The sequence below is a fragment of the Phascolarctos cinereus genome, unplaced genomic scaffold (assembly GCF_003287225.1).
Source record: "Phascolarctos cinereus isolate Bilbo 61053 unplaced genomic scaffold, phaCin_HiC Scaffold_3;HRSCAF=262, whole genome shotgun sequence".
Taxonomy (NCBI): Eukaryota; Metazoa; Chordata; class Mammalia; order Diprotodontia; family Phascolarctidae; genus Phascolarctos; species Phascolarctos cinereus.
In genome coordinates, this window is record NW_027555736.1 from 251,829,741 (window position 1) to 251,901,829 (window position 72,089).

Genomic DNA, 72,089 nt, shown 5'->3' on the forward strand with positions numbered 1-72,089 from the left:
GGGCCCGGCCCGACTGGCGGATGAGACGGCTTAAGAGGGTTACCAAGGAGACGGCGGCTGGTTGGCAACCGAAGGGGGGGAGCGGGCGCGTGGCTGTTGTCATGGGGATGAGTGACTTCGGTGCCTAAACATTGCGGGTGGGGAGAGCGGGCAGGAGGAGCCAGAGTTTGAGTCCGAGGGTGGAGCGAAGGGGCAAGACGTGCGGGGGGAAATCGGAAGAGAGAAATCGTCGCCTCCCGGCTCTACCGGTGTCTCTGTCCAGCCACTCATTATTATTTTAATTCTAGAAATAGTCGCCTTTCGGCTCCACCGGAGTCTCCATCAAATCCACTATTTTTTAATTCTTAAAAAAAAAATGCGTAGAAAACTTAGCCAGCCTCAGGGTTGCTGTCGTGCAGGGGGAAAAATTTTTTATTTTTTGGACCTTGCCCCATACATTTGCATACTAGTCCGTCTTTAAATATACATTACGCGTTTACTGTGTGTTAGGCACTGTGTTATGCACTAGGGGTACCAAGAAAGCCGAAAAATGGTACCTGCCCTCAAGGAGTTAGCAGAATGATGGGGAGAAGACAACATATAAAAAGAAGCTGAAAAGGGGAGGAGAAGTGGGAGGGTGCTCAGAGGAGGGGCCTAAGGAAGGCTGGTGGGCAATTAGTAGATGGCTGCCCTGGGTCTTCTTAAATGGTGTGTCTGATTGAGCTCTTCTCAGCAATGCAAGGATCTAAGACCTCTCCAAAAGTCTCATGATGGAAAATGCTATCCGCATCCAGAGAAAGAACTATCGAGTTTGAATGCAGATTGAAGCATACTATTTGCTTTCTTTTTTCCTTCTGTTTTGTTTCTTCTTTCATGAAGTTACTCCTATTGGTCCTAATTCTTCTTTACAACATTACTAATGTGAAAATATATTTAATAGGAGTGTGTATGTAGAGCCTATATCAGATTGCATGCTGTCTTGGGGAAGGAGGTGGGGAGGGAGGGAGAGAAAATTTAAAACTCAAAAGCTTGTTGAAGTGAATGCTGAAAACTAAAAATAAATTAATAAAAACATTTTTTTTAAAATAAATCCACCTTCCACCCTCTCCAGTCAGAAAGAGGGAGGGGCTGCAGGGGCTGATTCTACTGTAGTGGAGGTGTGAGTTTCAGAGTTAGCTATCTTCCAGGAAGGCCAGTTTCTCTAGACAGTAGTAAAATAAATACGAGAGCAGTCAGGTGAGAATCTCTACCATTCATTAGTTTCCCCAAAATGCCATCTAGATTCAGATTTCACTGAAGTTCTAGTAGATAGCCTGTTGTCACTTTTGTGGCTTCAAAAATACAGAATTTCTGAGTCGAAAGGGATCTTATATAAAATCTAGTTCACTCATTTTTTTTCCTTATTTTTAAAAATTAATCTCTCCCTCCCCAAACCTCCTTCCTTTCCTCCAAACTGATCCAATTAAAAATTAATAATAATAAAAACCTTCAACATCCTCAATATATAGCTGTACCAAAACAAATTTCCACACTGACCAAGTCTTAAAATGTATTTCTCTGCATTTTAAGTTCATCACCTCTCTGGTAGGAGGTGAAGTAGAAGTGTTTCGTCTTTATTTTGTATTCATGGTTTATTGCTGTGTTGATCAGAGTGATTGTTCTCTGTAATTTATTGTATAAGCAGTTCTCATAGTTTCCCTCTCATTTTTACTACTTCAGGTTTGTTTGTGGAAAAACTTTTTAATTTTATTTAATCAAAATTGGCACTTTTATCCTATGTGATCCCCTCTATTCCTTGTTTAACCATGAACTCTTCCTAGTAATTTCTTCCTTGCTTCTTAATGTTTACCTTTTATATGTAAGCCACTCCCTTCATTTTCTTTTTTCTTTTTCTTGGAGGCAGTCGGGGTCAAGTGACTCGCCCAGGGTCACACAGCAAGTGTCTGAGGCCATATTTGAACTCAGGTCCTTCTGACTCTAGGGCTGGTGCTCTGTCCACTTAGAGACCTAGCTGCCCCTATTCCCTTTATTCTCCTTCCCTCTTCTTTACATCCCTGTTTCTGTGAAGGAAACACCTTCTAGTTCCCAGGTTTGAAATATCAAGAGTCATGCTCTTAAATTGTCTTTTACCTCCAATATCCAATCATTGGCCAGTTCTTATTGACTCACCTTACAAAACATTTCAAACATCTAGCTCTTTCACTCACAAATCTATCGCTCTCATTACTTCATTTTCTTAAATTGGAAAACACTGATCTCTTTTTATTCACAGCTTGAAATGAACACAGTATTACTTGGTTTAAAAAAAAACAAAAACCCATTTCTCAGATATTCAAAACTCATCCTACTTTTGCCCAGCATTGCCTTTGGTTGGGTTTTCTGGCATTGCCCTTAACCTGCCTTCCTGTCCCCTGGGAAGAAGCACTCCTGGGGGAGAGAGAGGAGGTATCAGATGCTTAGGCCAGGAACAGTCACTTTAGTCTTCTTGGGCAGTTTGGGGAAGTGGTTGAAGGAAGAGGTGAAGAAAAAAGAAGAGTTAAAAAATATGATTAGCTTTAAGTTTTTCCTCATCCCAATCCCGGTTGAAAAACTTGTTGGTTAGAACTGGTGGTCCTGCTGTCCATTGGAAGTGGGAACAGGCTTGGGATGGGTGAGAAGGGAAGTGTGGAGAGAAAGAGGATGAGTAGCAAAGATAGGACATACATAAGGAAGGTGAAGGCATTCAGCAGCTTCAGGTCACAGTGAAAAAACACTGTGTTAAAAGAGATCAGAGATTTTTGCTCCCCTCCCCCCCCATGGTGTCAGTTACATTTTTCTCATTTCAGGTGTGTCCAGTCAGGTGATTGGACCATCCACTCCATCCCTCATCCCCCAAGTTATGATTTTTTTTTTAAAGAAAAATGAAAGAAAGAATTTGGCACATTAAATGAATGAAACAGTCATATCTGCTTACTATATAAAAAAACACTGTGCTAAGATCATCTTTATTCTCAAGGAGTTTATGTTCTAATGGGGGAAATATAGCCAAGTGAACATCCTGCAAGGGAAGTGGTGGGGAGGGAGTGTGGGGTTGGGAGAGTGCAATAAGATAGTGGCATCAAATAATTGTTATTATTATCATTTTTTTTTGACTAGGCAGTGGAGTTAAGTGACTTGCCTAGGATCACACAGCTAGTAAGTGTTATGTGTCTGAGGCCAGATTTGAGCTCAGGTCCTCCTGAATCCAGGGCTGGTGCTCTATCTGCTGCACCACCTAGCTGCCCCTGGCATCAAATATTTACAGAACAGCTCGAGATAATTGCTTTAGGAAAAACAATATTAAAAATAAAGAAAAACAGTATGGATATTTACAGTTTATTGTTGGTGGTTTGTCTTTCATTCTCAGAGAGGACCAGTGACATCAGGAAGGTGATGTCCTGACTTGCAACTGAATTGGGTTTAAGTGAGGAAGGACTGTGCAAAGTCACCAGCCTCATTTTCTCCTGCAGAGCCATATTAGTCCAGTGGCAAGATATAAATCAGGAGAACTGGAGATGGTTCCGGATGCAGTTTATACGGGGTGGTGAATGAGTAAGCACTTCTCTTTTTTTCTCTTTCCTCTTCTCCTCCATTGGGTTCAAACATAGGGACCACATCACTGTTCCCAACTCAGTCCTTATCAAACAGGGAAATAGCTACCTTGGGCCCTACAACCTGCTCCTCAGTCCTCTGATAGAACGTGATGGACATCTGAGAAAGAGGAAAGGTGACCTAAGGGCTTCTGCAGCAGCAGGAAACAGGACTCAGGCCCAATCTGGTTTTGCCTCAAGAATCCACAAAGTGTTGTGGACACAGTACCCCCTTCTTATCTGCCCTATTGCAGATATTACTTAATTAATATTGCCTCCTGATTAAGATTCTTGCCTTCAAACTCATCCCTCTCTGTAGTCATCAAAGTGATATTCCCGAAGCACAGATCTGACTGTGACTTTCTTAAAAAGCTCCTACTGTCAGGGGCAGCTAGGTGGCGCAGTGGATAGAGCACGGGCCCTGAAGTCAGGAGGACCTGAGTTCAAATACGGCCTCAGACCAAACACTTGACACTTACTAGCTGTGTGACCCGGGGCAAGTCACTTAACCCCAACTGCCTTTAAAAAAAAAAAAGCAAGCTCCTACTGTCTCCAGAATCAGACAAATCCCATTGTTATTTTCAGGATTTTAATGGTAACTTTGTTATTCTGAACTTGACAAACAACAAATATTAATAAGCACTGTTATAATACTATGTTATATATTACTAAAAATAACTGTAACAAGTGCTTTGCAAATATCCCATTTGATCAGCATAATGTCTCTGGGAGTTAGGTGCTGTTATTTAACCTGACTTTACAGTTGAGGAAACTGAGGCCAAACCCAGGGCCCTGAACCCAAGAGCCCTGAAGGTAATGACATTAAAGATGAGGTATTAGCCTATTTTACCACTTCGCCCTAAGGATTTTTCCATCTAAAACCTTCCATATGTGTTGTCTCTTCAGTTAGAGCAAAGGTTCCCAAACTTATTTGTCCTATTGTACTCTCTAAAAATATATATTACTCAGTGCCGCCCCGGAAATCTACTTTCTTTAACCCTTTAACTTTTAAAAAAAATTTGCATCATTCAAAAAATTATTTTTTTAAATGATGCATCTTAAATTTAATAATTTATTTTAAATTTGTGGGGGTTTTTCCGGCGTTGAAATTTTTATGATGCAGTATTGCATGTAACCGTATAGAATCATGTTGTGAACAAGTCATTACACTTGACATAGTCCTGCTGACGAAAGCTGGACTTCCTGGCAATTCGATATGCTAGCCTTGCTTGTTAAGGCCTGTTGGCGGCCTTGACCACTGGCTGGTTATAGCTTGCATTTTGTGTGTTTATTTGTAAAATAATGTAATCACTATGACTTTAACTCTGTTAGACAACAGATGAAACATGTACTGTACAAAGTTTTTCAGAATTTTCTTTTCTTCTTTCCTTATGCTTCCACCACCCCTTATTATTATTCAGTGCCGAGTAATTGCACCAGGGGTTACTACTGACACCTCTACCCCCCACCACGGTTCCAGCACTCCTTGGGGGGGGGAGCCTCCCACTTTGGGAACCTGGGAGTTAGAACTCATTGAAAGCAGGGACCATGTTACTTTTTTATTTGTATCCCCAGCACTGTGCACATAGTAAGCACTTAATAAATCTTTAATTCGTTCATTCTTGTGTATCTGATCTTTGCCACAATCAACTTTTCATTTGTAGTTGGTATGAAGTAATTTCTACGATTACTCTTTCTTCCCACTTTTTTCATTACTTCCCTTAAGATTTTTGACCTTTTGCTTCTCCAGATGAATTTTTTTTTCTAGTTCTGTAAACTACTCTTTGGTAGTCTGGTATGGCTCAGAATGTGATTAATTTAGGTAGTGTCATTTTTTACTATCTTACTCAGGTATGATCATGAGCCGTTAATCCCTCCAGTTTTTTGTCATTGTTTCTGAATAATGTTTTGTAGTTGTGTTCATTATTTCTGTGCATTTCTTGCTGACTGAACTCCCAGATGTTTTATGCATAATATAGTTATTTTGAAAGCATTTGCTTTTCTATCTTTATGCTAGATTTTAATGGTAATATAGAGAGGTTGATTGTGTTTATTTTATATTCTGCTACTGTACTGATGCTCTTGTTTCAGGTAATTTTTTTTTAAGTGAGGCAATGGAGTTAAGTGACTTGCCCAAGGTCACACAGCTAGTAGGTGTCAAGCGTTTGGTCTGAGGCCAGATTTGACCTCGGGGCCTCCTGACTCCAGGGCTGGTGCTCTAATCACTGTGCCACCTCGCTGACCCTGTTTCAGGTAATTTTTAGTTGATTCATTAAGTGTATGTGACCTGCAAAACGTGATGTTTTCTTCTCACAAATGCTAATTTCCCATTTCTTTTTCTTGTCTTATTGCTGTAACTAGCACTTAAACTCTTCATAACTTGCCTCCTTTCTACCTTTCCAGTCTTCTTTTACTTTATTCTCCTTCATGTACTCTGTGATGCAGGGAGACTGGCCTTCTCAAAATTCTTCATACACACCAACCTATCTTTTGCCTCACCCCTCACTCATTTGTCTCCCGTGCCTAGAATGTCATACCTTATGCCTCTTATTTTTGCCTGACTTCTTTCCAGTCTCAGTTCAAATTCTGCTTACCCTGGGAAGCTTTTCCCAGGTGCCCCCTAATACTCCAGCAGGAGCTAATGCCTTTCCCTCTCAGAGTGCTTCTATATACTCTGTGCAGTTTTTTGCCTGTTATCTCCCTCCTTAGAATGAGAGCTGCTTGAAGACGGGAATAGTGTTTTTGTCCCTGCCCCACTTTTAAAAAATCCTCAGCACTTCATGCAGTGCCTGGTATACGTCGTACCATAAGCCCTTCATAAATGTTGACTTGATTTGGCTACACTAGTGACAGTGGACATCCTTGTTTTACAAACCCTTTATTCTTACTGGAGTCATCTCAGTCATAGCTAATGTTACTGTAGCTTGGTTTGATACTGCATACTATTTAAGAAAATCCTTTTGTTATTGTAATTTTTAGTGGTTTTAATATAAAAGGTATTGTATTTTGTCAAAACCTTTTTCTGTATCTTTTGATTTTTATTTTTTATTATATAATAGTGTTGCTTCTTAAGTTTTCCAGATGCTGAATTAGCCCTGATTTCCTGCTAAAATGCAACTTGGCACTTAATTTTGTTGATATGTTGCTGTATATAGCCTCTGCTAATGTTTTATTCAGTATTGCTGTTCATTAGATATGGAAATATTTTGCATGATTTCACCTGTGTAATCATTGTATTGCTTGTCTTTTCAATGAGTGGGGAAGGGGGAGGATTTGGAATTGAAAACCTAAGAAAATGTGAAGATCATTTTTTGTGATCGTTAAGTCTGTAGTCTTCTTTTTCTGCTTTTATCTCTCCATGGTTTAGGTATCAGGACCTCACTTCTCTCATTGGGATTTGGTAGGATCTCCTTTCCTTACTTTTGCAGTTACTTTATGAAGTGCTCTTTGATTGAATTCACTTAGAAATTTCTCTAGTCCTGGTTTTTCCCACTTTGGGAAGTCCCTTTATGGTGTGCAATATTTCTCCCCCTGAAAATGGGTTATTATATATTACCTATTTCTTGTTTTGTTAATCCGGGTGACTTTATTTTTTGTAAGTATTTATTTCATTTACCATAGTACGTAATTGGGCAAAATATTTTTTAAAATTTGTTGTGAATTATCATTTTTCTTATTACCAATTTGGGATTTTTTTGGGTCAAATTAGCCATTTTATTTACTTTGTGACCCCAAACAGATGCCAGTTTCATTCACAGATTTTAACCAGGTGTGCCAGTAATCTCAGGAATTGAAGAAAACTGATGCGGGTAGATCTCTTTTTCTTTCTTTTTTTTTTTTTTTGAGGCAGTCAGGGTTCAGTGATTTTCCCAGGGTCACACAGCTAGTGTCTGAGGCCAAATTTAAACTCAGGTCCTCCTGACTGCAGGGCTGATGCCATATTCACTGTGCCATCTGGCTGCCCCCTGGTAGACTTCTTGAGCTGTAATGGGCTATGCTAATCAGGTATGTGCACTAAATTTCATATTAATATAGTAAGCTCCATGAAGCAGGGGCCAGAAAGTTGCTAAAAGGAGGGGTAAACTAGCCTAGGTTGGAACTGGAACAGGTCAAAGCTCCTGGGTTGATTAGGGGAGTGAGACCCATGAGTAGCCCCTGCCTTTCTAGCCCGAGATAGCTAGTCCTAAAATACAATATAGATTTTTAAAACTACTTTCAATTTTTATCAATCTCTTTTTTGCCATTTCTATTTTGATTTATTTGTGCCTTTTCTAGTTTTTTTTTAAAGATACATGCCCAACTTCTCATTTTTGTTAATGAAAGTGTTTGGTGAGAGAAATTTTCCCTTAAAATCCTAAACATTTTGGTATGGTCCCAGTTTATTTTTTTTAAATGAAATTATCCATTGTTTCTATTTCTTCTTTGACTCACCAGTTCTGTAAAATGTGATCTCAATTTATTTAAATACCTTCTCTGAATACCCTTTATTATCATTTTTATTGCTGAAGTTCTTTTAATTAGAAGTCAGTTACATTATATATTAAAACTTTAGCTTAGGACCATAATGTGCATATTTTCCTTTTGGCACTCTGTCCTAATTTAACCATCTTAACTATGTATGGAAATGCAAACAATAAATCTCAGGTGATAAATGAAAAGCTAATTGCCTAGTAGGGTTTTGGTCTCACCCTCAAGCCTAACTTCCTATTAACTGAACAAATCAAATCAGTGTTCTTATGCTTACAAGGAAAGCTTTTGGAAATATCATGGTGAGGTAAATCCTTATGAGACATTTTAAATCTTCATTTTTAAAAACTGAGACTGGCATTCTCCCATGGAGTATAACATGGCTGCTGCCCCAGAACCTGGCAGTTTCTGGTCCACAGTAACAATCCTGCTGCCTCTGTGGGGATGCGAAATGTTTCAGAATTGAAGGTTGTTTACCTGGCTTATGGTACGAGCAGTTTCTGTCATCCATGCTGACTCACCTGAATGAGTTACTAAGAGGAGACAGAGACCTTAAGGGAGATGTCTCACTTTGTCATCCAGTTTTTCTAAGTCTTTTAAGAACTTCTTTTTTGTGGAAAACTGCTGCCATCCTTGATTCTGCTGATGAGTCTTATACTACATGTAAACACACAGGTTGATTATTTAAGCTGGTCCCTTTATATATTTAATACTTTCATAGTGACACCATCCTATTCTGTATACTTCACTACTCATATTTTAATTTGGTTCAGCTATTCTTTTTAAACAGTGGCAGAACATGCCTATTTTATTGGCAATTTGAGTGTCTTTACAATCATTGTGGGAATCTTTAATGTCAGTGCCTGTCTTTAAAGATGTCAGTTTTAGCCAAGCTAGCAGGACTGCTTGTATCTCTTCAAAAAGATGGAAAAAGTATCATGAAGTCTTAAAATAATAAGGAAGGGAGCTTAAGACTGTGGAAGTGAGAAACAAGCTAGTGAAGACATCTCTAGAAAAAATGGTAATCTCATGGCTTTTTTTTTTTTTATCAGGGGCATATAGGTTGTACAGTGGATAGAATCCTGGTCCTGGAATCAGGACGACTTGAGTTCAAATGTGGCCTCAGAACTTGACACTTACTAGCTGTGTGACCCTGGGCAAGTGACCTAACCCTGATTGCCTTGCCAAAAAAAAACCACCCAAAACAAAACAACTTATTTTAAAGGGCTTATTCTGTAATATTGTTCTTTGCTATTAAATGGGGTCATATATGGAAAGTATAATTTTGAATACTGTCTGGAGAGAAGAAAGCCATTGAAACCACTTAGAAATGGTTTCATTAATTTGGACCAGGAACTTCTTATTTTTAAATATAAAGTACAAGGCAACTCACTAAAATAACAGATATGGTCGATTTTGGTTTCTGTTAGCACTGTAGCATTGTATACTTATTTCAGACATTTCATGAAAAACATATTGCATCAATAATTTTAACTATAAAATTAAAATGCTTTATTTTGTCATTGTTGATAAAAGGGCTCAGAATTTTCAAGGTAACTTCATTTCCCATCAGTTGCTGTACTTGGTTTCAACTCCATAGAACACGGTACTCCCTTTTCCTTATTACCTCGGCTTCCATTTGTGTGTTGTTTTCCTCCATCAGACTGTAAGCTCCTTGAGGGCAAAGACCGTCTTTCTTATTTGTGTCCCCAGAGTTTATCACAGCGCGTGGCACATAGGCACTTAATGAATGTTTATTGGATTAAAACATGCTGAAAACTTTTCTCCTATAAAATTTCCTTTTAAAGGTTAACATAATTTTTATTGCATTTTAAATCAAGCAAAGTTCCGAGTAAATTTAGTTTCTTCTTAGAAAATCCCAGAAGTCTTAAAGTTTGCTGAAAAATAGAGGAAAACATCACTTCATTTAATAAAATTAAATATTTACTAACTGAAATAAAACTGTATCCTCTGTGTGTGTGATCCTGACTGTAACGTTTTCCTTCCTTCCAAATATCCAATCCTTATAATCCCAGGCTTCCTTTAAGACTCAGCTCATTTTTCTGGTTTTCTAAATGGCAGTGGTAAGTGGGAGGAGGGTTAGAAGGCTGAACCTCCACCTTCCAGGAGCCCTTTCCTGGTCTGCTGGTGCCTTCCTTTCCAAGCATCTTCCACGTATATATTTTGTAAGAAACTATGTGTATATGTGTCGTCTCTCCCCTTAGGATAAGCTTCTTGAAGAAAGTGGCTGTTTTTGCCTTTCTCCGTTTTTTTCTTTTTTGCCTAGTGCTTTGCATAATGCCTGGCACAGAAGAGATACTTAATAAGTACCTTTTTCCTTCTATTTCTGTTTTTTAAAAATTCAACTTTATTTCATTTTTAGTTCTGCATCCTGTCTCTCCCTTCCCAACTCATTAACAAGGCAGGAAAAACAAACTCTGTCATGAATTTTAAAAATACTATGTTGACTGACTCAACAAATATTAAGTACATAAGGCACTATATATGAACTAAGATACTATGCATGGATGATCCAAAAACAAACCCCATTCTGAGAGCTGTCCTCTATCACTATACACTCTGAGAGTGCAGAACGATGTGATATAGTGCAAAGACAACTAAATTTGGAGCCAGAGGAACTGGATTCAAGTTTCGTAGCTGCCATTTCCTACCTGAGGAACCTTGGACAAGCAGTTTCATCTCTTGAACCCTGTCTCCTTATCTGTAAAACGAGGGGGCTGGCCTCAGTAGCTTCTCTGGCCCCTTCCAGCTCTATACCTATGATGCTATGAATATGTATGTAAATAAGTATAATATAAACCAAAGAGAAAAGGGAAGAAGAAAAATGATGGAAAAGCTGCTTGCAGGAGACAATACTTAAGCAGACCACAGCAGGAAGAAGAGGATTCCATGAAGCAGAGGTGAGTGCATTCTAGATACAGGGTGGTTTGTGTGAATGCAAGGAGCTGGGAACGTGGTGGTAAGCAGGGAAATTGGCTGAAATGTAGATTTTACAAAGAAGAGTAGAACGACTGAAACAAAGTCAGACAAGATTGAGTTGGTATTTAAACCTAGAAGTGTTGAGAGACAAACATCAAGAAAATAAAGGGAATTAATGAAAACCAAAAAAATGGGAAAGGAGTACCTAGTAATAAGCATCAGAAAAGGTGAAATTTAGAGCTAAAGAAAGCTTAGAGATAGTTGATTTCATAGGATCATAAAATTAGAGCTGGACAGAATCTCAAAGACCATTGAGTGCACCCCTTCATTTTACAGGTGAGGAAAATAAAGCTCTGGGAGGGTTATCTGGGAGGTTAGCTATCATCCAAAGGTTCACAGCTAGTACCAGAAAAAGGATCTGAATTTTTGGGTTTTCCTCACTGGACTCTATGGCTTGTGCCCATCCACAGCACCACACAGAGAAGTGGAAATTCGGGATTTGATTTTCCCTTTTAACATGATGGCTATTACATACCCTGAAGAAAGCTGATAGTATAACACAACTGTTAACAGAATTGTGAGTATACTCACCTGTCTTCTACTGTCTTATTAGAAGGATAGAAAACCTTGAATGAAAATCCACTTCTTGGGAAAGAGCCCTTAAAAAAATTTAAGAGAACATTATTACTTTTAATTTATTGCACATTGAAAGAGAAGTACTTTTAAGGTCAAGTAGTTAAGCTTGTGCTAGTAGTCATTGTGAAGAAAAATCCATACTCTTTCATGTCAACATAAATATAACTGGCCATTATTAGAGGAAAAATCAGATTTTATGTGAAATTAAATCTGCAAGTGAGACACTTGGTATTTTAAACGAAATGAACAGCAAAAGTTTGGCTGGCACAAGAGCTCTAAAAGGAAGAGACATTGTTTCTTTATGATGAATGATGGGGATTTTTTCCCATAGTATAATAAAAATGTGGAAAAGGTAAAAAATTTGATTCATTTAAGAAGAATTAACTGTGAAGATAGCAGATAGCAGATACAAAATTTGTTAAGTGCTTACATAAATATAATAGCCAGGCACTGTTCTTAACCTTTGAGATAAAATACAAGTAAGCAAGGAAGTCTCTCTTTAAGTAGTTTACATTCTAATAAGACAACAAAAAAGCACAGATATTACTTTAAAAAAAGTATATATTTAGAAATATTCATTCTGAGAGAAAATCTGAATTCAAGGAAAGTTTTCCGAAAAGTGCTACTTACTTAGGGGATAAGCAAGCAAAAAAAAAAAAAGACAATCATTTATAATTCTCTTTCAAGGAAACAAAAAAAATTTGAAAAGAATTTATGATTTTTTTTGGTCATATGACCTGGAAATAAAAGGTCAAAGTCTATAATAGAAAAATGACAACATTCCAGAGATTAGAGAAGTACACATGTCATCACAAATGACTTTGCTGACTTATTTCTTTGACATTAAGGACAATGCTTATTTGATAGTCATCCCCTGAAGTCAGAGTTAACCAATTTTATTATGTAGAAAATCTGAAGCATTTGTGAGATTCTGTGCTATAGAGGAAAATTAGTCCAATGTGTTGCCCTGTGATTGGCTCACACTGCATTTTCCAGATGTTATTTACCCAACTTATTTCAAGATGATTTTTGGCAATTAAAAAAAAATTAAATGTACTCTTCAAGTTTTGAAAATAAAGGGCTAAAAATCCTGCAGACATTTCCAAATAAAAAGGTTTTAAAAAATGTTTTCAGTCAATACTAAGTCATAGCAGTGGTTGGAGAGACAGATTTGTGTATGTTGGGACAACATTCACTTTCATGTAAAAGTTCTGCTATGTTTGTAAAAAATGTGGGGGTGGATATCATTGTTTAATAGCCACATCTGAAAGACAATAAACTTAACAGCTTTCTTTCTATGTTATAACAAAACAACCCAGTTCTGTTGCTGTTATCATATTCCTACACATTCTGAAGTGAGACTGCATCAAATTTTAACTTTTAAAGTAGCAAATAATGTAATGTTCCATGAATTCTTACAGGGTTTATGCAAAGACAGTCTGTATTGATAATGGTAAAAGGATCATATTTGTCTGCAATAACAAGTAGATCAGGAACAGGATACACTCTCAAAGTGTGATCATAGGCCCAATACACTGGACAGACGTAAAGTGGTAAAGGAGTCAGATGTCCTTGTGACAGGAGAGTCTTTACAAACTACAAAAGAAAGAGAAAAAAGTATAATGTAAGAAAAAAAGAACCTCAGTGTTTTGCTTGAAAAATCTGATCTAGTCAAGTTATTTCAAGGCAGGTAAGAAGTAATATAAAGAATAAAGGAAGCAATGTTATCAAAACAGTGCTGAGGAGACACATAGATACTCAGACACAAACTCCTTGTGTCTGGTAGGTAGTGCACAATCCTCTAAACAAACCACAATGGCCTAAAAACTGAAAATACACTAGTAGCTTTAAATATGAATATGCTTAAATTTCTCATTTTACACTGAAGATTTAGCAATAAAAAATACAATTCTTTTTGTTTTTTTGTTTTGTAGGCAATTGGGGTTAAGTGACTTGCCCAGGGTCACACAGCTAGTAGCATGACAAACGTCTGGTCTGAGGTTGCATTTGAACTCAGGTCCTCCTGACTGCAAGACTGCTGCTCTATCCACTGCACCACCTAGCTGCCCCCAAAAATACAATTCTTTAAAGCAGTCCTAAGGAACCCATGGTTTAATCTGTGACAAAGAAGCATTAAAATAAAAAAGGATAAATATTATATATAAGACTGTGGTACAAATAATTTTTATTTAATTCAATATGATAACACAATTAAGAAAGAATGTGTTAACTTACATGATGAGGAATATCCAGATTGCTGCTAGGAAAACGGACACAATTTCTACACATTTTATTCACCAAGTCTTCACGAAAGATGATGATTTCTTGTGTACAATACTGAATTCTAGGATGAAAATGTGGGTTGAATTTTGAATACTTAAGAGATTTTTAATAATTATTTTGGTTTAGGGAACTTCCAAGTGAAGAAAAACTTTCTACAACTGCAGGTCATCACCTCCACATTGTTATGGTCTTTGAAAGTCTGCAAGAACGAGTCAAAAGGAGGGGGTTGAACCCAGGTCATCCTGGCTACAAATCCATTATGTCATGCTATCTTTCTCTGACTTTTTTTAATTCAAAGAAAATTTCGTTTTGCAACAGCAAGCCACCTCTCCCATCAGTCTTGCAGAAAATCATACTACAAACCACAATTATAATCAGTGACACGGACAGCAAATGTTTTGTAATGCTTCCATTCTTCCTTGATAAGTTTTCTTAAAGGGGGCTTATAAGGACAATTTGTGTGTTCATGGACAATAATATCATGCATTTTCAATAGTTTTAATCCCATATGAAATACTGCTTATCACTAGGACAGTTTCAGAGCTAGAATTACCTCAGAAATGGACAAATTCAGTCCCTACATCATATAATTGAAGAAACAGGCTACAAAGATTACAAGTGACTTATCCAAAGTTACACACACAGTAAGTGTCCAAGCTGTAATTTAAATCCAGGTCCTTTAACTCCAAGTCCTGCTCTTTCCACTGTACTTTACTGCCTCCCAACACTGCTTTGAATTCTATTAGTATATTTTTCATTTATGAATAATTTTGATTCATCTACATAAAATCAATGAATATATAGAAAACATTTTAATAAGGTCATGTATTTCAACAAAAGAAAAACAACCATTACTACAAAATACACAATAGTAAAATTTACCTGCAGGGATTGGTAGTGAAAACTGAAAATGGCACCCGTTGCCTAAAGTCATTAGTGATGCTTTCAGCAAGTGGTGGTCTGCAAAAATAATTTGCACAGCACAGATTACTTGTTAAAAGTTCCTCAAATTTCCTTTAAAGTTGTCAAAAGTATAGCTCTAACTTACCTTGGTAAAATAGAACCAGGCCCAGGATCCTCTGGCCCAGGTACAAACACAAAACGACTGCTGTAAATATAATACATCATTTGTTATTTTTACAATTACTTAACAGTATTAATGATATAAAAATAAGCAATTAAACTACTTTGTGTCAGGAATGATTTTTACAAGTACTGCTAAGTGTGCTTTTGTCACAAAGTAATGACAGAAAACAAATTTCCTTTAATATGTGGAGATCAATTTATAGATATTGGACTATAGGTTCAAAATGAGAAATACATTTCCTGACACACCATTAACATACAATAACTATACTTTTGTTAGAAGGGAAGGTTTTTATTTGTCAGAGGGTAAAGGAGAGAGATTTCTAGGCAGTGGGAAGAGGGAAACAACAATAGTGATTAAAGAAAATCAAAGAAAGGAAAGAAAAGCATGTTAATAAACATTAAAAAACAGGAGACTAGAGAGAGTTTAGGAGGGGAACACAGACAAGCACAGCAATGTTGGTACTACTATTTAAATTTATTGTATGGTAAAAGGAACATACAGATACGTAGATTTGCAATTGCATGTATAATTCCCACTTTCAGGCCTTTCCTTGTGTTTGGAAACGTTCGTGTTTGTTGATGATTTTCTAGTTTATAATTTTTGAAAAGTGGAAAGGCAGCATGGCCCTTAAAGCAAGATGACCTCAATTTAAGGCTCATTTCTAACATACACTGACTGTGTGAATGTGGACTAGCCACTTAAACACTCATTGCTCTCAGCAGTTCTAACAGAGCAGCCTGTGCAGTGGACAGAGCCCTGCCCTTGAAATCAGGAAAACCTGAATTCAAATCTGGCCTTTGTGTGACCTTTGGCAAGCTCAGTGTATTCACCTAATAGGGTTGTTATGACAATCAAAGGAGATATTTATAAAGAGACACACTGCCTGGCACATAGTAGGCACTTAATAAATACTTGTTCCTTCCTTTCTACCTTCTCAGATTATAAATTGCAGAGAAGATACTTAACCATACCAGTAGATTTCCCTGTGCTAGTGAAATCACAGGTCTGGTCTCCACCCCATCCCTAAAAAGGGAAAAACCTCAATAATCCTGAAACCAGAAAATGTAAGAAAATGAAATAATATATTTTCCCAATTGAAGAAAGGAGAAGTTCTTCATGGGTTCAACTATGTAAAAATAAAACAAATTCATACAAAAGGATGACGGTCAGTTAAAAGCTTGACTTCAAAAAGTTATAGAGAGCTTATAAAATATTGGTCCATTTCTAATATCCAAAGAATATAAATAAAAAAGGAAACACAAATATTAAATAATATTTCATATCCCAAATCATTATTAATTAAGGAAAGGCATTTTAAAACAACTCCATAAAGTGGCAAAAATATTTTAAATTTATAAAATCTAGCACTAACTAGATTGTGGGGAAACAGTTACATTGATACATAGCTGCAGGCAATACAAATTAATGATGTAAAACTGGTGATATCTTTTGACATGTTAAACCAAGGAAAGAATTACAAAGAAAAAAGAGCTATTTGTACAAAGATGTTAAGGCTGAGCTACATGTACAGTAATAAAAATCAGAAACAACTTATGTTCAGTTACTGGAGAATGGATAGAAGGACCATGGTGCATCAATTTAATAGACATATCACCTTAAAAATGACAAAAAACCAAATTATAGCATTATTCAGAAATAAGGTAAAAGTCTACATGAAATAGTGACAAGGTAAAAAAAAGCAAAATTGTACTTATTGGTTATATAGTAACAGCTCTATAAAAATGTATATCACATGCATTAAAAGTTTATGTGCTTTTGAATGGGCAATCATAAAGATAATAAAAGTCATCATATTAACACATTGCCTTCTGTGTCTGTACATACCATTTCTTTTTTCTTAATGTACTTTCATTCGTTTTTAAAATAGTCACTAACAGAATTCCGTTTTTTTGAAAAAGAAGAAAGACTACAGAAATGTAGAGCATGGAAGAGTATGTCATTACCTTTGGTGAATATTGGGGTATTCACATATTATGTCTGCAAGAGCCTTCAGGGAATCTAAAATTTTAAAAGGATATTAAAATCGATTTTGTATGCTTCTGGATATCAAATGAAATCAAATCAAAACACTGTAATGGCCTGAAGCTTTTAAATTAATGACTGAATTATAGTAATTTACAACTAAAATTCAACATAAAAATGGCTTTAATCTGTCAGTTAACTATTTGGAATCTGGAATGTATTTTCCCAAGTTATACAACTGATGGTTAGTTGCTCAAACTAGTTCACAAAAACCTGTTTAACTCATAACTGAGCTTGTGTGGACTTTCCTAATAATGACAGTGAACCTAACCATTATCTGCAATAACTTTTTTCTATGGAAAAGTTCCCATGTTCAAAATTCCAACATGAGAGACCAAGATCATATTTTCCCTTAATATAGGAAAATAAGGACTCCAACTCTTGCCTCAGGGACTGAATGATTGCCCTGGCTCCAAGCAGGCTGGATAAAGCCAAAAGCAAAGATAAAGGCCGATGAGCTAAGGTACTACCAAAGTAAATCTCCTTTTTGGCAGCTCACTGGGTAGATCACATCCCTTTACTCTGGCACAACCGCTGCTTCAGATTAGGATTTCTTTTCTTCTCTGGTCTATGGATTATCACATTCAAGCTCCTGTCTCTAAAGCAAAAACCAGGGTAACACTTTTTAAGCGGTTTTAGGTATGTTAACAAGGACAAAAGAGATAAGGAATAAAATACAGGGGCTAAGTTAAAGTCCTATGTATGTGTTAATGGTGGTTAAAGTGCTATAATGAGGATGATAATAATTAGCATTTTTATGGTGCATTAAGATTTGCAGAGCACTTTACAAGTTATCTCATTTGATCATTCACATTAGAAAACTGAGGCCTAAAGAGGTTACTGCCCAAGATCAAACAGATTTTTAAGTCTATGAGTCAGGACTTGAATTTGGGTCTTCCTGATTCCAAGTCTAACACTCAATCCGCCGTATCACCTAACTGCTCAGGGCATCCAAACTTTTGATTTTGTATTCCATCAGTAAAGTAAGCATGAGCGCATACTTACAATGTGTATATTTATTTATTTTTAAGTCACATCTAGCATTATGCTAATATTCATTGTACTTTGTAAACTGTACATACGACAAAAAGAAATTAAAGGATGAAGTAAAGATGAAATAACATTTTGTCTTAGAGTCAGTAAGGAGCCACTGATGTTTACTGAGTAAGGGGGTGAAATGATCAATTCTACCCTTTAGGAAAACGACTCTGGCAGCTCTGTGGAGAACAGGCTTGGAGGTAAAAGACTAGAAGCAAGGGGATCAAAGAAGAGGTTATTGTAATAGTCCAGGTCAGAGTTAATGCTGGCCTGATACAGGTAACATAAGTAGATCAAAGGGAATGTATGCAAGTAGTGCTGTAGAGATAAAAAGGCCAGGATTTGGCAACTGACTGGACATACAGGAAGACTGAGAATAAGGAAGTGAAGGTGACAGTGCAGTTGCAAACTTGAATGGTGCCATGATAATTATAAGGAAATTCAGAAAGGTGAGCTTGGGGGAAAAGATAATGCAATAAGTCTGTGATAAGCTACAAACCATCCATACCTACTCATTCTGTGAGACTCTGTAACATGCAAATCAAAAAGGGGAGTTGAATGGACCTCTAATTGACTGGCCTCTGCCCTGAACACAGAGCATGAAGGTGCCTGTCACAGCCACAAGATGATCTGGGGCTCAGGGAACAGGAAGGGGTGGGGGGACACAGGGAGATGACAACAAAGGTTTCCAGATGGTATCTTCGTAGCTGCTGCTCTGGGTACCTTCATAGTGTGGTTGTGTAAGGTTATGGTTCCCCTTGCCTTTAGGTCATGGCTCCCACTTCATAGAAACCACTGAGTTAGAGGGAAAGATCATTCCTTCATTGTTTGCCCTTTGTTTTCAAAGAGAACCAGTACCATCAGGAAGGTGATGACATGACTTGCAAGTGAAGTGGATTTAAGTGAAGTAGGGCTGTGCAAAGTCACCAACCTCACTCTTTCCCCCAGAGCCCTCTGGGTCCAGTGGCAAGAAATAGATCAGGAGGATTGGAGATGGCCCCCAGAGGGAAAGAAAAGGGGCTAAGAATGGTGATGAAGAAGAGTAGTGTTAGCAGAACTTCTTCTTCCCCCAGTCCTGATACCACAAACTATATGGGAAATACTAGATAGCTATGTGAAGGGGAGAGAGAGGGACATATCAGGCACTGCTGTGGGAAATGGAGAATTTCTATAGCCACCAGCCATCCTTAGGTTCATAAGAGCATAGTTACAGAGTTGAAAGGGACCTTGATTATCAGCTATTCTATTCCCCTCATTGTGCAGGTAAGGAAACCTGGGCCAAGGGAGACAGTAAAATGTAAACACCCCCCCCTTTTTTTGGTGAGGCATTGCCCAGAGCCACACAGCTAGTGTTATATGTCTGAGGCTGGATTTGAACTCAGGCCCTCCTAAATCAAGGGCTGGTGCTCTATCCATTGTGCCACCTAGGTGCCCCTAAAATGTAAGCTCCTTAAGGGAAAGGACTGTCTCCTTATGTAGTTGTCACCCCCGGCTGTCAACATTTTCTGGCACATAGTAGGTGCCTAATGCTTGTTGACTGCTTTATGCACAAGGTAAAAAAGATGGTAAGTAGCAGGACCAGGGTTTGGAACTAAGACCTTCGACTTCAAATCTTGGGCTCTTTCCATTATACTATGTAAGGAGGGCTGGAAGTCAGGGACTAGTTACCACATTTTTATGCCAATTTAGTTTTTAAACATTCAACTATTTCTTATTTGTGTCTTGTCTTAAAAAACTTTTTTTTCAATACCTTTCAATGACTGAACATGATTTTTTCCATATGGTGCAGATGAAAAATTTCCACAGAAGATGAAACATGTTGGAGGTACAGAAGAATAGCCTAAGGAGTATAAGAACAAATAAAGATTACTTTTTAATGCAAACAAATTAGCATAAGGCTACTTATGACATTAGGTAAGGATATTTTTCAAAGTCTAATGAAATTGATAAATTGAAATATGAAAAAATTATCTAAACTGTTATTTCTAAGGACATTAACTTATACTTTGTTAAAAGCTGGAAAAAGAAAATGTTAGTACTTCAATACAATGATCCATCGTTACAACAATGCCAGTAGACATCAACACCTATTGACCCCTTTATGTACTTTGTAAATGGTCTTCATGATCTGCTAAAGCTAATAAAAATCTCCACCTGGTGGCCAACTTGAGGCTATTGAATCCCTCTGACCCTAGGAAGGCTAGTTTTAGAGAAGTGATATACATCACCAAGCTGTCACTTTCCAGCCTGACAGAACCTGCTTGTCCTCTGCTGTACAAACCCACATCACCTCCACACTATGATGAAGCACAGCTGTACAACTTTAGTAGAAATTTCTATTCTCATTTATTAGCCTCAAAAAAAATCTTTTAAAAATGTTTTATTGTTAAATCACTACAAAAACTAAATGCTCAAAGGTTGTAGTTTCTGAGGGTTTAGACTTAAGATATGAAATATCAAGATAAGGATTCATGAATTCAAAACAATGAAAAAAATACATACCAGAAAACATAATGTGAAGCTTTTCTAATACTTCTACTTGGTCCAACCAAACATCAGACACCAATACAAACATGGTATCTTCATTTTCTTCTTCCAGCTGTTTTAGTTTTGCAGAAGCTTTTACAGATGTAGAAGTTGGTCCGCCAAAAAAATTTACATTTCCATAGTATGCCCTATTTTAATAGAAAGAGCATCATTTTCTTTTTCTTCCCTACTACACTCTAGATCTGAGTAATTTACCCCCTCATTTTATACTGCAGCCCTGTTCTCATTGAGGGTTTTTCCAGTAATATATTTCAAGAAAATATATAATCTGTAGCAATTCAAAATTGAACAAACTAATCTATAACCTGTACAATTAAAGGTGCAGAAAGGGAAGAAGGAAGAATGTGGAAGTAATGAATGGTTAGCAAAACCATCTGAACATCAAAAGTACGCTTTTTGCCCTTCTATAATGGTGTCAATTTTAAACAAACTCCAGGACTATTTTTTGCTTTTCTATGCAGCTTTTACTTTGTTGTTAGTCTTTACTAGCTTTAAAAGGAATGAAATAATTTTGAAATTACAGAAGGAAAGCAGTGAATAGATATAACTGTACAACATCCACTAGGCTGATGGATAAAACAGAACAAGAGTATTATGTGAAAGTGACAGCCAGGAGTTTTGTCTCTTACTCTATTCTGTACTGCAAAACTTCTCTATGTTATCCTCTCTCCTCTCCTCCTGTCTCAGGATAAGGCAACCCTTCTTCTCCTTACCAAGGCCACCCCTCTACTTGGGCCCCTGATTCCAACAACTTATTTAGCAGCCTGACTCATTAATCTCATACTTCCTTTCTTACATATTCAGTTTCTCATTTTCTCTCGGTTTCTTTCCTGATGCCTACAAACACGATCAACTTTCTCTTCTATTTTAAATATCCTCTGACCCTGCTATTCCCTTAAGTTATTTTTCTCCTTTTCATGATTAAGAGGAGAACACATGCACTGCCTCCACTCTTTCCCTGCTTATTTACTCTTCAACCTTTTGCAATATAGCTTCTGTCTCAACCATTCTAATGAAACCTGGTTCTCAAAGGTGGCCAGAGATCTTTTAATTGCTAAATCTGATAGCTTCTTCTTAAAAATCATTATCATTTATAGCTCACATACTATATAATGTAATTACATTAATATAATTACATAATATATAACAAAAATTACAAAGCACTTTCCTCACAATAATCCTCCCATTCTGCAGAAGAGGAAAGTATGTGGAAGGTGACTCACCCAGAGTCACAGAGATAGTAGATATCTGAAGCAGGCTACAAACTCAAGGCTCCTGATGATTTTTTCCAACTACCAGGGGTGGGAAACTTGTGGCCTGGAGGGCCGCATGTGGGCCTCTGGATGCTCAGGTGCGGCCCTTTGACTGCATCTAAACTTCACATAACAAATCCCCTTGTGGGGGATGGGTGAAGTCCACTCAAGGGTTAAGGCACAGGGGGAACAAACAACTTGAAAGCAACACGACCATCTGCTTGTTGCAAGCTGGCCCTGGCTTGTTGTTAAACCTGTATCTGGACAAAGCAGGCAGAATCCTGTCGTTCCTAGGCAGATCCTTTAGGATAGACCGGGCACCCTACTGACTGGCCAATCAGCAGCAGGAGGAGTGCAGAGAAGGGAAAGGCTGTGGGGGTCTCACAAATGGCTATAATCTTTTCTCTCTGGGTGAGAGATGATCTCTCAGAAGTGAAGCCTCCTCAAAGGGTCAACAGAGTTCTTATATTGCTGACCTTGTAAAAGTATGCTTTCAAAACCTCCCCCACCCCCCCACCCTGTTTTTAAGCAGGTAACAGAAAGAATAGCCTCACCCCCAACCTAAACTGCTGACTCATTTCAAAATTTCCCGCCTTTTCTTGTCTCTGTTGCTGGGGAAGATTTCCGTGAATAGATTGTGCCCCCTGAAGCCCAGCCAATGGGATAAGGGGAAGGGGGTTAGGGAGGGAGTTATGGTAGAAATAGACCTTGCTTTCTGTAACCAATTCATACTCTCCTGGCCATGGCCATTAGTGGGACAAGGGGCGGTACCCTTTCTCATGAGAAAGCAATAAACTCCTTTCTGCTTTCAAGGTATCTAAGTCTTTGTTTTAATTTTGAGTAGTGGTCTCTGTCCCACACACCCTCAATGAAAGGATTTGTTCTGTAAAACTTGGACTCAGTCAAAAGGCTGCACGCAAGGACCTAGAAGGCCTCACAGGTTCCCCACCCCGATGCTGCCTTTCAGTCTCCAGTATTTGTCATCAGCCCTCTTCACCTTTATTCACATTCAGGACAGTTGCCCACATTCTCCTCCTCTTCCTCCACAACACTTTCTCTTCATGACTTCTCTGATAGTATTATCTACTGATTATTTATCTGACCATTCTTCCCTAAATCTCCTTCAGTGGTTCCTTATCTGTTTATTGATATAGTCTCCAACCTTTGGAATACACTCCCTCCTCATCTCAAAGTTTTCTCAGCTCAGGTACCAACTATTCCAGGAAGTCTTCACTCTTAAATGAGAGCATTCTCTGCCAACTCAAATTTTCACAGCTTGTTTTATCTGAGTGTCTCCATTGTCCCATTATTCTCCACTTTGTTATTTATCTGTTCTTGTCACATTCTTTTTCCCTAGTGCCTAAGACAGGTGCTTAATAAATGTTTCCTGAATATACAGTATTCTCCCTAATGCAAGTACTCTTTCTTTTTAAATGTTTCCATAGCTACTCAAACCACTAAAACCCTGCAAGATACCTCCTACAAAGGTTACAGAGTGATTTTCTGTAAGCAAAAAGAGGGCTTTGGCATTCAGAGCTATACTATTCTTACAATGGCATCTTAATCCCTTTGGTTTGTTCCAAAATAATAACAACGGCAATGATTACAACAATAATTACAATGGTGTCAATAACAGACATTTCCAACAGCACTTTAAGGTCAGTAAAGCACGTTGTAATTGTTTTCTCATTTTATCCACACAACTATCCTCAGAGGTAAATGCAAATATAACAATGCTACCACCTCACCTTTACATAGCAATTTATATATTTTAAAATTACATTCACATTTATCACCTTATTTGATCCTCTCAACAACTCCCTAATGTATACAGGGCAAGTATTTTTATGTCCCTTTACCAAATAACAAAACTGGGGCCCAGAAAAGTTTATAGCAATTAGTGCTGAAAGGGATCTAAGTTAAGTTCAACTCCCTTCTCCCAAAGATGCAGGAACAGGCTCCAAGACATTAAATGACTTGCCCAATGTGACACAGCTGGATAAAGGCAGAAATACCTCCCTGTGTTCCTTGGGTCCAAAGGTTTTTGTATGAAGCCAAAATTTCTCAGGTGCTACTTTTACATGCCTATTACAAAGGTAATGCTAATATCATGCCTGATAACACTATGTCTCACATTTGCTACTGTTAAATTTACAAAATCCACATAGTTGCAGATGGGTCAAAAACCAAATTTTTACCTAGTAGTGCTGGATGGTTCAATGGGAGGAAATCCAAAGGCATTAACATGAAAAACCTGATCTTCAAACCAACCTGAAAAATGTTATATTAAGCAGACACAATCAGCTATATTCAAATTGGGGGAAAAAATAAAATTAAATAACACAAAGCAGGTTTACATGCTTATCCAAAGTACCCAAGCCAGCCAGGTCTTCTTTCCTCTCCATGCTGCACTCCCCACTCTGGACTCCTCCCACAGAACCTGATGAGCCTGGTTCAGTACCCCTCCCTTTCTCATTTTAGGTTCCTTTTAGGTGTTTTCCCCTACTAAATGTAAGCTCCTAGAGGGAAGGGTCTTTATTTTTTCTGCTTGTACTTGTATTCCCAGCGCTTAGCACTGTGCCTGACACCTAGGACGTGTCAGAACAACAAACATAAAGGTCTGTTGGCTTGACTTCTTTGTCATAAAAGTAGGATTTGGGCAGCTGGGTGGCACAGTAGAGAGAATGCTGGGTCTGGAATCAGAAATACCTCAATTCAAATCCAGCCTCAAATACTTACTAACTGTACGACCCTGGGTAAGTCACTTAACCTGTCTGCTTCAGTGTCCTCATCTGTAAAATGAAACTAATAACAGTCTTCTTAGTATGGTGCCTGGCATATGGTAAGTGCTATATAAGTGTTAGCTATCTGATATCATTATTTTCTTCCAGAAATATGATGAAAATAGAAAAGACATCAATAAAACATTTTTAAAGGGGGAAAGAAAAACTCCATTTGATCCTGCTATCCCTTCAAATTGTTATCTTATATCTACTTTCCTTTTCATAGACACACTTCTAAAAAAACCTATCTGCACTCACTGCCTCTACTTTCTCAACTCCTACTCACTTTTAAATCCCTTGGAATCTGCTTTTGCATCCCATGCCTCATTTGAAATTGCTGTATCAGAGATTACTGAGAATCAAATGCTAAATTTGATAGTTTATTTCTCAGTTCTCAACCTTCTTGACCTATCTTCTTAACCTATCTCCTTCTTTTGTCACTGCTGACCACCCCATCCTCTTGGGTACTCTTCTCCTGGCTTTTGGGACAATGATTTTTCCTGGTTCTCCTACAATTCATCTGACAGTTCCTACTTAGTCTCCTTTGCTCAGTCAATCAATCAATCAATAAACATTTACTGAGAACCTACTCTGTGTGAGGCACAAAGAAAAAAATGAAATAATTTCCCAAAGAGTTTGTATCCTATTGGGAGGTTATATACATATATGTACATGTATAAAGATACACACATATGTACACACATAATCAACATAAAATTAAATTAATAAATAAATGGGAATCAAATGCAGGATAGTTAGGGAAGGCACTTGCAATTGGGAAGACCAAGGAAGCCAGGAGGAAAGTAGAGGGTGGTGCTTAAACCGTATCTTGAAGGAAGTCAGGAATTCTGTGAGGTGGAGGTGAGGAACGAGTGTCTTCCAGACAAGAAGAATGGCCACTGCAAAGGCATCAAAATGTTCGGGCCTTCTCTTCCCTCTCTTCATTTTTCTCCATGATCTCATAGGTTCCCATCAGTTCGATGATCATTTTTATGCAGATGATCCCCAAATCTATACATCCAGCCCTAATATCTCTATTGAGCTCTAGTCCCACAACTATCTGAATTACACCTGCATGTCTCAATGACATTTCAAATACAATATGTTCAAAACAGAACTTGTCCTCTTCACCCTAAGCTCATCTCTTCGAAATCTATTTCTTTAGAGGGTACCAACGTCCTTCTAGTCACCTAGAATAACAATCTTAAAAAAAAGTCATCTTCAACTCTTTTCTCTCCTTCACTACTCATAACAAATCAACTGCCAAAGTATTGTCAATTTTACCTCTACAACATGTCTCTCACAAATTCTGCATCAGGCCACCATTCTAGAATGTTCAGGTCCTCATTGTTGGGGTGCTTGGGTGCTTATGTTTGGGTGCTTGTACTCAGACCCCAATTTCTCCCTAGCCTCAGAAACACTGTCCCTTGATAATCATTTAAGATCAACTGAGCCCCGGTAAGGGCCAAAAACCTAAATTAATCTTATTCTCTCTGAGTGAACTAAAAACAACCCTTCCTGTGTCAAGCAAATTCCAGGACCAGATAGAGCGGATCAGTATTCTTCCTGTTTGTTATCCCAGGATGTCTGGGACCAGATACTCTCTTGAATAATGGGATTTTTCTTATCTTGAGTTTCAATTGAGAACTGACCACTCCTTAACCACTCCCTAATCCTGCCCTGAATCACCTAGTTAGCATATTTGACACATGTTTTATTGCATTTTATCCTATATAAACTTTACCTGTACCTCTCTAAGGTTGCAGGTTCCTTTAAGAATCCTTGCCTGCTGAAAAGCGTAACAATAAACTCTGCCACCTTGGCTTAAGATTGCTTTGAGTTTGTGAATTCATTCCAGACAACCCGTTTTGTACTTTGGTTTTTTTGAGGGGTCCCAACCTCTCAACCCTCATCATCATCACGTCTCATATGAACCAAGGCAACTGCTTCCTAGTTTGACTTTCTACTTTCATTCTCATCCATTCTCCATACAGCTGCCAAAATAACCTTCCCACAGCACAGTGTAACTCCCTGCCTAAAGAATCTTATATTTCCTTACATTTCACTGAAACGGTTTCATGACTCAGAAGCCTTTTCTGATCTATTTATTGGTATTCTCTCCCTCCTGAAATCATTCTGCACTGCCTTATCTGTGTTACCCTGGTTTCCTCCTCCTGCCTCTAACTCCCAGTCAAATCTAAAGTTCTTCAGGGCTTAGTCAGGATTATCTTTCTTTTGTTTTTTGCCTCTGATGCCTGGCACATTGACTTGTATATAGTCTGCATTTAAATGCCTACTGTCTAGACAATGGAACAGAGTTTACAGAGCTAATACAAATGCATATAAATGAATGGGAACTGCAGATGGGCAATGAAGTGGGCCTTGAATGTACCAGAAGGAAGAGAGTGGGCTAAAATGTTAACACATCAAGTGTCTGTCAATTCACTGATTTGGGAACATCCTCCACCAAAGCAGTATACGACAGTAATTCTTCAAGAGATTAACTGAGACTGATAAATCAAATGACTTGCCCATGGCCATGTAGCTGATCAGAAATGGAACTGAACTTAGATCTTCCTGACTGCACATCTAGCACTCAATCCATTAGGGAATTAATTTCTTTGATTTTGGTAGAATTTGCTTCTAAATATTATCTAGTCCTAGGGTTTTCCTCTTTGAGTACGCATATACATCTTGTACAACTTCTTTTCCTTAAACTATTATTTAAATTCTCTCTTTCTTATTCTGATAATCTGGTTAATTTTGGATTTTTGCAATGATTCACCCATTTACCTTAAGCTGATAGTTTTATTGGCACAGAGTTGGGGAAAAGTTTTTAATCACTTATTTTATTCTTTCTCCATTTGTTGTGAATTTTTCATTTTTGATATCGGCAATTCTTTTTGTTTTTAAAAATGAAATTAACTAATGGTTTATCTATTTCATTTCCAAAAAAAGTTTAATTTATTAATTCAATGGGTTCCCCCCCCAATTTTATTAATCTCTTCTTTGTCTGCAGAATCTTTTTTTTTAAAGGCATTTGGGGTTAAGTGACTTGCCCAGGGTCACACAGCTAGTAAGTGTCAAGTGTTTGGTCTGAGGCAGGATTTGAACTCAGGTCCTCCTGACTTCAGGGCTTGTGCTCTATCCACTGCGCCACCTTGCTGCCTCTTGCAGAATAACTTTTAATCCTTTCTTCAATGGCTCCTTACTGAATATTTTTTTTTATTGTACTGTGGTAAATAAAGGAGGCATTTAATATTATTGCTTTTCTTCATTCGGTCAGTTTTTGTTGTTGTTTTTGGGTTTTTTTTACTAGGCAATGGGGGTTAAGTGACTTGCCCAGAGTCACATAGCTAGTGAGTGTTATATGTCTGAGGTCACATTTGAACTCAGTTCCTCCTGACTCTAGGAGGGCTGGTGCTCTATCTACTGCACCACTGAGCTGCCCCTCTGCCAATTTTTTTAAAGGTGTCACGCACAACTGAGAAACATGTACTCCATTCTATTTCCCTCTGACAACCGATGACATTAGGGTTCTAAGTGACAATTGTTTCTTTGTCCCTTATTAGAATGTAAAAACTTCATCCTCGGAATATATACTCCTTTCAGTTGCTCAAACATATCTACCTTTTATGCTTCTTTTGAATCCTTCAAAGATTCTATTCTATTTTTTATCAAGTGTGCTTGGAAGCCCTACATTCTATTAAAGACCCATTTTCCCCTCAAAGGATTATGCTGAGTTTTGCTGGGTAAATTCCACCCAGCTGACAGAGGTTAGAGATAGGAGCAGTTTACTGGAACTTCACCCAGGGGCATGCCTGCCCTTGGGAGCTGGCAAAGATCAAAAAATAAGGTAGCAATCAGAAGTCACATTAGATCTGACTTCTCAGGGCACACTACATATTTACAAGAGAAAAAACTGGAACATGGTAGAGAATGAAATCCAGTCAATCCTTACTCTTTCCAAATTTTAAAACTTAACCCCTTTCTTTAGAAACAACACTCAGAAAGACTGGGTTGGTGTTTGAATGTTTATCTGCATTGATAATAAATTACATGGCCATTAACAATAATTTCACGGTTTAATACTGAAAGAGGTGAAGCTAGCCTATATGAGAAGAGATTCCCTCACAGCTTTATTCTGGTGTTGGGCTGAACCTAATAGAGTGTTTGTGCAATATAAGTAGTTTCTGAAAATATTATACAACATATCCACTGAATCAGTAGCAGAAGGGGTAAGGAGCTCCCATGGCTGCTCCCAAGTTCCTCTGAAAAGTAGAGCATCACAGCCCCACACCCCACAAAAGCTATACTGTCACTGTCGTCTGCTTATTAATGGCATATTACAGACACCTATTCAGGTTTGTATGAGTTAAATTTTGGAGGAAAGGGGTAGCTAGGTGGCACAGCATATAAAGTATTGGTCCCGGAGTCAGGAGGATCCGAGTTCAAATTCAGCCTCAGACACTTGACACTTACTAGATGTGTCACTTAACCTCAAATGCGTCACCCCCCCATCAAAAAAAAAGGAAAATAAGACCTATTCAGACTAATAAAATATTACCAAATATTTTGTGATGTGACCCTAAATGAAATTAAAATTTAAATATTATTTATTTACATGAATTCAAGTTCCCCAGATAGTTACTTTTCCCCCCCATTCAAACTTTTATAATACTTTCTTATTTTAATCCACCTAGAATACATAGAATGGTCAGGAGAAAAAAGCACATTTTTTAACTTACCTTCTGCTAAGACAAAGCATGACTCTGTATATAAACCACTATGAAACTGGTATTCATTAGTTCAGGAAAATAATGGAATCTTTCTTTGGCAGGGGTGGCATGGTGGTAGAGGATCAGAACCTATGATTTTGCCAGGGAACTCCTGATATGGAAAACTGCCTTCAGAGATACAGATGAAATCTATTTTACAGTGTGTCTTGGGCAGTAAGATAAAAGTAATTTGCCCATGATCACACAACTAGATAAATATCAGAAAAAAAAATTGAACCCAGGTCACCCTTGCTTTAAAGGCAATCATCTATCCATTATACAATGTTTTCTCTCAACTAATAAGGCATCTTTAATGGTGATACAATAATGGTCAACATAACGCTATAGCCAAACTCTACTTTCAGATACATTTAACGTTTATAACTGTGGTTACACCACAGCCAAACAAAATTGTATATATGCGTTTTGTACTACATGATTAATCCCAAGGAGGCTTGCCTTATTAGGATGGTAAAGAGAATTTTTAGCATCCCTAGAAATCTTCATTTCAGAGTGACTTGTTAGGACTCCCAGGGAAATTTCTTAGTGGGTAGAGAATAAGGTTATAAAGCACATAATACTATATCTGTGGACAAAATGATTTTATTCCTTTTCTCTACAAAACTCATACTGATAATCCAGACAGGTCATTCTGTGGAAGAGATGTAATTAATTTTCTCAATTCATTAATAAGCTCCTCTGGAAAAAAAAATATTGCTTCTTGATACAGAAAGGATATGGCTTTACTAAGATTCAGTTGCACTGTTCCTGTAGGATCTTCCAAGAAATATTTCCCCTAAAAATATTAAAAGAAAAAAGTAAAAGCATATGCAAAAATTAGCAACTGCTTCCTAATCAAAAGTAACAATTATCATAATGTAGTATGGTGGAAATAGCATGGACTAGCAGTCCAAACACCTAAGTTAAAATTCCAGATCTGCTACTTTGTTAGACATGGCAGTATGGGAAATTTATTTAATTTGATACTCAGTTTCCACAACAATAAAAGAGATACCCCTACCTCTACCACACAACAAATGAGATAATATACGTAGAAGCAACTTCTCGTCGTTTGGTTGTTTCAGTCACGAACAACTCTTGGTGACCCCGTTTGGAGTGTTCTTGGTACGGAGATTAGAGCAGTCTGCCATTTCCTTCTCCAGCTCATTTTACAAATGAGAAACTGAGGCAAACAGGATTAAGTGATTTGCCCAGGGTCACACAGCTAAGAAAGTGTCTGAGGCTGAATTTGAACTCAGGAAGATAAGTTTTCCTGACTCCAGGACTGGCCACCTAGCTACCAGAAGCAACTACACTGGGCTAAATAAATAGAAGGTAGTATTATTTTCCTTATAATTAATAAAACAAAAGAGCAAGCAAAATATACTCAATAACCCAGACTTCCTTTTCTAAACAGAGTTCTTTCCTTTGTTCTATTATATTCAACCTATTTTTTATCCATACTGCAACGTCCAATTCCTCTACCCCTCCCTACTCTTTCAGGACATCACTCAAGCTCTGACTTCACCTTCTTCCTTTCCCGATCCTTCTCCTGTGGTTAACAAATTCAACTCCATTCTGTCCTCTACTCTCAAATCCTTTGGTCCTCTGTCCTTTCACTGCTCATGTCTTGTCAAAATCCAAACCAGGATTAATTTCAATATTGACTACTTGCTGAGCTAGGAAAAGACCCAAGAAAGCTAAATGGGTCCACTAAAAATGCACATTATCTACAATGATCAAACACAATTCCAGAGGATGAATAGTTAAGCATACTACCCACCTCTCAACAGAGAAAAGCGCTGACTCAGGGCAGAGAATGAGACATACATATACATACTGATGTATGCCTGTATACATATATACGTATACATACAGAGAGAGAAAAAAGAGGAGAGAGAAAGTCACACAATGGGGGCAGCTAGGTGGCGCAGTGGATAGAGCACTGGCCCTGAAGTCAGGAGGACCTGCGTTCAAATCCGGCCTCAGACCACTTGATATCACATTGACTAGCTACATGACCCTGAGCAAGTCACTTAAACCCAACTGCCTTAAAAAAAAAAGTCATACAATGAAGCTAACTGGGTCCATTAGAAATGTACGTTATCCATAACGACCACAGAATTCCAGAGTTGATTCTGATTCCGAATACTCTCTCTTCTCTGGACTTTCCTGATAACACTCTCTCCTGATTCTCCTCCTGTCCTTCCGAGCAGACCTATCATTTCCTTTGCGGTTAATGATTCACACATCACACTCTCTAACTGTGGATATATCCTAAGACTGCATCCTAGAGGCCCTCTCTTTCCACACTGTGTCACTTGATCAGCTAAAAAGCATTTATTATAACTATGTGCCAGGCATGCTAAGCCCTGAGGATATAAAGAGCTCCCATTGGTTCAATTATCACCCATGTGAAGATGACTCTCAGATCTGTATATTCAGACCTAGTTTTTTACCTGAGTCCCAGTCCCATATTTCCGACTGGCTACTGGGTATTTCATGTTCCGTAGGCATATCAAACTTAGTGTGTCTAAAACTGAATTCATTACCTTCTCCACCCTCGACCCTACCTACATACAGCTAGCAAAGTATCTGTAATGGAATCTGAATTGGAGTCTTCCTGACTTGAAGTCCAGCATACTATCTTTTTTATAGCAGAGGTGTCAAACTCACAGCCAGCAAAACTGCCTAGTGCTGTCCTAAGCAGATTAAATGTATTTGGGAAATGTCAGTTTGTGGTTTTTCTAAGTCAAAATGCAGCTTACGGGGATTCTTTTCTATCTGAGTTTATTTTATGTTGTTTTATACAAACTGCCCTTTCTCCAAACAGATCATATGAGTGCACATCTATAGCTGACTCCTGTGTGTTTCCTTGATTCAAGCACATGCTGTTCTTGCTTTTCATAATTTAGGCCACGTGGACTATGTAGGGGAAACACAACAGCACTACATGTCTAGTGAGGAGGGTTTAATGCCTTTGCTATGTCATCTAACCTCGCTGGGCCTCCTTTTCCTTATACGTAAAATGAAAAGACTGGTCCAAGTCTCTCAGGTTCCTTCTGTGCTTGACGTGCTATGGTCCTAGTTCTGTCTCTTAAGATTCTGGTCGTGCTTCTCAATATAGGAAAAGTGAGACAGTTCAAAGCCTTAAGATTCACAGTACCCATTGATTTAGTGGCTAATTCTAACAACATTTAAGATTATTCTTCTGTACCAGTGATTGATTAGCTCAGTTAGGATCCTGCAGTATCTTAGTTCTGGATACTTTATAATCAATTTTATGAAGAAAAGGTTAAGTAGCAGACATGTGAGAGAAAGAACAGAAGGAACTATGAACTTTGTAGGAAGGTTTTGTACAACTGAGGTTTAAAAAAAAAGTTTCCCTAAATCAAAACGCTGAATGTAAAGCAGTTTAAGTGTAACCTACCTCTTTCATTTGGATTATCATCCCAAGAACAATCACTTCTCCAATTTTGGCTGTACTGCCCAATAAGGTTTCTATTGCTTTAAGCTAAAAGAAAAAAAATTTCTCAGACTTACAAATGCATACATTCAAGAAATTTACTTCTAAAAGCTAAATGTTTTATACAATATTGACAAATGATTATTAAAATTATATGATAAGCTATTTTTTAAAAATCCTAAACCTGCACCAAGACTTTTTAGGACACTGTATAATTCATGTCTGTTTAAAAACTTTTATGCGCATTCCAATGCTCTCAAAAAAATTTTAGTTCAATGTCTCAAATTCATGTGAAGGTGATCTTGGATTCTCAAAGGCTATAGCTGCTGTTTGTCCTTTGTTCTCATTTGGAAAGGCTTCAAGTATAGTCTCAGCAATAGAATATACTTGATTTTTGAGGAGCAGCACAGCTGGCACAAAGAATCTTATCACTAACAGGTTGGTCATTGATGAAAAATTCTTTGGCTCCAAAATGGTGCTCAGTTTTGTGCTTCTTTACTAACGTTTGCAGTAGAAAAAAAGATGGTGCTAAGAATTATAGAGACCATCTATAAATACTAACTTACCTAAATGTGAAATCCTTGCCAGTGACCAATAAACGGATATGCTATTGAAAGAATTTAACTGAATCAATCTCTACATTCTCGCTATAAATTAAATCTGAAGGCAAAGGTTGCAGCTTAATGGAAGGACAGGTTCTTCTTGGGAAGGCAAATAAAAGAACTGGGAAAGTTGGTTTTATCTTGTGCCCAAAGGCAGTAAGAAAAATAAATTCTTAGGACACGTGGTCTCACATTGTAGAGCTCATGATGCGAATTTGAGAAAAAGACCAACATGAAAACGAATTATTGCAGATGTATTATAATACCTGTTTAAGTAGATGAAGAGGTAGAAAAATTCTATAAAGAATTTGATAAGATGCTCCAAGTTAAATCAACATATACTCTGATACTCAGTAAATCTGATGGAAAGGTGGAAATAAGTATGTATGACTAAAAATGTCAGAAAATACAGTTCAAGTAAGTAATGAGTGAAACCAAAGACTTTTGGACCACATATAAGCCTCATGCCTCTGCCTTTGGAATAGTTTAAGAATCAAAAGGTGCCAAACACAATAAATGAAATTGATAGTATTTTAACAGAAATGAAATGGCTTGTTATTGACACCAAAAATTAAGGAGATTGATGAAAGAACATCAACAATTATATGCATATATACACACAAGGGTCATCCAATTTGCATAAATATAAAACAATGCTACGATGAGGAAGTTAAAAGAGCCTAAAGACCACCTTAGTCAGCAAACACACTTGACTTATTTGCCCAGGAGAAAGAGATGGCATAGAACTCATTTGTAACATCTTATAGAAAGGATAAACAGAAGACAACTTGTGGTACCACGTATTAAAGCTTAAAACTGCATTAAGACTTTTCGAATACCCTGTACGAGATAGTTCTTGAAATGCTAGCTATATAGCATAACACAAGAGAACAAAATTAAAGGCATAAATTTTAGCAAAGGGTAGAAAAAACTATCCTTATTAGCAGACAATATCATGGTGTAGTTAGAAAATCCAAGGAAATCAGCAAAGAAGCTAAGATAATAGCTATAAAAAGATTGCACAATGCAAAATAAATCCACAAAACCATTAGCATTATATAAGCACTAAAATTCAGAAGGAACAATTAGAAAAATTACATTCAAAATAATAAATTATAAAACACTCTTGACAAAAATAAAGGGAGACAAATAACTAGGAGATATATCAACAGTTTAGATTTCTTTCTCTAAAAATTGCCAGTTCATATCATTTAACCTTATATATGAGACCCTTATCAGAGAAATACTGCAAATTCCCCCTCACCGCACCCAAAGTTATCTGTTTTTCTTCTAATTTAGCTACTTTGATTTTGTTTGCCCAAAACCTTTTGGACTTAATGTAATCACAAGTTGCCCATTTTACCTTCTGTGAGCTTCTCAATTGTCTTTGTTTGGTCGTGAACTCTTCCCCCATCTGAAAGGTATTTTTTTTTTCTGGCTCCTCTAATTGTTTATGATGTCATGCTTTATGGCTCTCTTTCTGACAAGAGCTGATAGGAAAACTATGAAGGAGTTTGGCAGAAAATGTTTTAGACCAACTTTTCAGACTTATACTACAAAAATCATAACACAAATACATGACCTGAATTACAAGGTTATCCCATAAAGTAAATTAGAAGATAATGGAATCAGAGACAAGTGGTCAAAGAATGTGTACAGTTTTTTTTTTTAATTAATGATTTTTAGTTTTCAACAATCACTTCCATAAGCTTTTGAGTTTTAAATTTTCTATCCTTCCCTTCACATCTCCCTCCCCAAAACTGTGTGCAATCTGATATAGCTTCTACATACACATTCCTATTAAACATATTTTCACATTAGTCATGCCGTAGAGCATTAGAACCAGTTGGAGGAACCACAAGAAAGAAGAAACAAAACAAAACAGAAGGAAAAAAAAGAGCAAATACCATGCTTTGATCTGTATTCAAACTCCATAGTTCTTTCTCTGGATTTGGATAGCATTTTCCATCATGTGACTTTTGGAGATGTCTTAGATCCTTGCACTGCTAAGAAGAGCTGAGTCTATCAAAGTCAGTCATCGCACAATATGGTTGTTATTTGTACAATGTTTTCCTGTTTCTCCTTACTTCGCTCAGCATCAGTCCACACACGTATTTCCAGGTTTTTCTGAAGTCTACCTGCTCATCATTTCTTATAGCACAACAGTATTCCATTATATTCATAACAACTCGTTGAGCCATTCCCCAATTGATAGGCATCCCCTCAATTTCAGATTTTTGCCACCAGAGAAAGAGTTGCTATAAATATTTTTGTACACGCGGGTCCCTTTCCCATTTTTATGATCTCTATGGGATACAGCCCTAAAAGTTTTATGGCTGGGTCAAAGGGTATGCACATTTTTATAGCCCTTTGGGCACGGTTCTAAATTGCTCTCCAAAATGGTTGGATCATTTCACAACTCCACCAACAATGCATTAGTGTTCCAGGTTTAGAAAAATGCAAATCAAAACAACTCTGAGGTACCACATCACACCTTATCAGACTGGCCAACATGACAAAACAGAAAAATGATAAATGCTGGAGAAGATGTGGGAAAATTGGAACGCTAATACATTGTTGGTGGAGTTGTGAAATGATCCAACCATTTTGGAGAACAATTTGGAACTATGCCCAAAGGGCTACAAAAATGTGCATACCCTTTGATCCAGCAATAGCACTTCTAGGGCTATATCACAAAGAGATCATACAAATGGGAAAGGACCCACATGTACAAAAATATTCATAGCAGCTCTTTTTGTGGTGGCAAAGAACTGGAAATTGAGGGATGCCCATCCATTGGGGAATGGCTGAGCAAGTTGTGGTATATGAACGTAATGGAATACTATTGTGCTATAAGAAATGATGAACAGGCTGACTTCAGAAAAACCTGGAAAGACTTATATGGTCTGATGCTAAGTGAAGTGAGCAGAACCAAGAGGACTTTGTACACAATAACAGCCACGTTATGCAATGACTAAGATTGTTAAACTGAACGCTTCTCAGCATTACGAGGATCTAAGACATCTCCAGAGGCCTCAGGATGGAAAATGCTGTCCACATCCAAAGAAAGAACTATGGCAGTCGAATCGCTATCACTTATTTTTACCTTCTGTTGAATTTTGTTTCATCTTTCTGATGGTTCCTCCTATTGGTTTTAATTTTGGGGAGGGTGAGGGAGAGGAAGGAGAAGAAAAATTTTCAACTCGAAAGCACGTGGAAGTGATTGTTGATAAATCAAAATAAATTTTTTTTAAAAAGAGTGATTTATGCTATCACTTATTTTTACCTTCTGTTGAGTTTTGTTTCATCTTTCTGATGGTTCCTCCTATTGGTTTTAATTTTTACTTACAACATCACTAATGTGAAAATATGTTTAACGGGTATGTAAATGTAAAGCCTATGTCAGATTGTGCGCGTCTTGGGGAGGAAAATGGAGAAAAATTTTCAACTCAAAAGCATATGGAAAAAAAAACATAAAAAAAGGAAAAAAAGAAAAAAAGTGATTTAGAGCATTTTTTCATATGTCTATAGAGAGCTTTAATTTCTTCATCTGAAAACTGCCTATTCATGTCTTTTGACCATTTATTAATTGGGGAATGACTCGTAGTACTCTTAGAAATTTGACTTAGTTCTCTATATATTTTAGAAATGAGGACCTTATCAGAGATACTGGTTATAAAGATTCTTTCCAAGTTTTCTGCTTCCCTCCTAATCTTGGTTGCATTGGCTTTGTTTGTGCAAAAACTTTTCAATTTAATGTGATCAAAATTATCCATTTTGTAACATAATGTTCTCTTTGTCTTGTTGTCATAAATTCTTCTGTTCTCCTTAAATCTGACAGGTAAACTATTCCTTGCTCTCCCAGTTTGCTTACGTTATCAGCCTTTATATCTAAGTCGTGTACCCATTTTGACTTCATTTTGGTATATGTTGTAAGATTTTGGTCTATGCCTAGTTTCTGCCATACTCTTTTCCAGTTTTCCCAGCAGCTTTTGACAAATAGTGAGTTTTTATCCCAGAAGCTGGGGTCTTTGGGTTTATCAAACAGTAGATTACTATAGTCAATAACTACTGTGTCTTACATACCTAACCTATTCCATTGATCTACCACTCTTTTTCTTAGCCAGTACCAAGTAGTTTTGATGACTGCTGCTCTAAAATACAATTTAAGATCTGGTATGGCTAGGCCACCTTCCCTATCATTTCTTTTCATTAGTTCCCTTGCTATTCTGGACCTTTTGTTCTTCTAAATGAATCATTATTATTTTTTCTAGCTCAATAGAATAATTTTTGGTAATTTGATTGGTATGGCACTGAATAAGTAAATTAACTTAGGTAGAATTGTAATTTTTATTGCAAACTATATATTTTCCCCTGAAAACATGTCATTTTTGGTATATTTGTTACATATATTAAGAAGAGGGATAAGGACTTAGGGACTGGATCTGTAATTTGATTGGTAGAGGCAACCCCCACAGGAGCAAACTCCCTCTATCAATGCAGATTGGTATTTTCTCAGCAACTTAAAGTCTTAAAGAGTTGTCATAAACACTGAAAGGTTTAGTGATTTCTCCAGGGTCAAACAGCAAATATATCAGGGGAAGGACTTGAATGCTAGTCTACCTGGCATTAAGGCTAGCTCTCTATCCACAACTGAGATTTCACCTTAGAAGCAAATCAGCAAATTAAAGATGCTCGGAGAGAATCTGCGAAGAAAGGCACACTGATACACTTGCAGGAGCTGTAAAGTTGTTCAACCACTTTGGATTTCAATTTGGAATTATGAAACAAAAACCAAATCTTTCATATCCTTTGACCCATGAATCCCACTACTGGACAGATAACCCAAGGAAGTAAAAAACAAATAAAACAGCCACAGCAACACTCTGTATGGTAGCTAAGAAATGGGAAAAAACAAACAAACAGCAAGTTCCTGTTGATCAGTGAGTTAAAAAAAAACCTATGTTACATTTGGTAGTAAGAAATAATGAATATGAGGAATTCAGAAAAATATGGTTAAATTTCTATGAAATAATGATAGAAAATTCACAAAGTCAAGAGCACAATAATGTTAATAAACAAATCATTAAAAGGCAAACTGAATAAAACTGAAGTTTTGAGTAATACCAGAAGGTCCTGGAGAAGAAACAATTAAACATATCTTCTACTGCATGACTATCATATATTTTTAAACAAGGTTTCTGTACCAAGTATTTTTGTGTAATTATTTTTCTTTGTCACAAAGGACAGCTCAACCTGGAGGAGCACTGGAAAATAACTATGGTGCCAAGGCAAGAGAAAGCAATACCATCTTTTTTTTTAAAGAAAGATAATCACAAACAAAAGGTGGAAAAGATAAGCAAAAATTTTTGCAACAAACTCTCTTCATTATGAAGAACACAGATGCCACCACATTTAGATCCTAATATCATAGTACCAGATATGCTTACACAGGAAATGGAAATAGGACTGAAGAGAACAAAGATGGGAAACTCAGTTGAACTAGACCAGATATACACAGAAAAAGAAGCAAAATTGTTTTGATGATTTTGAAAGAATGTTTTTCAAGGAAGGATGGCAGCAAAAGCGTAGAAAAATATAAGACTAATATTATTAGTACAAAAAAGGGCAACTATAAGAATATCAATAACCTAACTGTAAGCTTACTTTCTTATCTATATAAACTTTTTATGAAAATAATTTACACATGTATAGAAGGTATCCTTGATAGGGTTATTAGAAGGAAACTGACAGGTATTTGCAAGTGATCTTCTAGAGAAGACCGTGTTTGCTATCATAAAACCGAGTGACAAATGTAGAAAATATTACAAGTTCCCACTGCACTTACTAATTATTGATTTAAAATCTCTTCCAACAAGCTATATGCTGGCATATATAAAATTAAACAAAATTCCTTGAAAGACTTAACAGATAGAACCTGTTGGATGATTTTCTAATCATTAATATCAAGCAAAGAATAAAATAGGGAAATTTGGGCTTGCCAAAGTCATTTTCCACCATGCAGACAGCCACCAGGGTCCAATTCAAAGCAGGATCCACTCTAAATTTTTATGAGGTCTATCAAATATTCTGGTTCACGGACAGGTAATGCTGATTGGGTCCACTACAGATTTATGTTACATAATCTCAACTAGACCCTCACTATGGCAAGGCAATCTTTTTACACCTCCCTAATTGATTCACTATCCCATTGACCAAAGTAGCTTTTCCAAATCTTTTCATCCCTCTTCAACCTTCCTTTGCTTCCTCTCTATCCTCCCTCAGCTTAGAATTTTTGCTCCAATTTAGTAAAAATTGAAGCCATTTGCCAAGAGCTCCCTTCCCACATCACTCCTCATTTTCACATGACCTACATTTCCTCTATCCCAGTAACTGCTGGGTCATAGGAAGGGGTGGCTCTTCTCCTTGCCAAGGGAAACTCCTCTGCACATATAAGTAATTCTATTCTCTTATCTTCAGTAGATTCCCTCCAGTATCATTCCTACTCTCTTATTGATCTTCAATCTCTTCCTGTCTATGGGTGGCTTCCCTACTGCCAACAACCACGTTTCCCCCATTCTCAAAAAGCTTTCACCTTTTCTATCTCCACTAGGTATCATCCAATATCTCTCCTCTCTTTTGTGGCTAAACATCTTGAGGAGTTCATCTACAAATGGTGTCTCTACCTCTTCACTCTCTCCAGTCTGGCCTCTGATTTCATCATTAAACTAAATCTGCTCACTCAAAAGTCACAAGTGATCTCTTAACCTAATGACCTTTTAAAAGTCACCCTTCTTGACCTCTTTATAACTTCTAAGAGTGCCAGTCACCCTCTTTTACTGTCAGTCGCTCTCTTCTCTGCAGGTTTCTGTGGCACTATTCTCTCCCAGTTGCTCCTGCCTATCTGCTCCTTCTCAGTCTCTTCTGCTGGATCTTCATCCACACCAGAGCCGCTAACTATGACTGCTCTCTACAGCTCTCTTCTGGGCCCTCTTCTCCCTCTATCCTATTTCGCATGATGATCTTACCTGCTCCCATGGATTCAATCATCATCTTTATGCAGATGGTCCTTATATTTATTTATCCAGCTCTGACGACCCCCGTCTCAATTCTCCAAATGCATCTTGACAACACCTTGAAACGGATGTTTTGTAGACATCTCAACCTCAGTACGTCCAAAACTGAACACATTGTCTTTCCCCAGAAGCCCTATTACCACTATCCTTCCAGTCACCCAAGTTTACTACCTACGTGTAATCCTTGACTCCTCATTAACACTCCATGTTAATCTGTTGCTAAGGCCTGTCAATTCATACTATGTCGCGTATATGCCTCCTTCTCTTTTCTGACACTGACATCACCCTGGTCCAGGACCACTATTCTAGTTCACCTTTTTTTTTTAAAGATTTTGCCAGTTTGTTGGATGCAAGGTGAAACCAAATGATTGTTTCAATTTCACTTCTCTTATTATAGTGGAAAAGTCTTTCATATATGGTTGTTAATACTTTGCAGGTCTTCTGAGATCTGTATATCCATATCTTTGAACCACTCATCCATTAGGGAATGACTTTTGGTCTTATATATTTATTTGTGTTCTAGCTATCTATTCATAAATGTGTGTGTGTGTGTGTGTGTGTGTGTGTGTGTGTGTGTGTGTAAGTAACATCAGACCCTTATCAGAGATATTTCATAATACTTTCTCTAGTTGACCATTCCCCTTCTTCATTGCACTGTATGAAAGTTTTTCAATTTCATGTAATGGAGATTATCTATTTTATATTTTGGGCTTATGTCTCTCCCTTGTTTGGTTAAGAATGCTCCCCCTCGCTCTAACTGTAAAAAGCACCTGCTCTAGTTCTCTAATTATTTATGGTGTGACTTTTTGTATTCAGGTTTTTATCTCACTTATGGTTAGACATGGACAAATCACACAGGATGAGTAGACGTAAAAATGTTGTAAAATACCTTTTAGCTGGAAGGACTTAAATGAGATCATGGATCCATTTGAGTACATGTTGAGCTCTAACAGCTAAAGCAGTAGCTTGACAATGGATTACTAACAGCTTTAAGTATTTCTCAATAATGAATTAAGCAACATTTCATAAAATGACTTATTATACATGAAAAATTTATAAATCAAGTAGAAATATGAACCTACATGTGGAATAATCTTACCCACTCACAACCTTGTAAATAGCCAGGGTATGAATTACTAGGAGTAATAGGTATATTGTAAAAATAATTAATTTTAGTATCCACATGCTTATTGGATGTGGATGGGTTATTAAAAATAAACATGTGTTGAGTTTTTTTATACTTTCAGAGAAGTCATGATAGTTATATATATGTATAAGTGAAATCATATTGTCATATTTTTTTCTCACTTTTCTAAAATCTGACCCTGAAAGAGCAGTTCCTAGGCTACAGATTTGTAATCTGTACCACTTTTTTGTTTGTTTGTTTTTGCTAGGCAATGGGGTTAAGTGACTTGCTTAGGGTCACACAGCTAGTAAGTGTTATGTGTCTGAGGCCAGATGTGAACTCAGGTCCTCCTGATCCAGGGCTAGTGCTCTATCCACTGCACCACCTAGCAGCCCAATCTGTACCACTTTTGAGCAACAGGTTTTGGCAATCATGTAGGATGACTGCCCATTTCATACCAGCACTCTATTTGTAGATAGCGAAGTCAGAAATATAGAAAGAAACTTTAATAAGACTGAAGAGAGGCAACAAATACAACATGATTTCATTTAAAATGATTTAAAAGTACTATGCAATGTTTTAGACAAGGCAAAGAGAGGACTCCAAAGTGTTTCACAACTCAGCATTCAAGTTCCACAGACATGCTCAATATAAGAGTACATGTTGGTGAGTAAGTAATATCATTTTCCAAAACTCCACAAATGAATTTGGTCTCTAGTGAACTCTTCTGATACACCTTAGAGCTCTAATACGAATTCTTATAATTAGAATTCTGCCTCCTTTTCATCTTACTGAGAAGGGCAACATTACAGTAGTTTATAAAAAGACTACCATGTCATTCTATTTCACTTAGAATTCAAGAAACCAAAAACCAAAAACCATAAATAAGTAGAAAACCTATTTATTCACTCACCCCAGAGTTCTAGTAAAATATTCTAACCTGAAATTTGCTTCTTTCATCAGGACGAGCACCTGTTGCTAGAGGAGTAAACAATTCATGTCTTTGGGTTCTCTATGAAAAAAGAAGATTTACTTGGGTTAATGAGGCAGACATTTCTTAATCCTTGAGACTCACCATAGTAGTTTGCTTAAAAATTATTTTATAATTGGCATTATTCAAATAACTACAACAATCCTAAAGGAGTAAACATGGAGAGGAAAAAACTCTGGTAAAATATAACAGTAAACCTTATTACCATACTGCTCAATTTAAAGGATTAAGGGAAATATCTATCGTTTCTTTCAGTTCACAACTGTGTTAAATTTTTTCAAGGAATGTACTTTGTAAGGGAATTTGTTGGGAAACTCTATTGCATCAAAACAAAATTAATCAAAGTTGTTTTTAAATAAAATAAAACTAGCATTACTGAAAGCTTGCTAAATTTGCAATTCCAAATATCAAAGATTAAAGAATTTAAGAGAATTAATTTCATGGCTTATCCAACCTACACTAATAATATTCAGTTCTCTAAAGCTGACTGAAAATATTCCAAATGCCTCAGCTATTGCAGAAGAAATAACTAGCTCTAAATTTATTTTTTAAAGCCTCTATTTCTCTAAAATAAAGGCTTATCATCCTTTGCTCCTTGTAATATTCAGTCATGGAGTCTTGGCCTGATAGATTTGTTCTGGTCAAATATGGCCTTGAGCTAGATAAAGAATTGTGAAAGAAATCTGGAGTGTGAGAAGAATGTGAGGTAGTGAATTTAGAGAGAAGAAATGTGGGAATATCTGTAGAGAAACTAAAGAACTTGAAATAAAGGAGAAAAAGGATGTGAAAAGACCTAAGCAGAAGGACTTGAAGACAAAAAAAGGAGAAAAGCAAAAGGACTCAAGTTAAAGAATATGAACTGAAGTAGGTACAAAAATGATCCTATCCTATGCCCAATAATTCCACTGTTGGGAATATACCCTTAACGTGTTATAAAACAACAGCAACAAAGAGCAACTCTGTTAAACACTGCTGAAGCAGGATTAACGGGATTGGAAAGTCAGGGGTAACCATTAGCTGTTGTTTGTCCTTTATTCTCAAAGAGAGTGACATCAGGAAAGTGATGTCCTGACTAGCAAGTGAGGAAGGGCTGTGCAAAGTGACCAGCCTCACTCTCTCCTCCAGAACCCTCTGGGGTCCAGTGAAAAGATATAGATCAGGAGGACTGCAGATGGTCCTGGATGTAGCAGGAGATCTTGGCCTTTTTATGCTAAGCTCTTTCCCAGGTCTCAGTTTGACTGAGGCAATGCCCACTCAGTGATTAAGGCTAGGTAAGAAATAAGGTAAAGAATGACTTCTTTTAACTAGTAAAAACAAAGAAACAATCTGGGAGAGGAAGAACCTCAGGGTTTCTGGCCAAAACAGAAACAATTACTACAAGAACCCAAACAATGACCAAGTGAGGTTTGGGGTGGGACCTACTGTGGGCCAATCAATGAGAGCCAGAGTGATTTGGGTTTAAGGCAAGTTCCTTAAGAAAGAAATCTAGCCCATAAATCCCAAGATATTTTGCAAGGTTTTAGCTATCAAAATGTATATTCCGGGCAGCTAGGTGACAATGGATAGATCACTGGTCCTAGAGTCAGGAGGACCAGAGTTCAAATTCGGCCTCAGACATTCAACACTTACTAGCTCAGTGACCCTGAGCAAATCACTTTTAACCCCAATTGCCTTACCAAAAAGCAAAAACAAAAAAAGAAAGAATTTTATATTCCTTTGGGCAGAGCACCCACAGGAAAGGAGGGAGAGAAGGAGCACTGCTCAACTGGAACTGGCTAGCTGGGTTCCCAGTGGGGCAGCTACTACTTTGTTTGTCCTTATTTCTCCAAGAGGACCAATGCTATCAGGAAGGTGACGTCCTGACTTGTAAGTGAACTGGATTTAAGCGAGGCAGGGCTGTGCAAAGCCGCCAGCCTCACTGTCTCTTCTTGAGCCGTCTGGGTCCAGGGGCAAGATCTTAAGTCTCAGTTTGACTGAGGCAGCCCCCATTCAGTAATTAAGAAGAGGGTTCTCATGTAAAATGGACTAAATTTTCTCATTAAAGTAAAAGATGTAGTCCTCACCTGAGAGAAATTGGGGAAGTAGAGGTGTGGGAGGCTTGAAACAGCTTCTGACATATGGAACCAATTAGAAAACAATAAAAGGATTGCCTTGCTGTAGTGAGGGCCCAGTCAAAACTTAATTTATAATGTACCCAGTCAGCAGAGTTATATGACTTCCGTTAGCTCTGCTCAGCAGCACAAATGGGGGAAAGGAGGTAGAGAAGAGAGGAGGAAAGGAGAGGAGAGAAAGGGAAGTAAAAAAGAGAAGGGAAGGGAGGGAAAAAAAGAGAAGAAGCATTTATTAAGTGCTTACTGTGTACCAGGCACTATTCTAAGTGCTTTGTCCATTCAAAAATGATCCTCATTTTACAGCTGAAAAAACTGAGGCAGACAGACATTAAGAGACTCGCCCAGGGGCCACACAGTATCTGAGGCTAAATTTGAACTCAGGTCTTCCTGACTCCAGACTCAGCGCTCTATTGTGTCAACAAAATGCATGGAGTCATCCAGGGCTAAGGTTTGGCAGGGCAGTAAGAGAAAGAAAAAGGCAGTGAGAAATTTAGAAGAAAACAGTGTAGAAGAATTCAATTGGCTGACAATTAGTCAAGATTGTAAAGCGAGGAAAGTAAAGTGAGATCAGAAATGACGGCTCATCATAGAACCAAAAGCCACAAAGGCACAGTGAAGGGGATGGGCAAGTGTGAAGAGGGAAATGGGGAGTTAGGGTTAGAGAATGAGGTTAACAGCCTGGGAGATAGGACTGGCGATAGCTCGCTCCTCTGCAGCTGGAGAGAAACAGGGCAAGAAACAGAACTCTACTGGGGACTTGGAGGGAGGGACTGAAAAGCTGCCATGATACTTTATGCATGGCTACTAAACAAGGTTAATTGGTTTACTAGTATTCAATATTATGTTTTTCATTCAGAAGCTAATTTTTAAAAAGAAATACAGAAGATGGATCCAAAGGGCAGGTTACAGAAGGTTAATACAAGAATACCATCACAAGTACTAAACTATTTAATATGTACTAAGACTAGCAAGGAAAGCTATAGACACCAAAAAGAGTTGACAGGATGTTTTATGGGAGAAATAAAAAGGATTAGAGAGGGGAATAGGACAGATGAGGACAGATGTGACAATGATAAAAAAAGAACCATTCAATTCCTGTTTTGTTTCTGCTTTCTCTGTCAATAAAAGTGGTCTTTGGGCTGGAAAGGCCAAACAGAAATGTCTAAGAGGCATTACTGGTCTACTGTAGCAGGAATCTGAGATGAGCAAAGAGAAAGTGGATAACTGAGCTTTGCTTAATAAATTTATGTTACTTGGCCCAGATGAACTACATCCTAGGATAATGACATAATGGGCAAATGTAACAGAAACACTGTCAATGTTTTTTGTTTTGGGGTTTTGTTTTGTTTTTTCAAGGCAGTTGGGATTAAGTGACTTGCTCAGGATCATACAGCTAGTAAATATCAAGTGTCTGAGGCAGGATTTGAACTCAGGTCCTTCTGACTCCACAGCCAGTGCTCTATCTACTGCACCACATAGCGGCCCTGTCAATATTTTTTGAAAAAAATTTAAGGAAACAAGAGAGGTACCACGGGACTCAATTAAGAGAAATATTGCCTCAATTTTCAAATAAAAGACTTGAATCTGCAAACTATAGGCAAACTTGGTGTAGTCTTTGTTTCTTGCCAAAATTTTACAAAGTACTATTAAAGGGATTGTTAACAACTATCTAGCAGAGTAAGAATTAATGAAATAAAGCCAGGATATTGGGCATCTTCCAGAAAAAGTCATGACAGATTAACCTCAGGGGCATGTTGTAAATATAGTTTACCTAGCTTTTAGAAAGCCTTTGACAAAATCAATCATAATAATGGGGTACAGGACCAAGTCGGCCCCCAAAAAACCCTTTCTGGAACTTTCCTTGAACTCTCTGGCAGTTGCCACAGTCCTATCAGCTGGGCTTTCCTTATTGCTTAAGCCCAGTCTCCCAATTTTTTGTTACCCTAATTGAGCCTAGCCCTCCATTGTCTGTTACCACAGCCTGGATGCCCCTTGCCTCCATTTCCCATCCAGATCCTCCCTAGACCCCCCTCCAGTCACCCCAGCTTACTGGCCACTCCCATCAAAATACTCCTTCTCCCAGGTCCCTCCTCCAGTCACTCCAAACTCCTTGGCCACTCTGAGATCCCTCCCACAGTCTTTCTGTATATAAGATCCATCACGGCTGCCACGTGGGGGCTGAGATTTCTCATCTTTACGAGTGGCACAAATCTCTAGATTCCTTAAGAGTCTGGCCAATATGGCTGATCTTTAACAAACCTTGCCTTTGACTCAAAGAAGGCTTGGGTCAAATTCATTTGGGCAGGACCCACGTGTCATGATTTTGGGGTCCAGCACCCCTAAACCTCAACAATATTATTGTTATGAAAAACATGGGTAGGTGTGGACTAGATGATATTAGAGTTACATGGATTCAGAATTAGTTGAATAGCCAGATCCAAATGACAGTCATTAATGGGTATATGTCCACTTGGAATAAGGTCTCTAGTGGGGTGCCCTGTGCTATTTAGCATTTTATTCAATGATCTGGATAATGGCAGACATTGTGTACTTATTAAATTTGCATATATCACAAAGTTGGAAGGAGTATCAAATATATTGGATAAATATTAGGAGAAAAAAAATTTCAACAAATTAAGATGTGTAGCTAAATATCTAAGATGAAATTTTTTGGTGAAAATGATTACATCTGGGTTAAAACAATCAACTTTACAAATTACAGGGGAAGATGAAGCTAGACAGGAATTTATCTGGAAAAAAATTCAGGAATTTTAGTAAACTTAAAGCTCAATGAGACAACAGTAAGATATGACAGCCAAGAAAACTAATACAATATTAAACTTCACCAAGAAAGGTTTAGCCTCCAGGAATAATAAAGTAGAAGTATATGCTGCCTTCATATTGTTTTCAATTTCTGGATATCACATTAGGAAAGACATCCATAAGTTGGAAAGCCTCTAAAAGAAAGCATTAAAAATAGGGAAGAATCTTGGGATTATGCCCTGTGAAGATTTGTTGAAGGAACTAAAAAATTTAACCTGAAGTATTGAAGACTTTGGGGGAAATATAGTAACTATCTTCAAGTGTTTGAAAGATGAATGCAACTTGTTCTCCTTAGCTCCAGAGGACAGGATTAGAACCAAAGAGAAGTTGCAAAGAGACATATAGAACAATTATATATCTAGGAGTGGTATGGGCTTGGCCAGAAGGTAACGCTTTCCCCCCTCCTGGGAATTTTGAAGCAAAGGCTAAATGACCCACTGTCAAGCAAATTATAGAGGAATTCCTCCTCAGGGATGGCGTGGAGCAGATGGCCTCAGAGGTCCCTTCAAAACCTGAGATTCCAAATCCGGCCTCAGACACATAATATTTCCTAGCTGTGTGACTCTGGACAAGTCACTTCACCCCAATTGCCTCACTAAAAAAAACAAAAACAAACCAAAAAAACCTTGAGATTCCATAATTCTTTGATTTTTCATACAGTGTAAGAAAATCCTTTTCAACATACCAAACATAGGGTCAGCCAATGATTGCCTAAACATGACAAGTGACAGAGAACTCACTAATAAATGAGTCATTCTGTCACATAAAGATGTCAGAAATATTTTACGTGTGTGTGTGTGTGCGTGTGTGTGTGTGTGTGTGTGTGAGAGAGAGAGAGAGAGAAATTTCATGGCAGTTTGAAGGCTGAACAGGAAATTCTCATGTGAGCCATGAGATCAAAATAGGGTGAGAAGGGCAACAGTCTTTATCAAATAAATATCAACTTAAAGTTTATTATTGATCCTAAATATCAGTTATTTCAGCATTACCTAGCAAATATTCCATTTTAATAAGCAAATGAAAATGATTTGCCGAAGATGGAAGGAGCTGAATGATTTTTTGAATGATTTTGCCACTTAATAGGGCAGAGGAACAAGTATTTTTACGCACCTACTATGTAACAAGCACTTTACAAACCTCTCCTTTGATCCTCAAGGTAACACTGGAAAGTAGGTGCTATTATCACCACTTTGCAGTTTAGGAAATTGAGGTAGACTTAAATGACTTCTCCAGGGTCACACAGCTAGTGTTGGAGGCTGGATCTGAATCTAGGTTGTAGTAACTCTAGGCCCAGTGCTCATCCGCTGAGCTACCACCGAGATGCCTCTAACTGTTTCAGTTAGGAAATCCGGATTTCTGAAAAAAGCATTTTGGTCTAGTGGGTTTCTATCAAACATGACCTTAGAAAACAGAGGCTTCATGTATCCCAGAATGACAAGGAAAATCATGCGGACCAGTTCTCATGTTCCACTTTTCTTCAGGCTATAGTCATGTTTGCAATGAATACAGTGGGAAAAAAAAATCAGTCAACAAGCATTTTTTAAGTGCATACTATGTACCAGGTACCCCAGTACTAGGGAACAAAAAGGCAAAAATTAGATAATCCCTGCTTTTAAAAGCTTACATTCGAACATGGGAGACAACACGTACATTCATGGGTACATACAAAGCAATACAAGGACTAGTGTCCTCCTCCCTACAAATTTACCTTGTATTTATTTTTAATATATTTTGTTTGTACTTATAGAAGTTTATAATTGGTACTAAATGTAATAAACAGGGAACTACTAGAGTTATTGAGGGGAGGGAGGAGATAACATGGGCAGACCTATAATTAAGGAAAATCATTTTGGCAGCTGTGTAGAAGACAGGTTGGAATAGGATTGGGCTTGAGGCAAGGAGAAAAATTAGGAGGCTACTGCAAAAAAAATATATCGAGGGCCTGAGATAGGACTGTGGTTTGAGTAGAAAGAAGAAAACATATTTGAGAGATGTAAAGATAGGGAAAAAAAGATCTGGAAATTAGTTAGCAAGAAGGATGAGGGAGATATCGAGAAGATGACTCCAAGGTTGTAAACCTGTGTGACTAGAAGACGGTTGTGTCCTTAACAGAAATAGGGAAGTTTAGAAAGGCTGCCAGGGATGAGTTAGTGAAGAAACAGAATGAGTTCTGCTTTAGACCTGTTGAGTTGGAGGTGCCTACAGGACATCCAGTTCAAAATGTTCAGTAGGAAGCTGGTGATGTAGGACTGGAGCTCAGAAGATACATACACACATACGCGCACGCATACATACATATATATATATATATATATATATATACACACACACACACACACACACACACACACACATATACATACATGTGTGTGTGTGTGTGTGTGTAGAGAAAGAGATGTAGTGTCCCAAAAGTCTTAGTAACTGAGTTTTAAGCTATTGAAGCTATACAGGGACACTCTATCTAGATCTTGGAGATAACTTCATAGAAATAATCATTAAGCCCACAAGAAGTGACAACATGACCAACTGAGAGAGCACAGAGGAAAGAGGTATGGACAGAGCTTTAGGATACATCCACTATTAGGAAACATGGTGTGAATGATGATCCAACAAAGAAAACTAAGAAGAAGCAGTCAAGAAAGTAGGAAGACCTAAAGCAGAACGGTATCACGAAAACCCAGAGAAGATAGGGTACCTAGGAGGAGAGGATGGCCAATAGTGTCTAAAGCTGCAGAATTCAAGAAGGATGAGGACAAAGATAAAGACACTGTATTTGGCAATTTAGAGATCATTAGTAACTTTAGGGAGAGGAGATGCAGATGAATGATGGAATTAGAAGTCAGATTGAAGAAGGGAAGAGAAAACTCATGGCAAACAGCCTCAATTTTCTTGGCAAGTACAAAGGAGAGGAAGAGCTGGTTATTCTAACTCTGTTACTAACTAGTTCGTAACCACAGAAACTTTCTGGGCCTTAGTTCCTTCTTCTGCAGAATGAGGTTGATTGGACTAGATGATCTCTAAGATTCCTTTCAGCTTCCAATCCTATGATCCTATAATACTTATTATAGTAGTTTAAATAGGTAAAGGGATTACCTAAATATTTTCTGGAGAATAAGAGAAGATGTTCAGATTGCTAAAGTTATAAGGTATTGGGTTTTTTATGTAATATATAGAAGAAATGAACTAATTCTATTTTACAAAATCAACTTGCCCTACTCCAATAAAGCATATAATTCTTAAAGTAGAATTTAATACCATAAATAAAACATTTTCTGGGACAACACTTGAGCAGGGCTTGCAATAAAATTTCAATTTTATAACAATCTGAAACAATATCATGAATACTTGAGTACTTCAAGGATCTATAATTTCACCTGCTGTTATTCCCTTCAAGTGATACAGCTCAAAACCCTTTCCACACCTAAGTATGAGCTGTCATGACCAAAAAAGATTCATCACCTGGTTATGATGAGTATCTCCAAATTTAACTGGTCCTTAGGTGACAGACATACAGTGTGAACCCAGGATTATATACCATGGACACCATAGAATTTTGTTTTCATAATTTTATAAATTCCATATTTCATATACACAGCTGCAAAGCATGAAAATAAAAGGGATGAAAGGCACAATCAATGCAATCTATTATCAGGTTTACAATCTGTAATAACAAGTCTTCACATAACCAACTATCTATAAAAAGGTACCCCAAAAGACTATTGCAGCACTACAGAATGTTCAGGCAGGAAGGGACCTTATAGTTGATTATAAGAAAACTGAGATCTAAAAGGGTTAAGTGATTTTTTTTTAAATGTCAGAAAGTCTCCTCTAAAATACAAAATATTAAATGAATACTGGCCCATTAGGTACATCATTATCTCTATTACTAGACACTAGAAATATAATTCCCCAAATTTATCTTTACAACTACATAATGAAAATTCTCAAGTCAAATTGTAAATACCAAGTAACAAAAACCTATCTGCCTTTTTTTTTTAAACTCACCTGCTGTAAAATTGTATAACGTTCACGAAACACCTCTGCTTTGTCTCTTGCTTTCCCAAATAAATTTGGTGAAGGATGACTGGTCATTGATAGCCTGGAAAAATAAGAATGTCTTTACTCTTTTACAGTGATTATCTTGTTTCTTAAAGATATGTATGAAATGAGCACACATAAGTAGACATTTCACAATCTGTGAAAGGTAATGTGGTATAGGGAAAGAGTAAGGGGCTCAAAAGCAGGAGACATGGGTTCAAGTACTGATTTCCATGTGAAAGTCACTTAACTTCTATGAACCTTAGTTTCTGCATCTGCAAAATGGGGAGAGGGTGCTACCTAATTCATAGGGTTGATTTCTATTGAATAAACAAAGCATTTAATAAGCCCTCTAGTCTTTGGATAGGAGTTGTATTTTAATTACAAGGCTTCTAAATAGTTGCCAGCATCAGATATTGGGCTTTTGAAGAATTCCTATGACTCATAGTTCCCAAACCCCAACCTCCCCCCATTCTTTTTTCTGGCTTTGGTTTACAAAGGGGGTATGAAACAAAGTGCATTATAGGGTTGTTGAGAAGAAAGGTGTTTTGTTTTGTTTTTTTAATCTTCAAGGGCTATATAAATGTGAGGCATTATTCTTTACATGAAAACTAATACTTAAGAAAACTTACGGTAGAAATTTCTTTCTTTCTGGATTATACACAAAGTGTGGAACATCAAATGCTCCAATTATATTAAGAATATGTTCTCTGGGGAAAAAATATAAAACACAAAATACAAAAGACCTTATTAATAAGATTCTACTTCAACATGTACCATGAAAAATGCTCTCACATTAAACTTTTTTTTCATTTCTATGTCTCAACATTTCAACAGTCATTTATCAAGCACTGATTATGTGCCAGAAACCATAGTAGGATCTGAAGATAAAAAGACAAATGAAATTCTCCTGATCTTCAAGGAATGTTCTAAGGGAAGCACTATGTACACATCATAATATAAACAAAATAAATGCAAAGTAAAGGGGGGGAATTAGAAAGGCTAATTATGAGCTGGGAAGAATTAGGAAAAGTTTCATGTAAGTGGTGTTTGAGTTGAACTTTGAATGAAACAAGGGTCTATAAGAGGAGGAAGTGAATTCCAAATGTGAGAGACAGCCTGTTCAAAGACATGGAGATGGGAGATGGAGTATGTGTGAGGTCAGCAAGAAGGTCAGTATAGCCAGAAGGAAGAGTATATGATGAGGAGTAAATAATATTTAACAAGACTAGAAAAGGTTAAATTGAAACCAGATTGTAAAAAGGTATTTGAAGCTAAATTGAGGAATTTCAACTTGCAACTTGAGGTAAAATTGAGCCACCAGAGCTAATTATTGGGCAAAGGGAATAACATCTTCAGAACTGTGCTTTAGGAAAATCACTTTGATAGCTGTGTGGAGGAAGGATTAGAGAAGGATAAGACTAGAGGGCAGAGGCAAATTAGGAGGATCCGAATATTCCAAGTTGGGGGGTAATGAGAGCACAACAAGAAAAGAGGATGATCCAACCATTTTGGAGAGCAATTTGGATCTATGCCCCAAGGGCTATAAAAATGTGCATACCCTTTGACCCAGCAATAGCACTTCTAGGGCTATATCACAAAGAGATCATACAAATGGGAAAAGGACCCACATGTACAAAAATATTTATAGCAGCTCTTTTTGTGGTGGCAAAGAATTAGAAATTGAGAGGATGCCCAACAAAACTGGGGAATGGCTAAGCAAGTTGTGGTATATGAATGTAATGGAATACTATTGTGCTATAAGAAATGATGAACAGGCTGACTTCAGAAAAGCCTGGAAAGACTTATATGGTCTGATGCTGAGTGAAGTGAGCAGAACCAAGAGAACTTTGTACACAATAACAGCCACGTTATGCAATGACTAAGATTGTTAAACTGAACCCTTCTCAGCATTACAAGGATCTAAGACATCCCCAGAGGCCTTGGGATGGAAAATGCTGTCCACATCCAAAGAAAGAACTATGGAAGTCGAATCGCTATCACTTATTTTTTTACCTTCTGTTGAGTTTTGTTTCCTCTTTCTGATGGTTCCTCCTATTGATTTTAATTTTTACTTACAACTCCACTAATGTGAAGCCTATATCAGATTGTGCACCGTCTTGGGGAGGGTGATGGGAAGGGGGAGAAAAATTTTCAACTCAAAAGCACATGGAAGTGATTGTTGATAAAATAAATTAATTTTTTTAAAAAGGGGGATGGGATATGACAGATATTGTGAACATAAGAGTTGATGAGTTAATAAATGAATAGATACGGGAGGCAAGAGTAAGAATTCAAGAGAATGACTGAGCTTTCAATGGGAGTGACTAGAAGGCCTGTAATGACCTCAACAGAAATCAGAAGTTCAGAAGAGGGCGCTTTGGGGGAAAACGTGAGTTCATTTGGATACTCTGAGTCAGCAGGAAATAACTAACAGATTAGTGGTGAGGTAGCTCAGGACACTTGGGCTACTATATAGAGCTGCACAGAAATGATTAAATCCATGCAAGCTAATGAGGTCACCAAGTGAGAGACAAGGGCCCAAGAGACAGACCTGTTTCATACAACATGGTATGATACAGATTAAATGATGTTTTGTAGGCATGAGAGAATTACTTGGGTAAAGCAAGAATTTTCATATAATTTCATTTTGTGGATAGCAGCAGTCATGTTTTTAATAACACTGGTTGACTCTCAAGGCCTGACCTTGGTCAGGTAAAACCAGAGTAAGCTAGTTTCCCCATCTGACTGCTGTATTTCATGGCTTATGTGTATTTCCTTGCTCTCTTTTGTTGTGTTTTTAAGAATGGCGTTTTAAAGAATACTTATTAGATATAGTCAAGATACTGGATATTTTTATTAATTGCTTTTCTTTGTTACGAGGAATGTTCTATCAAGAGCAGGGAGAGAGAGAGAGACAGAGAGAAAGAGAGTGTGAGTGAGTGTGAGTGTGTGTGTGTGTGTGTGTGTGTTTCAGAAAGACCCGTTTAAAGACAACAGGCTTTGGTTGTAGGGCTTTGTTTTGTTTTTAAAGTAAGGAGGGTGGGGTATGGTTGTCCAGTTGAATTGCTTGAGTTAAAATGGCTCAAGGCACCTTCCTACCACTGATGCCCTAATGAGAAATAAGGTTTCTGGTCTTAATTTCATTTCCCAAATAGATTCCCCTATTTGGTTTTCCCAAGGAGCAATTTTTCACTGTATGTTAATAAGTTGCCTTTATCTCTTAATTTGGGTTAAGTGAAACAGTTTTCTCAAAGCCTAGCCAGTAGGAAAACTGTTAAGACTAATAGAGCACAGGAGAAAAAAGGCTTGGAATACAAAGATTCCCACAAATAACACGATGAGGTTCTAATTCAAAATCACCAACTTAATGGATGAGTAGCAAATTGTCTTCTGGGATGTCTAAACCAACTAACACACAAAAATGGGCTGCCAACAAATCAATATAAAAATCTACCCTCTATTTCAAAATGCATATTAGACATTAAGATATTAAAAATCTTAAAAACCAAGAAAAATAACACATGAAAGAACAGAATAAGCATATCATTTGAATGAAAATGTCTAGAAATAACTGAACCTTCTATTACAGACAATGTTGAACACCACTTCTTTGCCTAAGGAAATCAACAAAAATTAATTTTTAATAACTTAATAAGATCATGCTTATGTCAACATACAGAGTTTCATCTACTGATTGGCTGCATTCCTGGACTGCTGCTTCCACTACATATCGTTCAATCATATTTGATGACACTGCAAAGACAATTTAAAAATTATACTTTTAAATAGTTCTTAAACATCAGCTTAATATTTTTTCTGAAAAATATTCTTAACAAAAAAAGTATCTCAATTTTCAAGAAAAATGTTTTAAGATAGGAGTTCTTAACCTGGACTCTGTGAATGTGGTGTTTATTAAAAATATTTTGATAACCACATTTTAATATAATTGGTTTCCTTTGTAATCTTATATATTTTATTCTATGCACTTAAAAAGCATTTTTCTGACAAATACTTCGGCTTCAACAGATTTCCAAATGAGTCAATGACACGAAAAAGGTTAAAAGTCCACATGCCATGAGTCATAACAGTTCGTTTCATATTATTCATATTTATAATTAAAAATGCCTGGGGCCATTTTACTCCTATTTTATATTTTTAACCACTAAGACATATGTGCAAAAGTGGCCCCAGTATATCTATAGATCTTAAAATGAGATACAGGAACTTTTTCCATCTGTGTTGTGACAGTATATTTTTGTGTCACAGATTTGATTCTCTTCCTTCTGCAATAATAGCAGTAGGAATAGATGAGAGAGCAGAATCACTGAAGACCATAGCCAGGGAAACAACACTAAAGATTTGTGCTGTTGTAATGACAACAATTGATGCACATTTAGAAGGGCCAAAAAGTCCTTGGTTACTGTTTGGAGTTAGAGGGGAGATCAGCTCTTTTGAATCAAATAGGCATCCAAGGAAAGATGGAAGTCTGAGGGGTGCTTCCCAAGTTGATGACAACTTTCTAGAAAGTCTGGTGCGATACTGCAATTTCTTCTTTTAGTTCTAACAAAATTAGAAGTCAAAGGAAGATGAGAAAAGATAGCTGTAGTAGCATCAACTATGATGTATACCACCAAATTTAAGGATCAAATTAAATTTGTAACTATGTAAACAATTTAAGAGTTACTTACAAGGCTGCTTTTCAACAGCATCAATGACACTTTCCAATGCATCTTCAAGCTCTAATTCGGGGACAAGCTCAAGAGCTTCGGTGAGATATTTAGTGGCTTCACTAACAGAAGGAAGAAAAAAAATAGGAAACTATTTTTAAAAACAGCTAATTTATACTTAACAACAAAGTACTTTTTAATATAAAAAACATGGCATTAATTACTAGACTAAAATCATCAGTCTATTATTAAAATTTAATCTTGTTCTCCTGAACAAACCATACACATCTGTGTGACTTTTGCTCATGCTAAAGCAAGAAGGCAAGAGAGGAGGCAGCATGTGCTAAGCAAGTCACACCACCACCACGGCCACAATTCCCCGCTTATACCCTGACAGGGATAGCCAAGGACCCTGAACCAAAGAGCCTTGGGAATAGTAGTGCCCACTAAACCACCAGACCTGCTTCCAGCACAAACCTAGAGAAGCAACTCTTGTGAAGAAGGGGCCAGGCCTCTGTACCTCCCCACCAACTCCACCACAGGACAGGCAAGCCAACTGAGATGAAGCAGCAAGGCACCCTGAAGGAGACATGGGAGGAGCTTTTTGCCAGGCACATAAACTACCCACACCACCACACCACCCTGATCACCATCTCCCCTCAGTCCCTGATGGGGAAAGCCCAGGACCCTGAACCCAAAAGCCTAGGAAACAATGACATTAAAGACGCATTAACATCTGTTTTTGCCACTGAACTCTAAGGTCTGCAGGACTTTTCCATCTAATATGCAACTGAAACTTTCCATGTGTTGTCTCCCTCATTAGATTGTGAACCTATCCCTAGTGCACATAGTAAACACTTATAAATGCTTTATTCATTTATTCTATATAGAACTGAAACTGGGGATCACCCAAAGGGGAATGAAATGGTAGATGGTGGGCCTATATAGGCTATAATATGTTACAAAAAAAAAAAAACAGAAGAGGAGCAGTATAAAAAGTATCATCAAAGAAATGTAGGACCATAAAAAAAACCATGGGTGGATTCCTTATCTAATGACTGGGAGGAACTAACAAAAGGCAGCCCATGTGCTCCACTAGAATTCATGTAATATCAAGAGAATAAAGGGTTCCTACCCCACTAGAAGGACTACTTACAGTGAATATAGGAGTAGGATGTGATGAACAGACATGGAGGAGATTCAGTCTGCATCACCGGAGGGCACCCATGTCACTGAGATTATCAGAGTAGTTGAAAAAAGAACTTAGATCAAACAAGTTTATAATAACAGACTTTTCAAATGAGTTTAAAATAACACACTTCATCTTTTTAAACATTTTGCATTTTAAGGTGAAATTCTTATGACTGGGAATTTTAAAGATAGACAAAACAAAAACTAAAAGCCAAAAGAAATTCTTTCAAAAATAATTTTAGAAAGTAGCTTCTATTCAGAGACTGAAAGCCAGAGATCTATTTGGTAACTCTGTGCAAAAGTGAAAAATGGATGTAAAAACATTAAAGAACTCAACCTCTCTGGATCTTTTTTTTCAATCTGCAAACACAACCTGCCAGACAAACGATTCAATTCCTACAATATGCCATATGCTTTCATATATTTTGTCTCACTGCTTCTTCCTCCCAGAATCCCTCTCCCATATCCTACTCCTGCATTAAAGCTTTCTCTAACCCCAACAGGAAATAACATTTCCCTACTCTGAACTCCCATAGTACTTTGTACCTTTAAAAAATACTTTATCATATTCTACTTAAAACTATCACGAATAATGCCTTGGATCTGTATATCATTCTTCTGTATAGTACTCTCATAAACAATCTCATTATCCATTATATTTTGCAGCCAATATGCTGGTACTCGTTATTTGCTGAAAAGAATTTAAAAGCTTTTGCCTCCTTTCTTGTTTCTTATAATCAGGAGCGATTTGACACTACTCTTCTTAACCCACCGTACTTAAGAGTGCTAGAAATAGCCTGAATTCAAATAAATACTTGTTGACTCAATTCACAAACCTAAATGCTACACAATCTTTAGTTACTTGCACGGATAAAGTGAGTTCTCCACAGCAAAAAAATTAATTTAATGCTCCATTTTAGCCAAGACATTTTTTAAAAATTAGAGTATGGGGGAGGGGGACAGGGTAAATCTAACTACAGACATACTAGCAGTTCTTCATGTTTCCCCAGGAGTGAGGTGGCGCAGTGGATAGAGCACCGGCCCTGGATTCAGGAAGACCTGAGATCAAAGCCGGCCAAAGCTGTTCCATCGTTTCCTACTCTTTGTGACCCCATTTGGGGCCTTCTTGGCAAAGATGCTGGAGGGGTTTGCCATTTCCTTCTCCAGCTCATTTTACAGATGAGGAAACTGAGAAAGCGGAGATGTCTTTCCCAGGGTAAGTGTCTGAGGCCTTGCTAACGTATAGACACAGCCTGGCCCTGCCTCCCCTTGGTCTCCTTCTCCTTCTTCTCCTCTCTCTCTCCCAGGCACTCTACCATCCAGACGCATTGGCTGCACTCCATCTCCCGACTCTGCGCCTTTGCACAGGCTGAACCCCACGCCTGGAAGGCTTCCCCTCCTCGATTCTACCTCCCGGAGTCTTTCGTTACCCGGCTCAAGCCCCCACGACTGCAGAAGCCCCCCGGGCCCCCCACCCCGGCAGATCGCCTCCATGTATCCGGTACGGCGTCTGGCTTGTACGCAGAGCTTTGCCCGTCGCATCCTGTCACCAGAGTGGAAGCCGATGGAGAGCGGGGCTTGTCATTTGCTAGTCAGCACTGATAACAGTGGGCGCTTAACGAATGCTTCCCAAACAAAGCCCGGGACGTGCCAGGTTTCCATCTCTCGCCTTCTCCGGGGGGGGGGGTCGGACTCAGACCCCCCAGCCCGGGCTGGGACCCACCGAGCTCTGGGTGGGGCTACAGCGGACTGCACAGGCCGCGAACATTCCTCGGACCCGCCTCCTTCCCACACCACCCCCTTCACGAAGCACGCCCCGTGAGAACTCACCCCCGGAGCAGATAGCCCCGCAGTTTAAAGGCAGAGACCACTTTGCTCCGCAACCGATCCGGCGCCATGTTCAGATTTTGGCGCCAAGGCAGCCCCGCCTCCTCTTCCCCAGGGCCCACCCCCCCCCGGCCCACGTGACTAGAGGACGCCGGGGGGGGCACCGGAAGTTGTCGGCACAGCGCTTCCGCTATCCGTGGGCCCGGCGCTGCAGCCGTAAGCGGCGTCCTTCTCCCTAGCTGGTCGCGCTCAGTTACGTCAGGCCCTCATGCCCCTCATGCCCCTCATGTGATTTTTTGACCCGCGATCTTCACTTATTTTCCCCCTTGAGGAGGAAAGACCTCTGGGCCAATGTTTGTAAAGGCTTGCGTTTGGAATGGGCTGGTGTTAGACGCAGCTGCTTCAATGAATAACACTGAGCACACTTTTTTTTAAGGAAGCTCATACTGGACTTAAAAAGAGGCTGGAATTATGCGAGAAAAGACACGAAATTGTACCTGGAATGCACTATTATATCCACACCTTTACGATTTTAAAATAGCTATTTTGTTCTAAATTCAGTTCGAGCATCACCTTAAAGATAACTTTAGGGACGTGATCACCACCTGCTAGGGATTAGTCCCCTCCCAATTACTTGGGCCGAACTATAACTGTTACATATTCGGTGACAGCCATGGTCATATAAATGTGCTTTTAACAGTAGGTCAATAACTCCCTTCCTTCAGAAATGACAGTCATCAGAAGTTAGATGGAGAAATCAAATTCCCTAGACTAATATTTAAGGGAACAGTTGATATATTTCTAGTCTAGTACCCTCCCTCTCTAACTTAATCACCTTTTTTTTTTATGTGTGTGAGGCAATGGGGTTAAGTGACTTGCCCAGGGGCACACAGCTAGTGTTGGGTGTCTGAAGCCACATTTGAACTCAGGTCCCTCTAACTCCAGGGCTGGTGCTCTATTCACTGCGGCAACTAGCTGCCCCCCTCTCTGACTTAGAAATTCTGACCTTAACTAGTTATCTATTTCAGTTGAGTTTTGGATTTCTTGTAATGTGTTAGTTTCATTGCTCTCTTTTGTTGTATTTTTTAATTCTTTGTGGTTTTTTTTCCAAGCATGGATATTGCTGCAGGAAAACATGGAAAAGTTATAGCTCTTAAAGAGTACAATTCAATAACTGTTAGAGCTATTGCGGTAGCTGTTGGTGTGAAGAAGTAAAGGCTCATTCAAGCTTACAATAAACCAGGATCAGTTGCACAGAAACACAAAGGAAAACTCTAACCATTGCTAGGAAGGAAAAATGCTTGTCACAGACAAGACTGGATTGAAAAAAACTATTTTTACTAATGAAATTTGCTTTTTCATTCAAGGATGTACCAAACCATTGTCAGAAGAAGTCCAGGTGAGCCTACATTTGTAAGCTTCTTGCAAGTAGGGATTGTTTTACTCGTATTTTTATCAACAATATCTAGCACCGGGCCTGGTATATAATAAGTCCTTAATAAATACTTGTTAATTGGGCTCCATCAGACTGTAAGACATCCACCCAAAAATGTTTTGGGAATTTTTTTTAACTTCTAGTGAGACTGGAAATCTTGTCCCTGTTAATTATGAACTATAATAGATTGGTATGCTTAAAAAGCAGAATTGTTCCAGAATTACAGAAATTCCCCTAATGAAGATAAAATACTGCAAACAGTAAAAAAAATGTAAAAAAAATATGTAAAACATCAAGAAATTTGTCTAAGAGATGTAAATAAACATTGAAGTCAACAGGCTAGGAACTCACCTGATTTAAACTCCATTGAAAACATGGATTATAGTCAAGTCTAGACTTTAAAAAAAATGAATTGTACGCTTACTATAAAAAGTGATGAAAAATGTAAAATCCTTGCCCTCAAGGAGCTTAAAATCTATTTGTGGAGGGAGGGAGACAATATGCAACCAATTATGTACAAACAAGATGTAAATTTACAGGTGTAAATTCTGTCTCAGGTATCATAGTGCTGAGATACAATGAATATCCTTGGGATACAAGGTATATCTTTTTTTGGGAGGAGGGTGGGCAATGGGGGTTAAGTGACTTGCCCAGGGTCACACAGCTAGTAAGTGTTATGTGTCTGAGGTCGCATTTGAACTCAGGTCCTCCTAAACCCAGGGCCAGTGCTCTATCCACTGTGCCACCTAGCTGCCCCCAAGGTATATCTTTAAGTGAAAAAAAGAATGCTGGGCCTAAAGTCAGTAAGACTCATCTTTCTGAGTTCATATCTGGCCTTAGACACTTGCTGGCTGTGTGACTCTGGACAAGTCATTTAACTCTGTTTGCCTCAGTTCCTCACCTGTAAAAATGAGCTGTTCAAGGATATGGCAAACCACTCCAGTATCTTTGCCAAGAAACCCCAAATGGGGTCACAAAGTGCTGGACATAACTGAAATGATTCAACAACAATAAATCCCTGTCCCAAAGATCTCTCCTTATTCGTGGAGATCCATGCCTTGCTCTGTGGGAGGGGACAGGTGAGAGAGCTTCAACTTTTACCAGTCTCCCTTTAGGATTCTTCAGGTCCAGTCCCCTTTAGAGACTCTTCAGGTGAGGGCCCTCTACCAAGCTTCTAGTCTTCAAGTACTGAGTCGCTCTAGGTGCTTCATGGCACTTCAGAATGGAAGATAGGAGGCAGATCACACCTCAGGTTGCCGAAGGAAAAGACTCTGAAAAGACGTGAATGGAAATGGCCGTCTTCATCATGTCCCTGTCTCCAGCTTGCTACACTAGAGATTGCAGGGAGTTTCTCCCTGGATGAGATCAAGGACACTCTTGGTGGAGCTGAGTTATCTCACTTCACTTATCTCACCCCCTTCACTCTATATTGTCTGATATGTATTCTCCTATTTCTCTGATTTCTATTTTACTAGGATTTGGATAAATGAATTTCTTTGCTATTCTTTATGTGTGGTCATATACTCCTTAGTAAACCTTAGGAAAATATGTATATATATTTACATATATACACACATGCATAGACACATACATATATACATACATGAATACACACACACACAGATATAAGTAAAGAGAGTGATGATCAGGGTGCAAGAGATTGTCTCTCCACTCTCTCTTCCAGAGGCTGATCTCTGACTGGCTATTTTTATACTCCCCCAAAAGGGGAGGGGTAAGCTTATTGTGAGGTAAGACATGTAAGGTGTGGAACTAGAATGTGGGTGTACAAGATTGGTTCTTTCCTTCTATTTGTCTTTCAGATTTGAACTTTTCCTTCTTTTTAAGGGCAATAATAATAATTAGCATTTATGTAGCGCTTTAAAGTTTGAAAACATTTTCAAATATCTCATTTTATCCTCACAACCCTTGGGAGGTAGGTGCTATTATTGTCTTTATTTTATAGATAAAGAAACTGAGGCAGATAGAGCTTAAGTGACTTGCCCAAGATCATTCAGCAATTGTCTGCCAAATCTGAACTCAGGTTTTCATGACTTCAGGCCCATGGAGTTCTACCCATGCCACCTAGACCATCTGTACTAAGGTAGCTAAGTGATTACTTCTCATAGGCAATCCATCCCAGGGCCAAAGTTGATACAGAGACTTGCTTTATACCACAGCCCACCCTGTTCCCAGGCCCACCAGCCAGGACCTCTCCCGCCCTAGGAGCACCACTGGGGAGGAGGACGATAGCAAATCTTTGCCCCTTTAGAGGCTTTTCCTGAGAGGGTGTGTTCTTCTTTCATGAGGACTGGAAAAAAGATTATTCCTCATTTTCATTTAGGAACTCAACGTTGTCACCAAGTCAACTAAGGGATCCACTTTCTCCCATATAAGTTCATATTAACTATAATTAAGTAGAGATGTTTTTACCTCCCTATGAATGAACAAGGAAAAAGTAATCCAGTTCCTGCTCTTAAGACCTTACATTGTAATTAGAGGAGATAACACAAAAGAAAGTTCAGCTGCAAGGCTTATAGAAAGACCCAGAAGTTCTCAGGGTGATAGGACAGATGAAAAGACCCAGGGATCCCTAGGTTACATAAATAGGACAGATGACAGTACTATTAGAGCAGGTGGACCTAAGGCCTAGAGGACCTTAGGTGGCAATCAATGACAGAGAAAATGAAAGGCCTGTTGGTTCTGGCATTGGAAAGCAAGGCACCCCTCAACAACTGTACCCTTGGTCCTCCAGATTCCTTTCAGGGCAGGCAATGTCCAAATGTGCTATGAAAAAACCTTCCAGTTGAGGGCAACCTGAACCGTGGAGACATCAAAACCTTAGCAATTTCATGTTTGGGATGGAAAAAGTAACTGTCCAAAAACAGTCCTACTATACTGGTTAAGTGTTATTAGAGACCAGATCCTAAAAACTTCAGGACTGGAAAACTTTCCCTCTTTCCTAGGATAGAATCAGTTTGTCAAGGATATGGCTTCTGAGAGTAAGGACACCAATTCTGGTAGTCAGGATTATGATGATGAAGCTGCTATTTCAAGATCATGCTTTAGGGGTAGAGCCAAGATGGCTCCCAAATTCCCCTCCAAACAATTTTAAAATAATGCCTCAAAACAAATTCTGAAGCTGTCAGGACTAACAAAAGAAAGGGGTGAAATAATTGCCCAGCCCAAGACAACTTAGAGGTTGACAGAAAAGATTTATCTCTCTGGGGTAAGAGTGGAGAACAGTTCAGCATAGGCTACAACTGTAAAGGCCATGCCCCAACAAGCCAGCAGCAGTTCTTGAAGGCTGCAGCTTTCAGAATTCTCAGTCCACAGAGGGTAAGGGTTCTCAGACAGTTTGTGAAAAGGAGATTTCAGGGAATCTTTTGTTGGTATTGGGAGGGGTTGCATTGCCCATACATGGTTCTGGGTCATAGTCCCAGCACTAGGAGGACACTAGCAGAAGCAGGAACCCTGGACACAGACACAGTTCCAAGGTGGAAAATAGTGCCTGTGTTCACTCACAGACCAGAAAACAGGCCAGAACAGCAGTAACCATACCATCCTCAAACTATACCACCTTCGAAGAACTGAAAATTTGCAGACCTCCAGAACTAGCTCTGAAAACAACAGTACAAAAAATCTGAAACTTGGGACAGTGTTTTTCTCTATCCTGGGAATAAAACCCAACTGTAACATAAAATTAAAAGTCAAGAAATAGGCTAGAAAAGTGAACAAACAACAAAAAAGAACCTGACCATAGAAAGTTACTATGGTAACAGGGAAAATCAAAAGAAAAACTCAGAAGACAAAACAGTCAAAACAGTGACTCTGAAAGCCTCAAAGAAAAATATGAATTGGTCTCAGCCCCCTCACCCCCAAAATTCCTGGAAAAGCTCAAAAATAATTTTCAAAATCAAATAAGAGAGGTAGGGGGAAAATGGGAAAAGAAATGAAAGAGGCAAGAAAATCACAAAAAAGGAGTGAGCAGCTTGGCAAAGGAGGTACAAAAGGATACCAAAGAAAATAATGCCTTAAAAAAAAAACAGGCTAAATATGTTTTTTTAAAAAAGAGAAGAAGAAGAAGGAGAAAAAGAAAACACAAACACCTACGGAAGAGAACTTCTTAAAAAGTAGAATTTTCCAAGTGGAAAAAGAGGTACAAAAGCTAACTGAAGAAAATAACTCTTTTAAAATTAGAACTGGGCTAGGTGGCACAGTGGATAGAGCACTGGCCCTGAAGTCAGGAGTACCTGAGTTCAAATCCGGCCTCAGACCAAACACTTCACACTTACTAGCTGTGTGACCCTGGGCAAGTCACTTACCCCCAATAGCCTTAAAAAAAATTAGAACTGGGCAAGTGGAAGTGAATGACTCCATGAAACATAAAACAACAACAACAACAACAATAAAACAATAGTATGGAGAGAAAGACACAGATTGTAATCATAACTGTGAATGTGAATAGGATGAAATCTCCCATAAAATGTAAATAGATAACAGAATGGATTAAAAAACCATAATCCCACAGTATGTTGTTTGCAAGAAACACATTTGAAACAGAGGTATACACACAGGATAAAGGTAAAAGGCAGGAGTAGAATATATTATGCTTTAGCTGAAGTGAAAAAAAAAAAGCAGGGGTAGGAATCCTGATCTCAGACAAAACAAAAGCAAAAATAGATCTTATTAAAAGAGATAAGGAAGGAAACTACATTCTGCTAAAAGGTACCATAGACAATGAAGTAATATCATTACTAAACATATATGCACCAAGCCATATAGTATCCAGATTCTTAAAGGAGAAGTTAAGGGAATTGCAGGAAGGAATAGACAGCAAAACTATACTAGTGGGGAACCTCAGCCTCTCCCTCTCTGAACTAGATAAATCTAAGCATAAAGTAAACAAGAAAGGAGTTAAGGAGGTGAACTGAATTTTAGAAAAGTTAGCTATGGTAGACCTCTAGAGAAAATTGAATGGGGATAGAAAGGACTTTTTTCTCAGCAATACATGGTACCTACACAAAAATTGACCATGTGCTAGGGCCTAAAAACATCACAATCCAGTGCAGAAAGGCAAAAATATTAAATGCATCCTGTTCAGGTCACGATGCAGTGAAAATTATATGTAATAAAGGGCCATGGAAAGATAGACTAGAAATTGGAAACTAATCCTAAAGAATGAGTGGGTCAGGGCAGCTAGGTGGCATAGTGGATAGAGCACTGGCTCTGGAGTCAGGAGGACTTGAGTTCAAATCCAGCCTCAGACACATAACACTTACTAGTTCTGTGACTCTGAGAAAGTCACTTAACCCCAACTGCCTAACCAAAAAAAAAAAAAAAGAATGGGTCAAACAACAAATCATAGAAACAATCAATAACTTCATTGAAGAGAATGACAATAATGAGACAACATATGAAAACTTATGGGATGCAGTGAAAGCAGTTCTTAGGGAAAGTTTTGTATCTCTAAAATGCTTACATGAATAAAATAAAGAGGAGATCAATGAATTGGGCATGCAACTAAAAAAACTAGAAAAAGAACAAATTAAAAATCCCCAATTAAATACCAAATTAGAAATCCTGAAAGGAGAGATTAATAAAATTGAAATTAAGAAAACTATTGAACTAAGAAATAAAACTAAGAGCTGGTTTTATGAAGAAAAAAACCAATAAAATAGATAAACCTTTGGTTAATTTGATTATAAAAAAGAAAGAAGAAAACCAAATTACCAGTATCAAAAATGACAAGGGTGAATTCACCACCAATGAAGAGGAAATTAAAACAATAATTAGGAACTATTTTGCCCAACTGTATGCCAATAAAGTTGACAATCTTAGTGAAATGGATGAATATTTACAAAAATATAAATTTGCCCAGATTAACAGAAGAGGAAGTAAAATACTTAAATAACCCCATCTCAGAAATATGAAATTGAACAAGCCATCAATGAACTCCCTAGGAAAAAGTCTCCAGGCCAGGTGGATTTACAAGCAAATTCCATTTAACATTTAAAAACCAATTAACTCCCATATTGTATAGACTATTTGGGAAAACAGGCAAAGGAGTCTTACCAAATTCTTTTTATGATACAAATATGGTGCTGATACCTAAAATGTGGAAGAGTCAAAACAAAGAAAGAAAATCATAGACCAATTTCCTTAATGAATACAGATGCAAAAATTTTAAATAAAATACTAGCAAAAAAGATTTCAGCAGCTTGGTCTGAGAATAATACGCTATGACCAAGTAGGATTTATACCAGGAATGCAGGGCTGGTTCAATATTAGGAAAACTATCAGCATAATTGATCATATAAAAAACAAAACTAACAGAAACCACATGATTATTTCAATAGATGCAGAAAAAGCTTTTGATGAAACACAACATCCATTCCTATTAAAAACACTAGAGACCATAAGAATAAATGGAGTCTTCCTTAGAGTGATAAATAGCATCTACCTAAAACCTTCAGCAAGCATCATATGTAATGGGGACAAACTAGAAGCATTTCCAATAACATTGAGGGTGAACAAGGATGTCCGTTATCACCATGATTGTTCAATATGGTACTGCAAATGTTAGCTTTAGCAATAAGAGAAGAAAAAGAAATTGAAGGTATTAGAACAGGCAAAGAAGAAACAAAGTTATCTCTCTTTGAAGATATGATGATATACTTAGAGAATCCTATAGAATCAAGTAAAAAACTACTTGAAATAATAAACAACTTTAGCAAAGTTGCAGGATATAAAATAAATCCACATAAATCATCAGCATTGCTATATATTACCAACAAAGCCCAACAGCAAGAGATAGAAAGGGAAATTCCACTTAAAGTTACTATAGACATTATAAAATATTTAGGAGTCTACCTGCCAATACAAACCCAGGAACTATATGAACACAATTATAAAACACTTTTCACACAAATAAAGTCAGATCTGAATAATTGGAAAAACATCAGTTGCTCATGGGTAGGGCAAACTAATATAATAAAAATGTAAATTCTAATTAAATTAACTTACTTATTAAGTGTCATACCAATCAAACTACCAAAAAATTATTTTATAGAGCTAGAAAAAATAATAACAAGATTCATCTGAAAGAACAAAAGGTCCAGAAAATCAAAGGAACTAATGAAAAGAAATTCAGGGGAAGGTGCCTAGCCACACCAGATCTTAAATTGTATTATAAAGCAGCAATAAGAAATGGAGTGGTGGATCAGTGGAACAGGTTAGGAACACAAGACACAGTACTCAATTACTATCTACTGTTTGATAAACCCAAAGACTCCAGCTTCTAGGAAAAGAGTATGGCAGAAATGAGGTATAGATCAAAATCTTATACCATAAACCAAAATAAAGTCAAAATGGGTACATGATTTAGATACAAAGGCTGATACTGTAAGGAAACTGGGAGAACAAGGAATAGTTTACCTATCAGATTTATGGAGAACAGAAGAATTTATGACCAAATAAGAGATAGAGAACATTATGAAATGCAAAATGGATAATTTTGATTACATTAAACTGAAAAGTTTTCACGCAAACAAAGCCAATGCAACCAAGATTAGGAGGGAAACAGAAAACTTGGAAAGAACTTTTAAACCAGTGTCTCTGATAAGGGCCTCATTTGTAAAATATATAGAGAACTAAGTCAAATTTCTAAGAATACAAATCATTCCCCAATTAATAAATGGTCAAAGGATGTGAACAGGCAGTTTTCAGATGAAGAAACTAAAGCTATCTATAGTCATATAAAAAAATGCTCTAAATAATTGTTGATTAGAGAAATGCAAATTAAAGCAACTCTGAGGTACCACATCACACCTATCAGATTGGCCAACATGACAAAACAGGAGAATGATAAATGTTGGAGAAGATGTGGGGAAACTGGAACACTGATGCATTGTTACTGGAGTTGTGAATTGATCCAGCCATTTTGGATAGCAATTTGGAACCATGCCCAAAGGGCTATTAAAATGTCCATACCCTTTGGTCCAGCAATAGCACTTCTAGGGCTGTGTCCCAAAGACAGCATAAAAATGGGAAAGGGATCCACATGTACAAAAATATTTATAGCAACTCTTTCTATGGTGGCAAAAATTGGAAATTGAGGGGATGCCCATCAATTGGGGAATGGCTGAACAAATTGTGGTATATGAATGTAATAGCATACTATTGTGGTATAAGAAATGATGAGGAAGCAGACTTCAGAAAAACCTGGAAAGATTTGTATGGACTGATGGTGAGTAAAGAGAGCAGAACCAAGAGAATGTTGTACACAGTAACAGCCATATTGTGTGATGACTAACTTTGTTACTTATCTCTTTTTAGCAGTGCAAGGATCTAAGACATCTCCAAAAGTCTCATGCTGGAAAATGCTATATTGTTGCCCGCAACCAGATTGTACACCGAACGGAGAGGTGTCAAATAACTTGTGACATGGGCCAGGCAGAGCAGAATTACTGACTCAGTTTATTCATCTGAGGGTACAGGATATATAGAGAAATTCTAGCCTAACTTCAAAGAGTCCTCCCCGTGAGATACTCCCCAGAACATCTGCTGAGGATGTGACAACATGAATTTCCTCATTATCAGGGTTCCTAGATTGGGTTGTATTTTTCAAGGTTTTCCCAGGCGCCTTGGCGCCACCTGCATAGAGGAGTGAATGTGTAAATCTAAGGTTCAAAGAGTGAGAAGAAATGTCTCAGGGACCTCCTAATCAGGAAGGGATTGGAGAGCCGTACCACTTAATCATTGAGCCCTTTCGGGTAAAAGCCTGGGCAGAGGTCAAACTCTGCCTTGGATCTTAAACCCTTATCAGACTCTTAAGATCAGCCCTCAACACTATGCACAGCAGAAAAAGAACTATGGAGTTTGAATGCAGATTGAAGCCTCCACTGTCTTCCTATGTGTGTATATATTTTTATACACACACACACACACACACACACACACACACACCACACAAATGGCATAGCCTACAAATACTTATAGGAAAAGTTAGAGGAAGAAATAAACAGCAAATCTACAACAGTCAGGAATCTCAGTGTGACCTCTTCCAACTAGAAAAATCTAATAAAAAGTAACAAGAAAGAAGTACCTAGATAGAATTCTAGTAAAATTCTATATGACATATCTCTAGCCATTGCTGAATGAGAACAAAAAGGAACACATACATCTCTCTGCTGTGCATGGCATCTCCACAAAAATTGACCATGCATCAAGGCACAAATCCCCTACCAACAAATTCAGAACAGCAGTATCAAAGAACTATGGAGTTTGAATGAAGATCTAAGCGTAGTATTTGCTATTTTTTTTCTTCTGTTGTGTTTTGTTTCCTCTTGTAGTTCCTCCTATCGGTTCTAATTCTTTCTTACAACATGACTAATGTGAAAATATGTTTAATAGGAATGTATATGTAGAGCCTATATCAGATTGCACGCAGTCTTGGGGAGGAAGGTGGGAAAGGAGAAAATTAAAAACTCAAAAGCTTATGGAAGTGAATGTTGAAATCTAAAAATAAATAAACTAATTAAAAAATAAATGCCTATTGACTGACAATCTAAAAAAAACCCAATAAAACAAAATCAAAAATGAAAAAATAGAAGAAAATGTGTTACCTCATTGGAAAAATGTTATCTCATTGGAAAAACAATTCACCTGAAAAATACATTGAGGAAAGATAACTCGAGAATTATTGGACTACCTGAAAGCCATAATAAAAAACAAAAACAAAAACATGACATTACAAGAAATTATCCAAGAAATATCCCTGATATCCTAAAACCAGAAGGTAAAATAAAAATTGAAGGAATCCACTGAGCACCTCCCTATATATTTGAGAAATGAGGCCTTCATCAGAAACACTGGCTGTATAGATTTTTTCCTGGCATTCTGCTTTCCTTCCAATCTTGGTTTATTTTTTTGTGTGTCTGTAAAACTTTTCAATTTAATGTAATCAAAAGTATCCATTTTGCATTTCATAATGTTCTCTATCTCTTGTTTGGTCATAAATTCTTCCCTTCTCCTTAGATCTGACAGGTAAACTATTCCTTGCTCTCCTAATTTGCTTATGATATCATCCCTTAAGTCAAAATCATGTACCCATTTTGACCTTACCTTGGTATAGAGTATGAGTTGTTGGTCTATGCCTAGTTTCTGCCATACCAGTTTTCCCAGCAGTTTTTGTCAAACAGTGAGTTCTTATCCCAGAAGCTGGTATCTTTGGGTTTATCAAATAGTAGATTACTACAATTATTCTACTGTGTCTTGTGTACCTAACCTATTCTACTGATTCACCAGTCTATTTCTTAGCCAGTACCAAACAGTTTTGATGATTGCTGCTTTATAATATAGTTTTAGATCTGGTAGAGCTAGGCCACCTTCCTTTGCATTTTCTCCCTTAATTCCCTTGATATCCTTGAGCTTTTGCTCTTCCACATGAATTTTGTTATTATTTTTTTATAGGTATGGCACCAAATAAGTAAATAATTTAGGTAGAATTGTCATTTTTATTTTATTAGCTCAGCCTACCCAAGAGCAATTGATATTTTTCCAATTATTTAGATCTGACTTTATTTCTGTAAAAAGTATTTTATAACTGTGTTCATAGAGTTCCTGGGTTTGTATTGGCAGGTAGACTTCTAAATATTTTATAATGTCTACAGTAACTTTAAGTGGAATTTCCCTTTCTATCTCTTGCTGTTGAGCTTTGTTAGTAATATATAGAAATGCTGATGATCTATGTGGTTTATTTTATATCCAGCAACTTTGCTAAAGTTATTGTTTCAAGTAGTTTTTTAGTTGATTCTCTAGGATTCTTTAAGTATACCATTATATCATCTGCAAAGAGTAATAGTTTTGTTTCCTCATTGTTTATTCTAATTCTTTCAATTTCTTTTTCTTCTCTTATTGCTATAGGTAGCATTTCTAGTACAATATTGAATAATAGGGGTTATAATGAGCATTCTTGCTTCACCCCTAATCTTATTGGGAATGCTTCTAGCTTATTCCCATTACATATAATTGTATCAGTATTCATCAAGGAAATTGGTCTATAGTTTTCTTTCTCTGTTTTGACTTCTCTGGTTTATGTATTAAGATCTTATCTGTGTCATGGAACGAATTTGGTATGCCCCCTTCTTTATCTATTTTTTCCAAATAGGTTATATAGTATTGGAATTAATTGTGCTTTAAATGTTTGGTAGAGTTCACTTGTAAATCCATCTAGTCCTGGGATTTTTTTCTTTGGGAATTCATTTATGGCTTGTTCAACTTCTTTTTCT

General features: G+C 37.7%; 2 protein-coding genes across 5 annotated transcripts in view; both read right to left on the minus strand.

Moving 5' to 3' along the window:
- The window catches only part of DNAAF2 (dynein axonemal assembly factor 2), a 12,337-nt gene extending 12,048 nt beyond the window's left edge, over positions 1 to 289 (minus strand). Inside the window, exon 1 of the mRNA XM_021004785.2 lies at positions 1 to 289. This exon is cut by the window's left edge and continues 2,312 nt beyond it. Coding sequence (XP_020860444.1) covers positions 1 to 103 — 103 coding nt within the window. The 5' untranslated portion in view covers positions 104 to 289.
- A 9,253-nt stretch (positions 290 to 9,542) lies between these two features.
- On the minus strand, positions 9,543 to 59,470 carry POLE2 (DNA polymerase epsilon 2, accessory subunit). 4 transcript variants are annotated; one of them, XM_021004791.2, is made up of 19 exons: positions 59,370 to 59,470; positions 56,370 to 56,470; positions 55,359 to 55,434; positions 52,311 to 52,388; positions 51,646 to 51,739; positions 42,656 to 42,727; positions 32,876 to 32,959; positions 30,185 to 30,241; positions 29,416 to 29,464; positions 24,083 to 24,155; positions 20,587 to 20,759; positions 19,835 to 19,924; positions 16,968 to 17,022; positions 14,962 to 15,018; positions 14,796 to 14,873; positions 13,866 to 13,974; positions 13,050 to 13,226; positions 11,586 to 11,653; positions 9,543 to 9,952 (listed from the first exon to the last, which is right to left on the minus strand). In XM_021004791.2, the coding sequence occupies exons 1-19, from the start codon at positions 59,435 to 59,437 to the stop codon at positions 9,943 to 9,945; spliced, it is 1,569 nt and encodes a 522-aa protein (XP_020860450.1). In that variant the 5' UTR covers positions 59,438 to 59,470; the 3' UTR covers positions 9,543 to 9,942. The 4 variants fall into 4 exon arrangements, with proteins under 4 accessions (XP_020860450.1, XP_020860449.1, XP_078007689.1 ...); XM_021004790.2 differs by having other exon boundaries at positions 14,962 to 15,021; XM_078151563.1 differs by lacking the exon at positions 59,370 to 59,470 and adding an exon at positions 56,826 to 56,910 and having other exon boundaries at positions 14,962 to 15,021.
- Positions 59,471 to 72,089: the final 12,619 nt, after the last annotated feature.

What these genes read in the sequence shown, in the direction of transcription:
- POLE2 (XM_021004790.2), bottom strand. Translation starts at nt 59,437, where the DNA reads ATGGCGCCGGATCGGTTGCGGAGCAAAGTGGTCTCTGCCTTTAAACTG. An exon ending in CGGGGCTATCTGCTCCGGGG is followed by an intron (nt 56,471 to 59,369) that starts GTGAGTTCTCAC and finishes TCCTTCTGTTAG; the next exon opens with TGAAGCCACTAAATATCTCA. An exon ending in ATCTGGATATTCCTCATCAT is followed by an intron (nt 13,227 to 13,865) that starts GTAAGTTAACAC and finishes TTTCTTTTGTAG; the next exon opens with TTTGTAAAGACTCTCCTGTC.